Source organism: Carassius carassius, chromosome 37 (assembly GCF_963082965.1).
Source record: "Carassius carassius chromosome 37, fCarCar2.1, whole genome shotgun sequence".
In the NCBI taxonomy this organism is placed as follows: Eukaryota; Metazoa; Chordata; class Actinopteri; order Cypriniformes; family Cyprinidae; genus Carassius; species Carassius carassius.
The window spans coordinates 28,118,554-28,190,642 of record NC_081791.1 but is presented as its reverse complement, the minus strand read 5'-3'; the positions used below and the strand labels follow the sequence as shown (position 1 = coordinate 28,190,642).

The 72,089-nt window shown below is 40.1% G+C and overlaps 3 protein-coding genes across 5 annotated transcripts in view; 1 reads left to right on the top strand and 2 right to left on the bottom strand.

Moving 5' to 3' along the window:
• Positions 1 to 6,811, top strand: part of LOC132118578 (sodium/potassium-transporting ATPase subunit beta-2-like) — a 12,177-nt gene extending 5,366 nt beyond the window's left edge. Inside the window, exons 2-9 of one of the 3 annotated variants that reach the window (XR_009425910.1) lie at positions 314 to 442; positions 515 to 619; positions 2,006 to 2,211; positions 3,573 to 3,632; positions 3,735 to 3,758; positions 4,101 to 4,196; positions 4,492 to 4,835; positions 4,868 to 6,811. Coding sequence is in view for 2 of the 3 variants with exons in the window: in XM_059528522.1 (XP_059384505.1) it covers positions 314 to 442; positions 515 to 619; positions 2,006 to 2,211; positions 3,573 to 3,632; positions 3,735 to 3,758; positions 4,101 to 4,196; positions 4,492 to 4,665 (794 nt within the window). In the remaining variant the exon portion in view is untranslated. Of the gene's footprint in view, positions 1 to 313; positions 443 to 514; positions 620 to 2,005; positions 2,212 to 3,572; positions 3,633 to 3,734; positions 3,759 to 4,100; positions 4,197 to 4,491 lie in introns of all 3 variants that reach the window. The other 2 variants (XM_059528522.1, XM_059528523.1) reach the window with 2 other exon arrangements.
• Positions 6,812 to 12,508: 5,697 nt separating this feature from the next.
• LOC132118576 (alpha-2,8-sialyltransferase 8E-like) lies at positions 12,509 to 53,669 on the bottom strand. The gene is made up of 7 exons (XM_059528521.1): positions 53,525 to 53,669; positions 17,700 to 17,780; positions 17,536 to 17,622; positions 15,418 to 15,562; positions 14,640 to 14,752; positions 14,467 to 14,544; positions 12,509 to 13,452 (listed from the first exon to the last, which is right to left on the bottom strand). Exons 1-7 carry the CDS (start codon positions 53,629 to 53,631, stop codon positions 12,999 to 13,001), a joined length of 1,065 nt encoding a protein of 354 aa, XP_059384504.1. The 5' UTR covers positions 53,632 to 53,669; the 3' UTR covers positions 12,509 to 12,998.
• Positions 53,670 to 64,846: 11,177 nt separating this feature from the next.
• Positions 64,847 to 72,089, bottom strand: part of LOC132118575 (alpha-2,8-sialyltransferase 8E-like) — a 13,087-nt gene continuing 5,844 nt past the window's right edge. The window contains exon 7 of the mRNA XM_059528520.1: positions 64,847 to 65,354. Coding sequence (XP_059384503.1) covers positions 64,880 to 65,354 — 475 coding nt within the window. The 3' untranslated portion in view covers positions 64,847 to 64,879. The remainder of the gene's footprint in view (positions 65,355 to 72,089) is intronic.

The following is a 72,089-nucleotide window of genomic DNA, read 5'->3' as shown; positions in this document are numbered from 1 at the left end:
AATCCATAATAACAATTCCTCCAGTGAAAAATTGCATCTCCTGTTGTCTCTCACATCAACATCCAGCCACATATTTGTTCAGAGTGACCATCTACATTGATGCAATGCTACATTTCTACAAACCTGATGAAGAAACAAACTCATTTACATCTAGGATGACCTGAGGGTGAACACATTTTCAGTTAATGTTCATTTGTGGTTCCTTTAAGGTGCTGTCCTCAACACTGGTAGGTTATCACAGACAATGCTCTTCATATACTGTAGCTGGTGAAACTAATGCTCTTGTGTGTGTTTGTGTGTGTGTGTTTTGCAGGTCTGATCCTGTTGTTCTATCTGATCTTCTACACATTTCTGGCTGGCATGTTCTGTCTCACCATGTATGTGATGCTGCTGACGCTAGATGATTATAAGCCCACTTGGCAGGACCGTCTGGCTACACCAGGTACACACACACACACACACACACACACAGAGAGAGAGAGAGAAAATCTCCTAACTCTGTGTGTTTCTCCAGGTATGATGATTCGGCCAAAAGGCGATCTACTAGAAATCGTGTATAATATGAAGAACACAGAGAGCTGGGACACATATGTTCAGGCTCTGGATAACTTCCTTGCACGTAAGTAAATAGAAACACAGATTTGTATTTTACATGCAATGATGTTGCAGGCAGTAAATAGTTAAATTTTTTGACTCACAATCACAGTCCATGTGTGCATTTTCATCTGGAAAACTAGATCATGGCGCTCGCAGCACCAAGGTCATGAGTTCGATTCCCGATGAATTCATGAACTGATAAAAACAAAAACACCTTTAATACGATGTAAGTTACCAAATGCATAAAGAGAAATATAAATTTCTTAATCTGCAATTTGTCACAATTACAATGTCAAGTATTTGTGTTTAAGGAATAATTCATACATAAATAAACTTTGATTCATTCACCCTCATGACGTTTTATGACTTTATCATGACTTTCCTTCATCCATGGAATGAAAATGTCAATTTGCGGAGAATCTTCTTATCATTTTGTCCATACGACATCTGTTTAGATCTAAAAGGACAAAAATCACCATACAAGTATTATAACAGTGTATAATTCAACAGACAACTGTTATTTCAGTACTATTTATTATAATTATATTCATATTTTATATGAGATTTTAATGTTTATATGTTCAGATTTCATCTTAATTTCAGTTTAATTATTTGCAATTTTCTTCTGTGCTTTTAAGCAGTTTTTGTTTTTTTTATTATAGTTTATTATAGTTTAAGTTTTAGTTTTTATTTATTTCCAGGAAGTAATTTCAGTTATACACAAATAAATAAATAAAATAAAATCACTCAAAAATTGCTAGTAAATTTCACAAATAAAATCATAGAGATGGGAAGTAATTGAATGAAACATTAAGTAGAAATTATTTCAAAGTACAAAGACTGAAAAACAATATTTTCTTGTAAAATGTATTCAAATAATCTTTGTTTACAACTAAGAAATAATCTTTTTTTTCAATAGCCTAGTTGCCATAGCAACTTTTCTTATTTTCCTCAGGGTTATTATAGTTCAAGAAATCTAAAATTAAAACCATAAAAATACATTCGCGTTACGTAAAATAAATAAATAAAATAAAATAACTTTTAACTGAAATAAAATGTAATCTAGTTTCCGAAACAACATTTATAATTTTCATTTAGTTTAAACTGATATAAAAATTATTTACAAAACGACAAAATTATTAAAACTTTAACTAATATTAATATGAAAACACAAACTATACAAAATAAAATCTATTTCAAAATATTATCAGAAATTCTCAATGATACTAAAGGAACACTGATTATCATTTAGTTGAAGTTGTTCATCTAATAATTATATTTAAATCTATTTCAGCTTTCTGTCAATTTACAATTTTTGTTTAATGGTGTCAGTTTTAGTGAACGATCGTAACTCTGCTACAGGAAACTCATAAAGAAAGTCCGATGTTTGCTCTGTGTTTGTCTGCAGCTTATAACAACTCTCAGCAGGTGATGAAGAACGACGCCTGCATCCCGGATGACTACTTCATCCAGGAGGACAGCGGAGAGGTGCGCAACAACCCCAAACGCTCCTGCCAGTTCAACCGCACCATGCTGGAAGAATGTTCCGGACTCAGCGACCACACGTACGGATACCAGGACGGAAAACCCTGCGTGCTTATCAAACTCAACCGGGTAACTGGCCAATCACCATCTCATAATTCAGACTTTTGTTCTCATGATTCTGCGTTTAATCTCATAATTTGTTATTTATATATTACCTTTCAGATTTTCCTCATAATTCTGCATTCTATATCTCATAACTCAGAATTCTTCTTACAATTCAGCATTTATCTCATAATTCTGACTTTTTCTCATAATTCTGCATTTATGTAATAATTTGACATTTATATCTCATAATTCTGACTTTTATTCTTATAATTCTGCATTTGTATCTCATTACTCAGAATTTTTCTTACAATTCAGCATTTATATCTCATAATTCAGCATTTATATCTCCGGGAACACATGATAAGTAAAAACTGATAGCCTGAATTTTATCCTGAAGCTTTGGATAAAAGCGTCTGCTAAATGCATAAATTTAATTTAATTTAATTTAATATCTCATAATTCGTCATTTATCTCATAATTCAGATTATTTTCTCCTAATTCTACATTTATATCTCATAATTCGGCATTTATCTCATAATTCAGCATTTATATCTCATAATTCTGATTTTTATTCTCATAATTCTGCATTTGTATCTCATAACTCAGAATATTTCTCACAATTCAGCATTTATCTTATAATTCTGACTTTCCCCCTCATAATTCAGCATTTATATCTCATAAATTGGCATTTATATCTCATAATTCTGAGTTTTGTCCTCATAACTCTGCATTTATATCTCATCATACATAATTTTTCTCATAATTCAGATTATTTTATCCTAATTCTACATTTATATCTCCTTATTCTGACTTTTCCCTCATAATTCAGCATTTATATCCCATCATTCAGCATTTATCTCATAATTCAGATATTTTCTCCTAATTCTACATTTATATCTCATAATTCGGAATTATCACAATTCAGCATTTATCTCATAATTCTGACTTTTTTCCTCATAATTCAGCATGTATATCTCATAATTTGGCATTTATATCTCACATTTCAGATTTTCCTCATAATTCTGCATTTATATCTCATTATTACGATTTTTTCCCCACTCCCTAATTTGGTATCTATATCTCATTATTCAGCATTTTTAATTCAAATTCAGATTTTTCTCAAAATTCAGTATAAATATTTCAGAATTCAGACGTTTTCCTCATAATTCTGCATTTATATTCCACAATTTAACATTTATATCATTTATATTTATATCATTCTGTTAAAAAGGAACACTTACAAAAGCAACAACTATTTTCTAATGAAAAATATCATGCAGCTGATACTGCAAACACCAATTCGAGCTGCAGATAGCATCAGAAATCATCAGCCAGATCAGATCAATTATCTTGTAATGCTGAATGTGCTTGGTTCACTCCTGCAGGTGATTGGGCTGCGGCCAGGTGAGAAAGGAAAGTCTCCGTATGTCACCTGTCGAGCAAGGGTGAGTAAGATCTACCTGACCTTCAGCCAGCCTTCATCAATAACGGCCAGCCAAGCTTGAATTACATCTGTCATGTTTGTTCACTGCATCCCTTATACTCAGAGGTTTAAAGATGGAGATGAGTGGGTAAGAAAAAGACTAGTCTGCACACTTAGCATCCCTAAACTTAGACTAGACCAGTACAGGCCCTAACTAGTGCTAAACTCTCATGCATTCTGTGGTTAGTAGACATGTAGAGCTCCATTGCATCATTTCTAAATGACCTTCATGATTAAACTCCATCAGAATAGTTCAGAGTGTTTCATCAGTCAGAGATCTTTTACTGTAACTGTAGTCAAATCTTTCCTGTTTATTATTTTTTTTAGTTGTTATAACATTTTAATGCTCATTTAAAGTCATCTTGAGGTCCTCTGCTTGAGAACCGCTGTGCTTTATAATGCACTGAGATTTCTCTCTTCTTGTGTGTAGAAGGAAGATTCAGACAAAATCGGCCCAATCACATACTTCCCTCCAAATGGATCCTTCAACCTCATGTACTATCCATACTACGGCAAGAGAGCACAGGCAAGAACACACACACACACACACACACACACACACACACACACACACACACACACACACGTCCATTCCATAGGCGTCAAGGTTTTCTACTGTACAAACCATATATACTATCCCCTCACACTAAACTACAGGCATTAGATTCTCAAAACACTTCATTCTGTCTGATTTATAAGCTGCTTTCTTCATTTTGTGGGGACATTTTGTCATCATAAGGTAGGGAATAACTGAACCACACACACTCGCACTGATTTGTGATCATATACGTGTGTAAGCTCTCTCTCTGCGTGTGTTATAGGTGAATTATTCTCAGCCCCTGGTGGCTGTGAAGTTCATGAACATCACTCTCAACACGGATGTCAACGTGGAGTGTACGATCAACTCCAACTCTAACAGCACTCAGTTCAAGATCAGCGAAAGAGACAAGTTCGCTGGCCGCGTGATCTTCAAGCTGCGCATCGACACAGAGTAGAGCAACTGCATCTGCCACACACACACACACACACACACACACACACACACACACACACACACAGGAGATTCATATTTCAAAGTGTTCAATGTATTTGTCTGTCTCCATTCTCCTGTATTCATGACGGTCTCTGTGTGCATGTGTGCATGTGTGTGTGTGTGTGTGTGTGTGTGTGTGTCTTTGTATCTCTGTGTGTTTTGAGTATTCTTGACTGTCGTCATATCCAGCTGATATCGTTCCAAAGTGAAATCAAGAGAGCAGGAAAATATCGTCTCTAAAAATAATCATCACAAACAATCCAGTGAATCATCACAATCATCCAAAACCTGCCAAGAAATTATATTTCAGATGAAGAAAACGTGCTTAACTTTTGTCCCAAATATAGAAAAATAACATCATGATGCAAAAAATATATAATAGGCTTCATTTTCTGTATGCAAAATATAATTTCTTACTTCATTCGTTTGATGTTGAGCTAAAATGTGACCTGGATTCACTCGTTTAGTCTATATAATGAATTTACATGACTGAGTGTATAATAAATTACACAAATTAGGTCAAATTTGGTTTAGGAAATCTGTATATATATGATGAATTAACAAAACAGAGGCATAAAATCATTACAGACTTGAATTATCTGTCACATATCGCTCTCTTAACCTGATATTATCTGTTTTATCCATTTGTTCATTTATTTATTTCAGAACTAAGGTTCATTTATAATGTTATTTATTTATTTATTTTCTGATTTGTGTTTTTTATTTTGTATATATATGACGTTTGTGAAGACACTTTTGTAACATTGTAATGTTCACCAACACCCCCCCCCCCACACACACACAATTAGCTGACGTTCTGCACATGCTCAGATTGCACTCGATGACGGACACATTAGCCAATCAGCTTCAAGCTGCGCTATATCAGTTTGCCATTAATTTGCAGTTAGTTTGCATAATTACTAAATTTCGTCCAGATCGGTATGACCAATCTTTCTAAATGTGCACACAGCAATACCTTCTGGACTTGTAAATAATAAAAAATCGGAGGTATTCAACGAAAAGAGTAGAAGTGAAGAAAACATGTAGATTAAAATTTGCCAATACAATACGTATTAATGTAGATGAATGAACAAATGTGTTTTCTTCCCAAAAAGTGTTTTTTTTAACTTATTTGTTGTTGAGCACATCATGGGTTAGCGCTCGTTAGCACAACGCAAACATTAGCTGCATATATTTTTTTTGTATTTTTAGTTCGTTTATGCCTAGCTTGGTAGAATCTTAGATTTTTATCATGTGATTTGACATTTCATGTGATTTTGACAGTCGAACGGAATATTCAGATTCCTGATTTGTGAGCGAGACTTTAGCGTAGTGCATATTAGCGAAGCACTAGCCTGCCAGTGTTTTGTTTTCTTATGTGTTTCACACAATCCTACTTTTTGGCCCCACTTGTGAATGTGCTGCTCTACTGGGTTACTGCCAGAGTGTTGTGCGTTTGAAACACTGGAGGGTGTGTGTTAGAAAAGTGTGGGAAAAAAAGAGCCAAATGTGGCCAAACTTTCAAATTAACGTCACTAGTCCATCCTTACTGCCTGATGTTGGGATGGGTTCAATGTTTACACAGAGCAGTGACTAATAACAAGATTAGCCACGTGCTAAACTTACGCTGCCTGCCATACGTTTACTAAGATCTACTTCACGTGTGCTGCCTGACTGCTCTACATCATGGGATAGATTTTATATGTTTTTAAGATACCATAAATCGAATTATTGCACATTGTTTCTGACTTCTGAACTTCAGATGCAGCAGCGATGCGTATTAGCACGTCGCTGCACAGAATGTTTGTACACCGCGAGTGTAGATCACGCACATCATTCACACGGTTTATTCATTTCCATTAGATGGAAATTCGGGGACATCATCACCATTTGAACAGCGAATGAAATCACGGTCGTGGTCGCAGTTACCGTTACTTTGCGTGAATTTCTGTGCGATCGGGTGTTGCGTGTGAGAGTGAAAACGTTCCCATGCTGACCAACAGAAAGCCACGGACTCCTATTTCCACCACCTAAGAAAAAAAATGTTTAAGTGATTTTAAAAGTCAGAATTGGGAGATGAAATGATAACGATACTTTGACTTTAAATCTCGTTAAAAATTTAAATTACGAGGGAAAAAAGTCAAAAGTCATAACTATGAGACAAAAAGTCGAAATTATGAGATAAAAATCCAGTATTAACATACTAAATTGAAATTATGAGATTAGAAAAGGCTAAAAATTTAAATAAATAAATCAATAAATTTGAACTTTATTAAGTGGATTTAGTATCAATTTAATAAACTTTTAAGTCAATTTAGTGTCATAATTTTGTTTTTTTATCTCAAACTTTTCTTGAATTTTGACATTTAAAGTAATATTTTTTGTATTTATAATCATAGTTATTACTTAGAATGTAATAATTTCTACTTTTTATCTTATATTTGATTTATTGCATAAGTTTCACCTTTAAAGTCATAATATCAACTTTTTGTCTCATAAATATGACATTTTGAGTTTTAAAGCCATCATTTTGACTTTTCATCTCATAACTAGGAATTATGTCATTATTATGACTAAACCGTAATTTCAAATCATAAAGTCATAAATGTCAGATTTCTATCTCATAATCGTGACTCAGTATGTCATAATTCTGACTGTTATCTCATAATTGAATTAGGATGTCAGTTTTGACTTTTAAAGTCATAGTTGACTTTATGTCGTAATATTGACTTTTTTTTTATCTCATAACTATGACTGATTAAAGCATAATTAGTTTTTCTAATGTGGAAGAAATGGCTTCCATAGAGAGCTGATGGCTTTGATAGTGACTTTGGTGTTTTTTGCCTGCGAAATTTCACAAATATGACAACACCTTTACAGCTTCAACAATATCAGCGATGACACACATGCTTACGCAAACAGTGACAATGACAAACACACCTGCGCTACCCTCATTTGAGAGCTTTCCACACACACACACACACACACACACACACTCACGGATGGCACCGTTGAGCTCTTTGTCCCCGTCTGTGTTTCTCTCCAAACGAAGATCGCGACACTATAGCTCACACTCATCCATCTGTCCTTCATAGTGAGACGGTGTCTTATTCTTTCTTCACTCTCTGTAAAAACACTGCTCAGAAACTAGATGTATCTTATTAAATATCCTGAATATACTGTTATATATTGCCTGACATGAAAATTGTGAAACTTATATTCAAAAAACAAATGATTATCATTATAAATGAAAAAGTGGAAACAGGAAATAAAAACATTTTGTGTTTAACAAACATATTTGTCTGCAGGATCTTATTTAAATAGAGATCTCAAGGTGCAAGGACTATAGATGATACATATATTTGAAGGAAGGTTTTGTCAGATTTAACTAATTTCTGGGAAAGGCTGATGAACATGAATGCAGGGACAAAAATATGTGAATGATGTACGTTCTGAAAGATCTGTAACTGCAGATCTGATCCTCCCCGGAAAGAAAATCCCAAAATATATTTTTCTTGGCTCAGTGGTTTAAACGATTCAGGACTCTAATCATCAGGTGGCGTTCAACAGTGTCCCAAATGGTGCAAACAACAGGAAATCAGACAAAAAGAAATATATTAATATTATCATATGGTGCAAACATTTTTAACATGAGCTGAATCTGGAAGGTTTTGGTTTCTACCACATGAATTTATGGCGAACTACTAGCGTTTGACTGGAAACACAACCTTTGTCTCTGGCCATGAAACATACGGGAAGTGTTTCCTGATAAGTCTATTTGTTTTACTATCTTAACTCTGCACCAATACACGGCTAGTTGTGTGTTCTTGTTTGCATTCGGTCGTGACCCACCAGTTGAGAAACACTGTGATTAAACACCCCAATAAAAGAAACAACCCAGTGCCAGAAACTCTGCTCCGATTTTCCAGGATACTATAAACTCAAACATTTCTCATCAAGTTCCTCCAAATGATCTGAGCTGCTCTAAACATCAATTTTATTGCTCTGTACTCTTACAACTCGAATAATGACATAGATGTGTCTATTTTGTGTTTTACCCTAGGAGAAACATCTGAGCCAAAGTTGATACATTAACTGGGAGTCTCTGAGCTTTGAAAGAGTAACATTGTTTCATTTGAGGATTTCAACACCGCCTGAGCAACAGAAACTGGGGATTTCGTAAAGATATGGCTTTCTCTTGCTAAAGTTAGTTTTTTAACCATGTATTAATGACCATTTGTTTAACCATCCCCACATGACATCTATTTGACTTCTGCAAGACGTATTTTTAAAATGTGTTTGTTTATCTTTAATACATCTATAGGATGTTTCCCATCAGATGTCAAATAGACATTTAGAAGATGTCTTTAAGAGGTTAATGATTTGAAACTGACATCTTAAAGATGCTCGCACAAAGCAGAAGAAGAGATCTTTAACAGACGTACCTGTGCCATATGGGTTAGTTGTACTACAGATACCATGTTTAAACTATGGTTAGTGTAGAAAAAACCATGGTTAATTACTGGTTACCATGATTTATCTACAACCATGCCTTTTTGGTTTGTTTGTAGTAAAACCATGGTTCATTTTGGTAAGGCTAGCATACACACCCACTCACTATTTCCTAAGAACATGACAAAAAATGTAGAAACAGAACAGAATCAAACACACTCATAAACAAGTCAAATTGGGATACAGTATACCCACCTTATTTTGCAATGCAGAAGTAAGTGATTTTCTGTGAGTGTCAGAGATGTGAAGGAATAAAGCGTCACCTTCAGTCTGATGATTCTCACCTGTCTTCCTCCTTGAGCTCCAGAGAACAGGACAAACAAGGAAACACACAGTGGTTTGAAGACTAAATAGATATTATTATAAAAATCTAAACATGCACATGCAGTTTATTGGTTGTCATATACAGTACACACAGCAGCAGTCTGTTGGACTAATGAAATTCCTCCTGAGTGACTGTGTTTAATTTCTCTGAACTACAATTCATTAAAATCTTCTTCCCATAATTTCATTTAAAAAACAATTTTTCACCTTCAATTCTGACACACACACACACACACACACACACACACACACACAGTACAATTTAGATTTTTATTTCATACAATGTTTAAACATCATATATGCTACTGGTTTCATACTTGCACCCAAACAGGACAGATTCACTAATGATCTTCATAACCAGAGCAAAACCACTCGCCCACATCACTACAGGGGGCGGGGCTTATCACTGACGGACAGCTCAAACAGCCAGTGACAGAGCAACTAATCACAGCTGAACAGTCACTGAGAACGCTGGAGTTTCAGTGCAGGGTTTTCGACTGACTCTCTGCCGTCTGATTCTGAAACACAATAATAAAAAAAAATTCAATTTTTATGATAATAAAATATCTATAAATGTTATAATTTATGTTACAAAATTCTAGAAATATATATATTTTTGGATTATGTAATTGAACATGATTAATAAAAGCTCCAAGCATTCAGATAAAAGATTTTGATATAATAATAACATATTATTTTTTCCTTTATTCAATTTAGTTCATGTTTCTATTCTCTTTTTTAGTTCATTTACACTTTTATTGTAATCTTTGTAATAATAGTTGTTTTTATTTTTTTATTTATACTTTTTTTTTATAATAGTGTGCTTTACAAATAAAATGTGTTTTATTCCATGAATAATACCCTGGTATGGTGACTATGTATTTATGTATGTTTTTGTAAGGCTATTTTCATGGCAAGATTAATGTGTTTTAAAAGAAACAAACAGTAGTAACATGCAGTAGGCTAGCAATTAAAACAAACAAAAAATAACATAACTTTAACAAATATTATATATAAATATATATGTATATATATTATTAAGTTCCTCTTAATGTTGGCATTAATGATTGCATAACCAAGAAAAAACGTTTGTAAACATAAAAAAAAAAAAAAAGTTTTTACTCACTCGGCCCTTCAGCGGACACTGGCTAAGAGGGCGTGGCTTTGTTTGGAGTTGTGGGCGGAGTTACATGATCAGTCTGTCATAGAGAGAAACCCGATAAAAAAATTTTTTTTTCATGTTTTATATGTGTTTTATTCATTAAGAGAGTTACTCTTACCTTACTTTCTTCAATCGCTGGCCAACCATGTGCTGTTCTGATGGATTCAAGTTATAAATTACGCATTAGAAGGACAGATGACGCATTTACTTTCCCTCACAGCCACATAAACTTCTAAAACACTCAACTTAAGGGTGCTAAAGAGTTATTAGTTACTGTATTTTTATATCTAGACCAATATTAGATCAGGTCACTGTGTGAAACTTGCTGCTCCGCCGTTCACCACGATCAAGCTTAAGTCTCATTTCTGCTGCCAATTTAATCATTCACCTGCTTTATGGCTCTAAAGTCCACCGAAAACACCCTGAAAAAAACACTGTATTACACAGTTCGCAGAAATACTGAAACTTGTTTCACCTCAGTTTTAAAAACACTAATAGTTCAGGAAAGATCTGTGAACCACAGAAACACTGATAGAACACGTAGAAGATCGTTTCATCTGATAGACGTTTTTAAGATGTCAGTTTTAATTCATTAACATCTTAAAAACATCTTCTAAATGTCTATTTGATATATGATAAGAAATTTCCTAGAGACGTATAGCAGATGAGCAAATACTCTAGCTCACCTACATCTCTGAGACGTCTATTTGACGTCTGCATTTACAGCTGCAATACGTCTATAGGATTTTTCCTATCCTTTCAAGATGTTTATGAAGTAAAACTGACGTCTTAAAGACGTCTATCAGTTGTTTGTACAAAGCAGATGCTTTACAGAAGAAGAAATCTTTAACAGGCATCTTGCAGATGTACCTGTGCTATCTGGGACTGTGATGCACAAGGAAGTTTGTGTTCAGAGAAACTCAAACTTCAAGCTTTATGTAAACAGTTTGATAATTTCTGTAATCAAACACATGAAACATTTACAAATTATTCCATATCATATTTTACCCCAAAATTGAGTACAGTCACATGGGGAAATAAATATTTAATATTTTTCAGATTGGGACCAAAACCATCTCCAGACATTCTCCTTCGGACAGCCTAAAATGATTTATAAATACAGATAATGCTTTGTTTTGTGGCTTTGCGTTTATTTAAAATATTGTAATTATTAGGGATGCATGATATTGCATTTTATGCCGATATTTTTCAACTCATATTGGCTGATACGATATATTTCCTTTTTTGTTTGGAAACAACAGCAAGTCTCTCCTGGGCAGAAATTATAAGCAAAATATTTTTAATTTATTTTTTAGAATTAAATATACAATAATAAAGGTCTTTTTACAGTACATAGAAGCTTTTGAAAATAACTATAAATAAACTATACATCAGTCATTGCATTCCACCCCAGAAAGATGCAAGGTTAACTCTAAGATTTTATTTTAAGATTTAACATTTGTAGACGGTCTAAAGCAAAAGAGTTGTAAAAATTCTGAAAATCTTTTAGAGCTTATCATTTGTTTTCAAAAATAAAACATATTACAAATTAACGAATAAATCAGTATATGTACATTTTTTTAATTTACAAGTGTGTGTAGGTTATTTTACTTTTAATTTAATAAAACAGTGCCACCTATGGAAATCAAACTCGTTACCGAACGGGCTTTAGGACCTGGGGGAGGCCATCACTGCCGCTGCACGTGCCATTACTGTTTACACCAAACGCGTAATTCTGTATGTGCTTTCACAGATTAAATGCAGATCAAAGCAGTCAATCTGATCATCATTCAGAAAAAAACACAAGTGAGTATTCCTCTTATCAGCGACATATCGGCATAATTTTTCATATCGGCATACATTTAAAGTGACCCCGTTATGCAATTTTTTAAGGTTGCTAATATTGTTTTATGAGTCTCCAAAAAGAGGTTTACCTGCATGAAAGGTCTAAAAACACATTCGTTTTCTCAAAAAATAGACGTAATTTGACCTAATTTCTAAATTAGGTAAAAAATAATTGTTTTGTGAACAACTCAAAGAATCAGTCTCTCTATCTCGCGATTGCGAGTCGTGCACTGTCAGCTTCAAAACTTAGCAGATAATTTATGTTCACATACAGCTACATTACACACTGCATGAAAAATAATATTCGGAAAGGCATAATGGGGCACTTTAAAGCAATTATCGGCCGATTCCGATAATATTGTGCATCCCTAAAATATACAATATGCATTAATTCACAAATTAATAATGTAACATGTCCTCTCATATGAATAAATGACAGTAAAAATAAGATGTCAGTGTGTGTCTGAGGAGCAGGGCTGCAGGTGCAGTGTCAGCGCCCCCTGGCTGTGCAGCTGCAGAAGCCGCACAAACTCCTCCGGCATTTTGTGCATGTAGGGGTGCGGACGCAACCGGTCATAATAATGGTACGGAATGGGATTGTCCTGCAGATCAGTGCCGAATGGCCAGAATCCGTACACGTGCACGTCCTCACACAGTTCCAGCGCTGTGTTAATTAGCATAAACCCAGAGGAGAGGCGGACTGACTTCAGGCCACGCCCCTTCCATAAACGGTCCAGTGTCCGCAGGTAAATGGGGCTGAAGAACATCACCGGCTGCTGGGGTCTGATTGGATGGAGGACTTTGAGAGCTGTGATGGCCTTTCCAGTGCAGAATGTGTAGGCAAAGGCAGGAATAGCGAGGGATGCGTTTTCGTACACACTGACCCGCTCCACCAGGGTGTTGAATCTACAGACACACAGATTGAAATAAACACTCGTAATCGCTACTGACAGAACACAGGGAATGTGTGTTTGCCGCGGGAAATGTTTATTTGGTAGACCTATTGTCTTACAAAATACTAAAACACTCATTATGCACATTATTTCCACTTTTCTTCATTGAAAGTAAATGCCTTTCTGATATGATATGTGTTGAAAAAAAAGTCAGAAGAGCGAGTCCAGCAAAAGATGGAAAAACTTAAATCAGAGATATATAATTTGCATAAAGAAAATAAAGCATTCTGTAGGACTATAAAACAAAATAAACCACATTTGAAGACACAAGATTGTAGTAAACCAGTTTCTCAATGATACCAAGGCAAATCATAACCATAGTTCATAAATTAGTGATCAGAATACTTAGGAGAATAATTTTCTTAACCCCCAAATCCTGGGGTTTTGACTAGTGTGCTCGCTCTGTTTATCAGTCCCCGGCTCGGTTGAAGAGGTGGGCCAGAGCGCGGTTCAGAGCCAGTGAGCGACGGATTTTCATAATAATAAAAAACTGCATTAACGCATTATAAAATAATTGTAGGCATTAATCAATTAATGAGTTCACGTGATAATAACGGGTTAACTTGCCCAGCCATAATATATATATATATATATATATATATATATATATATATATATATATATATATATATATATATATATATATATATATTATACTTTCACTTTCACTTTCATATATATATATATATATAAGAAACTTTTTCCACTATAAAGAATATTTTCTGCATTGAATAATTCCATGGATGTTAAAGGATCTTCATGGAACCATTAAAGCACCTTTATTTTGAAGAAGGGGTACATAGGGATGCCAGTAATGGCTCATAAATGTGTTTTCTGGCTAAACCTTTAGTTAGATTCTTTTAAAACAAGAATCCATCTCATCGAGAGCTTTAACTCTAAATCTTTCAATCCAAATCTAAATGTCCTTATTTAAATGTGAACTGAGCTGGTGTTTATGGATACTGACTGAATCTGACTGGGGTTGATGGTTATCAGATCCGTCTTCAGCCCAACATCACTGTCATTAATCGATGCCAAATTAAACCTGAAACAGAGAGAGAAAACTTCATATTAACAGGAAGGGTGAGTGATTACAGGTGGATGTGTCGAGGGAGGCAAGGCATGCTGGGATGTGTTTACCGTATGACGAAGTCTGCGCTGTCAATCTCACGTCCACAGCTGCTATTCTTCAGGATCCCACCACTGCCAACTACAGCACACCGACCCAGACGACGACCACTCCAGGGGAAATCCTGCACACACACACACACACACACACACACACACACACACACACAGAGATACACACACACACACACACACACACACACACACACACACACACACACACACACACACAAAGAGATGAATACATACACACACATCCATTTTGTTGTACAGCGTCAATTGCACACAAGCTCCCCACAAATGTTCTTTTGTAGTTACCAAGGTATATAGAAATTAATGATGCTTGAACACTTTGTTTGATACTTGGACTTAAAACACTCATTTGGAAACAGATCATTTAAAACAAAACAAAACATGTTTTTAATAAGTACAGCATGTTTGGGGTGTGAGTCCTCATACATCATACTGTACCTACACATATTTGCATTGCTTTGACTGTTCTCTGTGGATCACGCCTTGTTGCACGCCACGCGTGGTTGATTATATACAATGCCTGCATGCTATTAGTCAAACTACTTTTCAGTCATTTAGGCAAGTTAGAAATCTTGTCAACGATTTCATGTCCATGAGAAAGAGGATCTATAATCTATACATCTTGTAGGGCTTGACAAGTTTGACAGGTTTGTGTCACATGCAGAGGACAAATCTGGCCATAATCTATGTCAAAGTAAACATTTAAACAAAGATATAGTTTAATAATTTAATGAGTAAATGCGTATTAAAAACACACCTCAGGCATCATGCTGTGGATGGCTGCATTTACTGTGTATGTTTTTATTTTGCTGGTCTCATATGGGATGGTCTGATTGATGGCTGTGTTTCGTTTGGTGAGGAACAACGATCCTGTGGCGTTACATAAAAACTGCAGCCTCAATCTGCCATAGACACACACACACACACACACACACACACACACACACACACACACACACACACAGAAAGTTTATTAGCATTCAGCAGCTTTATAAGTGTAATCTCTGTTAAAATGATCTCAGCATTCAAAGATGTATTGTTTGAACTGTTTTGTTAAACACACTGAGTCTGTTAATGACATGTTCTTTTTTTTCTTCTTTTTTTTTGGAAAGCTGGCACGTTAATCTCATGAATCTAAAAAATCAAACACTGTGAATCAGATATAAATGATAAAGACACGCAGATATTTTCATGCTGATTGTCAGGAAACGTCTGCAGTGTTGTGTCATGGATGCATTAAATAAATTAAAATCCATTTCTAAAACTTTAGAATAGGATTCTTTTGAAAACTCACTCTTATTATATCAACTGAAGATGCATGAGTGGATCTCTTAAGTTCAACGTTTAAGTAGCTCAAAAGATCCACAAGTGCACTCAGGAATGTGAGACATCGAGTTTTTCTTGTGCTTCAACTTTCATCAGGCAAGGCAAGGCAAGGCAAGTTTATTTATTTAGCACATTTCTTACACAATGGTAATTCAAAGTGCTTTACATAAAAGAAAGTAATAAGAATAAAACAAGCAATTTTAAAACTTTTAAAATTATTAAAAAATGTACTTATTTGAAATGAATTTAAAACAGTTTGAAAATGATTTTACATAAAATAAAATAAAAAGACAGTGAAAATACAGTGCAATCAGTTCGGACATTGCACAGTGCTCATTCAATAAATGCACAGCTAAACAGATGAGTTTTAAGTCTAGATTTAAATGTGACTAGTGTTTTAGCACATCTGATCTCTTCTGGAAGCTGATTCCAGCTGCGGGCGGCATAGTAACTAAAGGAGGACTCCCCTTGTTTTGTGTGAACCCTTGGTATTTCTAACTGACTCGATCCTAATGATCTGAGTGGTCTGTTAGGTTTATATTCAGTGAGCATATCTGCAATATATTTCGGTCCTAGGTCATTTAGTGACTTATATACGAGTAAAAGTGCTTTAAAATCAATCCTAAATGTAACTGGGAGCCAGTGTAAGGACCTGAGGACTGGTGTGATATGCTCAGATTTTCTGGTTCTAGTCAGAATCCTGGCAGCAGTGTTCTGGATGAGCTGCAGCTGTCTAATGGTCTTTTTGGGAAGGCCGGTGAGGAGCCCATTACAATAGTCCACCCTGCTGGTGATAAAGGCATGAACAAGTTTCTCCAAGTCTTGGCTGGAAACAAAACATCTAATTCTTGCAATGTTTTTTAAATGATAGTATGCTGATTTAGTTACTGCTTTGACATGACTACTGAAACTAAGGTCTGTCTCCAGAATCACACCAAGATTCCTGACTTGATTTTTAGTTGTTTGACCCCTAGAGTTAAGGTATGCATTCACCTTGAACACTTCATCTTTGTTTCCAAATGCAATGACTTCAGTTTTTTCCTTGTTTAACTGAAGAAAGTTCTGGCACATCCAACTATTAATTTCATCAATGCATTGGCAGAGGGAGTCAATGGGGCTGTAGTCATGTGGAGATAAGGCTAGGTAAATCTGGGTATCATCAGCATAGCTGTGATAGGCAATTTGGTTCTTTCTCATTATTTGACTTAGTGGGAGCATATACAGGCTAAACAAGAGCGGTGCAAGAATTGAGCCTTGTGGGACTCCGCATGTCATGGACGTCCACTTAGACTTATGCTCTCCTACACTCACATAATAACCTCTCCCTTCTAAGTATGACCTGAACCATTTGAGTACCATCCCAGAAAGCCCGACCCAGTTTTCCAGTCTCTCTAGTAGTATGTTATGATCGACAGTGTCAAACGCAGCACTGAGATCTAGCAATACCAGCACCGATATTTTGCCAGAGTCACAATTTAAGCGAATATCAGTCAACAACTTCATCAGTTAAGACTAATGCATGTGCCAAAGGCAAAAAAGACGCACAAACCTGTTGACCTCCCGCTCAGTTGTGTTTGATTTGTACGGGCAGCTCATGAAATCTGATAGCTCCCGTGTGAAACTCTCCATTTTAATACTGAGAAGAACACAAAGACATTTAATGATGTTATCTCTGAAACAGAAACGTCACTTCTGATCTTGGTTCTCACGCACCTTTTGGCCGGTTCGATAATGGAAAACTTTCGTCTGAGTTTAGCACACTGCATCTGCTGAAGAGCATCCGTCATCCCATCTCTGAAAGAAAGAACCACAATTTCAAAGCCACTGTATCATATTTCAATTTCATTTAGGCCCGGTTTCACAGACATGGCTTAGCATAAGCCAGGAGTAGGCCTTAATGTGTACTAGTTAAACTGGGGCATTTAAGTACCTTTCATGAACGTGTCTTAAAATAAGCTTAGTTAGTCTGAGACTACAGAGTCCTGGAGTAAATTAAGTAAGCTTAAATGAAAACACCTGGGATAGGCCTGATTAAGTTGAGTATAAGCACATGCCGTTGGGCTGATGGTGCTCATAGTTTGTGGTGGTGAAAAGCAGGTGAACCCGACTTTGTGGGGTGGAGGTGTGGAGTGATGATGGAAGGAAGTAGCGTAGATTCCGGAAGTGATCCGGAAATGGAGGATGTGGATAGTGGAGGCGGCGAGAATGGAAGTAGTAAGTGGAGTGTAGTAGAAAATCGGAAAAGAAAGAAACAATCTTCAGAATCGGGTAGTGAGAAAGGAAATCTCCAGACTAGAAGAAGGAAAGAGGAATATAAGGTATTGTTGAAGTTTGTTGACTCTGTAAATGCGATTAATCCGTTGAAGCTGACGAAAACATTGAAAGAAATGATAGGGACAGTTGAAAGCATTACGACTTTGAGGGATGGCAATCTGTTGTTGTTTTGTAAAGACAGTAGGCAGCAAAAATCAGCTCTGGGTATAAAATCGATGATTGGACATAAGGTGTTGTGCTCGATACCGGAAGAAAAGAATTGGGTTAGAGGTGTTGTAACAGGGATTCCGACAGATGTCACGGAGGAGAAGATTAAAAGAAATATCACGGGAGCAGCAGTAAAGTTTGTTAAACGGCTCAAGTGTGTTAGAAATAACGAGAAGATGGATAGCCTCTCAGTAATGATAAACTTTGATGAAAATAAAATGCCAGAGAAAGTTTATTTAGGATTTGTAAGATATGCAGTAAGACCATACGTTCCTCCGCCGCTAAGATGTTATAAGTGTCAAAAATTCGGTCATGTAGCGGCAGTATGCAGAGGTAAGCAGAGATGTGCGCGGTGTGGAGGTGAACATGAGTACGGCAAATGTGGGCAAGGTGTAAATCCTAAATGCTGCAACTGTGGTGGGGATCATAGTGCAGGATACGGTGGTTGTCAGGTACGGAAAAAGGCAGTCAAGGTTCAAAATGTTAGAACGACAGAAGGAATAACATACGCTGAGGCATTGAAGAAAGTAAACCAGATTCCTAAAACAAATGAAAATATGAATGAAGAAATTCATTCAAAACAACAGAGTAAAGAACAAAGAGATGAAAAGGTAGTAGTGGATGATAAAGTGGCATTTGTAACATTTATCGCTGAAGTAGTGAACTGTTCAGCTCAAACTGAAAGCAGGACTGAAAGAATTAAAATCATTATCAGAGCTGCAGAAAAGTACTTGGATCTGGGGAATGTTACTGTTGACATGATAAATGAAAGGCTCAAGATTCCAACATTAAATAGTCAAGCAGTAAATAGTCAGACAACATGTGGTGGATCTTAATGGTGTTATATATTTTGCAATGGAATGCAAGAAGTTTGATTGCAAATGGACAGGAGTTTAAGAAATTTATAGCAGACCAAGAGAAAGGCCCAGATATTATATGTATACAGGAAACTTGGCTTAAGTCACAATATAACTTTCTAATACATGGATATACTACTATTCGGAGGGATAGACAACAAGGGAATGGAGGTGGAGTAGCTACTTTTATAAAGCAAGGAATCGGGTATAAAACAGTTGAGGTAGATGGGGAAGTAGAAGTTGTGGTGGTGGAAATATGGGAAGGATCAAGGTGTATTAGAGTAATTAATTTTTACAATCCATGTGATAGGTTAAGCAAGGATATTCTAGAAAGTATAGGAGGAAATGAAAGTCAAAAAATGGTGTGGTGTGGTGATTTTAACGCTCATAGTTCAATATGGGGAAGCGCAAAAACAGATTATAATGGTAAGATCATTGAAGATATGCTAGATTGGGGAAGATTAGTGTGCATTAATGATGGAAGTCATACTAGAATTGATTTGAATAAGGGAAGGCATTCGGTATTAGACTTGACAATAGTATCTGAAAGTTTAGCGAGTAAATGTGAATGGAAAGTACTAAAACAAAGTACTGTAGGAAGTGATCATTTTCCTATTTGCAGTAAAGTTGGAGTAGATATAGAACAAAGAGTGGGGGAAAGAATGCCTAGGTGGAGGTTCAAGTCAGCGGATTGGGATAAGTATAAGGAGTTATGTGGAAGCAAAATGAAGGACATTAGTAAATGTATAGAAGATGTTGATGTTTTTAATAATGAAATATGCAAGGTTCTTCAGAGTACAGCAGTAGAAGTAATAGGTAAGAGGAAGGCAGGCAGCAGGAAGAAAGTTATGCCATGGTGGAACGAGGAGTGTAGTGAGGCAACAAAAAGGAGAAATAAAGCACTCAAGAAGGTAAGAAGGTCACTTAATTATAATGATTTAATAAGTTATAAAAGGGCACAAGCTATAGTGAGAAGAGTCATTCGGACATCTAAAAGAAATTATTGGAGGGAATTTTGTAATAGAATAGGGGAAGACATTGAAATAAGTGAGTTATGGAATATGATACGAAAGATGGGAGGGATACAAAGAGGTTACAACATACCTGTATTAGAATATAATAATAGACAAATTATATCTGAAAGCGGTAAAGCAGAGGTATTTGCAGAAACATTCGTTAAAATTCATAGTAATTCGAATTTATCAGAGGATGCGAGGAAAACTAGGGACCAGATACTAAGTAAATATCCTCATTTATTGGAGGAAAAGGGACTTTCAGGAAGTACAATGGATTCAGAGTTTAATTTGTACGAATTGAAAAAAGCGCTTGCAGGGGTTAAGCAAACATCTCCAGGCAGAGATGACATTTGTTATGAGATGGTAAAACATTTATCAGAGACAGCATTAGAGACAATTTTGAGGCTTTTTAATAAGGTTTGGGAGTTAGGAAAGTTACCAAATGACTGGAAGCATGGTGTCATAGTGCCAATTCCAAAACCAGGCAAAGATCATACACAGCCAAATAATTATAGACCTATAGCTTTAACGTCTAATCTATGCAAAATAATGGAGCGTATGGTCATGAGTAGATTAGTATATGTCATTGAAAGGGATAATATTTTATCACCTTATCAAAGTGGATTTAGGAAAGGACGTAATACAATGGACTCAGTACTGTGCCTGGAATCTGAAATAAGAAAGGCTCAGGTAAATAAGGAAGCTTTAGTTGGGGTATTTTTTGATGTTGAAAAAGCTTATGACATGATGTGGAAAGAGGGACTTTTAATTAAGTTAGAAAAAATGGAAATTAAAGGAAGAATGTATAACTGGATCAGGGATTTCCTGTTTAACAGAACTATACAAGTAAGAGTAAGTACTGCTTTTTCTCAGATACACACAATAGAGAATGGAACACCTCAGGGAAGCGTTAGTAGTCCAATTCTGTTTAATATTATGATTAACGACATCTTTACAAAGGTTGATAGGGGCATTGGAAGATCTTTATATGCGGATGATGGAGCACTGTGGAAAAGAGGGCGTAATGTAAAGAATGTGGAAAGATGTTTGCAGAATGCCGTTAAAATGGTAGAAAATTGGGCAAATGAATGGGGATTTCGGTTTTCAGTAGATAAAACGCAGGTAATTTGTTTTGCAAAAAGGAAAAGTAACCCTACCATTAACATCAGATTGTATGGACAAGAAGTGAAGCAAACAGCAGTTGTGAGGTTTCTGGGTATATGGATGGATTTGAAATTGAATTTTAGTATGCATATCCAGAAACTGGTTGACAAATGCAAAAAAGCATTAAATATCATGAGGTGTTTAGCAGGAGTTGATTGGGGAGCATGTCGCCAGTCTCTTAAAATAATATATTGTGCTCTAATAAGATCAGCAATAGATTATGGCAGTATGGTATATTGCACTGCATCCAAAACACAACTCGTAAAAATAGAGGCAATTCAGTCACAAGCTTTGCGAGTTTGTTGTGGAGCGTTTAGATCCTCTCCAATAACAGCAGTGCAAGTAGAGATGGGTGTAATGCCTCAAGTAATTCGTAGGCTCAAGTTAAAGATGAGGTATTTTATAAGTATAAAGGGACACTTGGACAGTCACCCAGTTAAAATGGTGTTGGAGGATTGTTGGGAATATGGACATAAAAAGTTATCAAGTTTTGGATGGAAGGCCAGTGAGGAAGCCCGGAGAATGGGATTAAGTGACTTCAATGTTGCTCCTACTGTGGCTAGGTCAGCAATTCCTCCTTGGTTTTTCCCAATGCCTTTGATTGATACTCAATTGCTTAAAGAAAAGCATAACAATACAAATGGATTAGGAAATTTTAATATACAGCAATACATTGATCAAAGTTATTATAGTGCAGTTCAAATATACACTGATGGTTCAAAAGATCCAGAATCTGGGAAAACAGCAGTAGCGGTATATATTCCACTTTTTAACATTAGAATAGCAAAAAGAATATCAGATTATCTTTCAGTATTCTCTGCAGAAATTATTGCAATATGTCTAGCGCTTCAGTGGATAGAAGAAATCCAACCAACAAGGGTAGTGATATGTACAGATTCTTTATCCGCACTAAATAGCTTGGAAAGTGGAACATCATCAGCAAGGCAAGACATGATAAATGAAGTAATGCAGAGTCTTTACAGAACAAGACAGTATGGACTTCTGGTGAATCTTGTATGGGTTCCATCGCATATGGGTGTGAAAGGAAATGAGGAGGCTGATAATCAGGCTAAACAGGCATTAAATCATTCACAAATTGACATTGAAGTGGCATTAAGTAAAACAGAAATTAAAGTGATAATAGCTAAACAAATACAGGAAATTTGGCAGAAAGAATGGAATGAAGGAAAGAAAGGTAGACATTTTTACTGCATTCAAGGAAAAGTTGGGTCAGAGAGAAGAAGATTCGGAAACCGGAAAGAGGATGTTTTAATAACAAGAATGCGTATTGGACATTGTTTATTAAATCAAAGCTTACAAAGAATTGGTAAACATGAGAATGGAAATTGTGACAAATGTGGGTTAGTTGAAAATATAGAGCATGTCCTTTTAGAATGCGAAGCTTATGAAAGAGAGCGGTCCCAGTTAAGACATGCTTTAAGAAGTGTAGGAATCAATGAGTTGACACTTCAGGTTCTCCTAGGACAAGGTGCTAAACAATCAAGAGTTTATCATGAGTTATTTATATTTTTAAAGGAAACAGGATTATTTAATAGGATTTAAAACTCCATTATGTGTAAATTTTATATGGATATATATATAATTTTTTTTTTTTTTTTTTTTTTTTTTTTTTTTTTTTTTTTAAAGAGTAGATCTAGTTTAAACTTCCTTTCCAAATATGCGCTTCACACTCCATATCAGTAGGTGGCGGGAATGCACCTTTTAAGTTGGTTTGCCAACCGCCATTAAATCCTAGAAGAAGAAGAAGATGGTGCTCATAAAAACCTGGAATGGACCAGAAAACATTATTATCGGTGTACATTTTGACACAAAGCAATGGCAGATGCAAAAAGAATTCGTTCCAAAAACTTCAGTGAGTATGAAAAAACACTACTGAAACAAATTTTGACCAACCATCCAGTTATTGAACCTTAAACTGGCTTTAAAACGACAGAATGCAGAGATCAGAAGACAGCGATTTACTACTGGTGGTGGACCACCAAATAAAGACAAAACTGATGAATTGAGTGACTTGCTGTCTGGAATAATACAGCACCAGCAACCTCTGGATGGTATACCAGATGATGATCACTTGAACAGTTCAGATGAAGATCTGAGCACAAATGGTATGTTAGAAAGAAATTGATTTCTTCCCTTGGTACATATATTCCACTCTGTCAATTTTTATTCTTCTTTCATTGTAAGGATCATGTGAATTTATTTGTGCCTCTGTTTTTCCCCACAGAAGAAAGGAATCTGAACGGGTTGGAAAAGCCAGAGCACAGTGAGTGTGTGCCTTCCACATCTGCTCCTGCATCCCTGAGAAAAGATGCTGCCACCACCTTTCAGCAGAGAACAAGCAAGATGACCATCCATGAAAAGTTAGCCAGAGAATTTCATGAGGAAAAAATGAAATATCTGAAGGAAGAACATGAAATAAAAATGAGAATTCTACAGGTTGAATTGGATATGAAGTTGGAAGAAAGAGGTATGATCCAAAAACGATACAGTAAGGAGGCAATTGTGATTACCAGCCATGGTGAACAATATGATGTATAAACAATAAAAACAAAAATAAACATTTTGTCATTTAGATATTCATGACTGAGTGTATTTAAACAACCACAAACTACATTTTCAACCAGTATTGGTTTAGTAATTTTTTTTAATTTTGCGGCACACTATTTTAATTTTGTACAGAACAAAAATTATCAAGGCAAAATAAGGCATAATGAATACATTCCATATTGAAATACATCTCATCTAGCTGAAGTGCTGCAATGTGAAAGCAACTCTGTGTGCAAGTCCTCGTTGGTCACTGGCTGCCTCAGTCATGGGCACATCTGCTTCATCGTCATCTTCCATTGGAGGATCAGGACAGCAGCGCTGCTTCAGGTAGTTGTGCAGCACCGCTGTAGCAATGATGACCTTGCAGCATCTCCTTGGCCTGAAGCGAAGAGTATTACATAAACACTGGAATCGATTTTTCCATATTCCAAACATGCGTTCAACCATGCCTCTTGTTCGGATATGAGCTCTGTTGTATCTTTGCTGCTCAGCTGTTGTGGGATTTATGTATGGAGTGAATAAAAAGTTACTCTGACCATATCCACTGTCACCAAGTAGAAGTCCACTATACTGTCCACTCTGAAACTGAGCACATAATGAAGAGTTGACAAAAATCCTTGAATCGTGAGTTGAACCTTTCCAGCGCGCAACAATGTTTGAAAACTCTAAATTAGGTGTGCATACACCCTGAACGTTGATAGAAAACCAGTTCTTACGGTTCCTGTACTCCTCAGCATCAGGGGTTGATGGACACTTGACAGGAACATGACATCCATCTATACAGCCAATGACACCTGGGAAGTGCCCATATTCATAGAATTGCACTTTATATTTGGCTTGGTCAGCAGCATCAGGAAACTTTATGTAAAGACTCCTCAGTTCACAAATGGCTCTGCTGACTTTGTGAACTATTCTACACACAATTGCTTTATTGGCACCACACAAATCACCAGTTTCACGGTGAAAGGTCCCGGACGCAAAAAACCTCAGTGTGAGCAGAACTTGGAGAGAAATGGGTAAAGGCCTTCCTCTCAGAGACAGACAGGAAAGTCTAGGCTCAAGCAAAGATATTATCTCCACTGCATTTTCCTTGGACATACGAAAGCGGTCTTGAAAAGCTGTGTCATCAAAGTAATGTAATGGATCACTCCTATCCACAAGTACTCTGGCTGGCCTCTGTTGTGCATGTTGGTTTTCATTTAGATATTCCAAATATTCCATGCTCCCTCACAAACAGTACTAAGCAGGAGTTAAACCTGCCTCTTTGAAGGATTAATTTAAGATTCAATTTAGTCATAGACTAGCTATAATCCTTCCTCTTGCAATCGGCTTTGTTTAATCCAGAACAGGCTAAATCTTTGACTATTTTAATATATATCTGTGCAAGTCGCTTTGAGTTAAGACAGCTCAAGTGGGCAGTTTAGTCTGGGACTAGGCTTAAGCCATGTCTGTGAAACCGGGCCTTAATTTCTAAGGAATTACAGTTTTTTTTGGATTGCTTACACACTAAAATTACAAGTAGTACACTATTAGCAAAACACTCAAGAAGCAAAACATCAGCCCATATTTGCACAATTATAAGCACATTGTCAACCTCACACTTGTTGCAAAACTCTACACACAGTGATTTGCAAAACACTAAACACACTTACCATACATTACACACAAAAATCTATCATGAAGTCACTTCCTTGCAATACCAAAGCACTGACTGTCAAATTACCGCACCGTCCAATCAATTGGTTCAACACAGTCATCAGGTGTGGAAACACTTGTTTGCTTAATTGTAGACACACCAATCAGGTGTATAAGCACTATAAGAAGCAGCAGGTGAGTTCATCTGTGTTCAAGCACAATGGAAAGAGTTAGACGAGGAGGAGAACGAGGAGAACATGGAGGAGGACAAGGAGGAAGGGGAGGAAGAGGAATCAACAGAGGAAGAGATGGAGGCCATGCTGGAGGAGGAGGAAGAGGAAGACAAGAAGGTGCTCAAAGAGGACTGAATCTGACGAATGAGATCCGCGCAACACTGGTTGACCACGTTGTCAACCACGGCCTGACGCTGAGGGACGCTGGACTGTGAGTACAGCCAAATCTAAGCCGATGCACGGTGGCAAGTGTGATAAGAACATTTCGACTGGAAAATGGGTATTGTAAAAATATCATCATATCAAAAACATATGCACTGTTTCAGTAACTGCTTACAGTACTGTATTCTATGCACTATCAGCATTTCTGTTACCTTTTCCAGTGAAATTACTGTACTATTGTATACTGTGTTTTTTTTTTTTCTACATAGGATTGAGGGTCAGGAACGACAAGGGGGAAGGCCTCCTATGTTCACAGAACACCAAGAGAGGGAGATCGTAAACATGGTTTTGGCCAACAATGCTATAACACTCAATCAGCTCCAAGGTAATATTGTCAATAACCACGTCAGTTTCAACAATATCCATCAGGTCTCAACATCAACACTGGCACGCATCCTAAAAAAACCCATATTCAAATGAAGCAAATTTATCGAGTGCCTTTCGAGCGCAATTCTGAAAGGGTGAAACGACTGCGGCATGATTATGCAGAGGTATGTACTCACTTTAGCAGTGTGATCTTGCATACTGTCTCATATCTTTTACTGTACTGTAATCTGTATACTAGATCTACACAATTTTGCCTGACACTGTTCTTCAGAGACTTTTTTACGAATGGATGGAGAGGAGATCCAGCATGAGTTCATTTACGTAGATGAGGCTGGGTTCCACCTGACGAGAACACCAAGGAGGGGAAGAAACCTCATTGGCCACAGGGCTATAGTCAACGTCCCAGGGCAACGTGGGGGTAATCTAACACTCTGTGCAGCCATTACACAGAATGGGGTCCTCCACCGCCATGCCTATATGGGCCCTTACAACACAGAACTCATACTTACATTCTTGGACCAATTGCACAACATAACAGTAGCGTAGCCAGGAATCACAAAGTAGGTGGGCCCAGAGAAAATCAGGTGGGCACAGCCTAAAATGCATCTGTTATCAAAATAGGCCAACACAACTACAGTACACCTGCTTCTTGAATACACCACAGTTTAATGAGATGTATCATGTCATCATAAGCAGTGTTAAGAACATAACGATAAGCATTTCCACTGCGCGCGGCCACACCACACACACACGCGCATCTGACAGATGCAAAAAACACCATCATTAAATCAGCAGGACAGTAGTGGACAGTGTATAAAAACAATGCTTGGTCTGGCTCAGCGGCCACATAAACCACGTTATTTAACAACATTAACTAGGCAACTAGTGTACATAGTAAACGTAGATTGGCTTACTTTTGATGCGCTTATAACAGGAGACGACGGGGCTTTGAGTTGAACACTGCAATGACTTCGTTATAGTCCAAGGATTCAGTCAATTCTCTCTCAAATGAGAGAAGGGACAAAGAGTTCAGTCTATGTGTCAACATTGTTGCTCTGATACTAGTTTTTATCCGATTTACAGTGGAAAAGAAACGTTCGACAGTACAGCGTGTTATTGGTAGTGTGATGAGGACTCGCAGGAGACGGTTCATTCTTGGAAAGATATCGCATGGGCATGCATCGAGCACCTCCACAAGTGATGGAAATGCCCTGCCATTTGATACTTTTTTTTCTAGTTGCTGAACAAACACCTCATGTTCAGAATCATCAACAGCGATGTTAAAGTGCGCACCGGCAGGCTGTAACAGAGTCTTTTTGCCGAAGGTGTTCGACTGAGGCAAGCACGCAGCGGCTGCTCTCATTAAACCGTACGTGTCAGCCTTAAAACGGGAGTTCAGTTCCATGATCTGCCTGTCTTGTATATCATTCCACAATTGTTTCAGGTCAGAGTTGTCCTTGACAGGTGATGCTTTGCCCACGGTAGACTGGATCAACATATCGCCCAACTTAGCTGGCAACTTCCTCTTTCGCGCCCCAGTGACGTCAAAATTCAGAATGTCATGCATTTTCATCAAATCATCCGTCAGTGCCATAACTTTCTCAAAGTCATTTTCTTCATTCCTGAATGTACTGTAGCTCTCCTTAAGCCCTTCGATTAGATCAATGCAATCTGTTACTGATATAGTGGCAGACTGCAAGCCCTTAGTGGCATAGTCACTCGTTTCAAACAGCTTGTTGAACGTTACAAGTAGAAACAGAAATTTTTTATTTTGCATTTGTTGCAGTAGTGAGTCTGCCTCAAGTTTTGTCTTGCCTGAGCTTTCAGAAAATTCAGCAAGAGTCTCCAATATAGGACCCAAAAGTGTCAGCACTTTACTCACTGCACTTGACCACGAGCTCCATCTGACTTCACAGGACCTCTCTAGCTCCAAATTCGTTTTCCCTGGCCGCAGCTGTTGCTGGATTTCCATAAATCTAGCATGCCTATGTGACCCCGTCATGAAACTATACAGGTTGTTAATGACGACGTCAAAAAATGTTGATATGCTAGGGGACACCTTTGGTGCTGTGCACAGGACGAGGTTAAGGCGGTGGGAATTACAATGCACATATACTGCGTGAGGAAATGTTTTCTTTAAAATCACATGTACTCCTCCTTTATTGCCGGACATAACTGATGCCCCATCGAACCCAATCCAACGCACAAAGCTGGATCCAGCTGCAATGGCTCCAATACTTCCAGGATTTTTGCTGATATAGCACTTGCGTTCATGTTCCCTGTCTCAACAAACCCCACAGCCCTTTCCTTCAGCAGGCCTTTATATATGTATCGGATACATACTGCCACAAGCTCTTTTTTGGATAAGTCTTTACATTCGTCTGCTAAAATTGCATAATGTGTGTCTGTCTCCTCGTGCAAATCCGCCTTTATTTTGCGGATAATTAATGATGCGGCGATTTCCAGGATTTCGTTTTGAATATCAGGGCTAGTGAGTTTCGCGTTTCTAGGCAATTCGTCCAGTCGCCTTTTTATTTCTGGGTGATAGGTGAAGATCAGTTGAAATAATTCTAAGAAGTTGCCTTTGTTCAGTGCCTCTTCAGTTTCACGATGCCCACGCAAGGGAATGTCTTGTTTTGCACAAAATAAAACGAGGTCTATCACAACTTTAAAGTGTTCTCTGTTTCTTTCCACAAACGAACTGTTGACCGCGTCTTTGTGCAGCTGGTTAATTATATTTCCCCGTCCTGGTTTATGGCTTTGTCTGTATCCTTCAGTCCTGCCCAGCGCTGCAGTATGTGCCCTGCTAGTCTCGTGTTTAACACAACACTGGGAGAGATGCTTTCAGTCTCTAAAGCCAGTTTTTATAAATCGGCTCTCAGTGGCTGCTTCAGGGAAATGGCGACATGGCTTACAAAACACAGCGTCTCTCGAAATACTGTACTCTAGCCATGGGAACTTTTCATACCAACGGGCATTAAAACTTCTTCCTTTGCCTGCTATAGTGGTGACCGGAAATGAACTGAGTTTGGGCTGGGTAACAGGGTCATCAATGGTGGATAAGTCGGATGGGGCTGTTACATCCTCAGTGCTGGCCCTAGGCTTAGCCGAGTCTGAAACAATGAACGCACATAACGCTGCGATAGTAAATCATGATTCATTCGTGTTCATTATTGCACATTTGTATATAGGCCTATTACATGGCTGTATGTACCTGTACACTGGCATGTAGGTGAGGTAGATGTTAGAGAATGGAGCACTGCTGGTGATGGAGAAATGGCTGAATTAATGTAATCACAAGCAGAGCTGTTCAGCTCCTTACTACTGACTGATGGCTGAGGCTCCTGAACATCTGCATCATCTTCCTCCTGCGGCGGCCGTGGTCTTTTTGACACGAACTTTAATAAGTTGCTCTGTTTCATTTTTCATACTTCGCTAAACTTCAGTGTCCCTCTGTGAAATGTGCTCGTCGTTGTGAAGGGGGGGTGGGGTGTTCGCAATCTGACGCGGGCATTTCATAATCACCATGACAACCAAACAAGAATCAAGAAACATTAAGATTTATTTTTATAGGTCAAGTATTGTGATAATCGCAACAGAAGGAGTAAATTATGTTGCAACTATCACAATACTTGACCTATAAAAATAAATCTTAATGTTTCTTGATTCTTGTTTGGTTGTCATGGTGATGATGAAATGCCCGCGTCAGATTGCGAACAGCCCACCCCCCCTTCACAACGACGAGCACATTTCACAGAGGGACACTGAAGTTTAGCGAAGTATGTTAAACTAAAATGAAACAGAGCAACTTACTAATGTTCGTGTCAAAAATACATTATTGTTGAATATTGTTAGGCTACATTGTGAGGCCAATGACTGGATGGGCCTGACCGTAGCTACGCGAGTGCAACATAACCGCAGCAAATCAAATCGATCATATGCAATACATTGTTGTCTGGGACAATGTGTCTTTCCACCGCTCTGCTCTGGTTCAGAACTGGTTTCAGCAACATCCACATTTCACTGTCCTATATCTTCCACCATACTCTCCATTCCTCAACCCTATAGAAGAGTTTTTTTCGGCATGGCGGTGGAAGGTATATGATCTCCGTCTCCAGGCTGAGGTACCCCTCATCCAAGCCATGGAGGAGGCCAGATGGAGGTAGCAGCAATACAAGGATGGATTCGCCATTCAAGACGTTTCTTTCCAAGGTGTCTTGCTAATGACAACATTGCCTACGATGTTGATGAAATTCCCTGGCCAGATCCAGCTCGGCGAAGAGACAATGTCTAGTGTGGGTTTTTTTTTTTTTTTTTTTTACCGTAAACTTGCAGTACAATATGTAAGGTGACATTTTGATATGAATCTCCATGTCAAAATTTTGGGCGTGTTGAGAAATGAGTTTCTTCAGTCTGCGACATTGGTCTTGTGTTTTGTTTGGTGAATTTACATTATATTTGTACTTTGTTGATGGTAGCCTACTCTAATCATAGGGAAGTAGAAGTGCTAAAAGTGTTTTCGGTTTATCACAGCAGAGTGTAACTCGTGCAAACAGAGTATAGTAATGTGAAACGTGTGTTTCATATGGTAACAAAGTGTGGTTTTAAAACAGAAGTGTATATGTGACGAGTGGGGCGGTGCCGAGGGACATGGGAGCGAGGCCGGTGGAGTGATTGGAGATGAGCTACACCTGTTCGACCCGCCGGTCTCGAGGCCCATGGAGGAGATGGAAGGATATAAAACTGGAGCGATGACAGTGAAGGACGAGAGAGGACCAGGCCTGGGATTTTAGTTGTGTTTTGGTTTTATTTTGCGCGCACCAGTCGTCCGTGAGGGGCTGGTGTGCTGTTTTGTGTTTATTTTTGAATTATTAAATGTCGTTTGATTGTCCGCCGGTTCCCGCCTCCTTCTTGCCGATGACTAGGATGTTTTAATTCGTTACAGTGGTGCCGAAGCCCGGGAGAAGGAGGGACGCGCTGCTGAAGATCCCTCGCCGCTGTGGTGAATCCGCGGTGCCATCAAGCAGGCGAGGAGTGTGCCGCCATGGACGCTCGAGGCGGTGGGCTGGAGCGAGTTGCCGGGGACGGGCGAGCTCGCTACCGGCCGCCCACGATGTGGAGAGACGGCTGCCGTCAGTGAGGGAGCGGAGGAGTCGGCGCCGTTCGCCAGGTGGCCGGAGCCTGCTGCCATCCGCCGGAACGGGGAGGAACAGGGAACGGGGGACTCCTGCCGGCTGCCCAAAACCGGAGGAGCCGTCCACCGGGCGGCGGAGGAGTGTCGTGCCGTCTGCCGAGGGCCGTCCAGTGCCACCGCCAGGCACCGCGGAGGAGATCACCCAGCTGGTGGAGGGCCGAGCAGCAGTGCGTCTGGGAACCGGAATTTTTTTTTTTTTTTTTTCTCCTCTCTCCCCTCTCTCGTCTCTGTCGCTCCTCCTTCCATCTCCTTTTCTCTCGCCTCGCCTGTCCTACCCCCAGGTTCCCGCAGGTCCCCGTGAGAGGTCCCCCCCGGAGGGGCGATGGGGGTATGTGACGAGTGGGGCGGGGCCAAGGGACATGGGAGCGAGGCTGGTGGAGTGATTGGAGATGAGCTACACCTGTTCGACCCGCCGGTCTCGAGGCCCATGGAGGAAAATCGTGCTTAAGCAATCCAAAAAAACTGTAAATTATCTACATAATCAAACTTTGTTGTCATACTCGATCTACTGCATGCCTTCTGTTTAGAGTTTTTTTTTTTTTTTTTATTCACTGATGAACTTCCTCATGTCAAATCTTCCCTGATTTTGATCAAGTAAAGGTCCGAACATCTCGCATCTTCTGATGAGCCTTTTATTTCTTCAGCTCTCAATCACTGCATTATATTTTTGGATCATTTACATCTTACCTTATTACTGGAGATATAGAGTGACCACTGATATTCAGATGATTTTATGTCAATATCTGCTCTCCTGTTTGAAAGATCTCATTGACTTGCATCACAAGCAGCAGAATATCATCATATAAATACCAGCATCTGCAGCAAATTCATATTTTTAGCTCAGTCTGTGTCTCTGAATACACCTGAGCTGTTTTAATTTTCATATACTCACCCTATCAGTCTATATGAGCCATAAATGCCTGATTTATCAGAAATGTTACGAAACAAAACGCATGCAAAAATTTGTTTTAGTTTTGTATGAAAGTTAGTTAAACTTCTACTTCAAAAAATGAGATCTTTCACTATTTGTAGTATAATATGAAAGAAAAGCAATTACACTGGCTATTTGTTTATTTATTTTAGATACTTTTACACATATCCTCACAATTATATTCCTTCTTAGAGAAAAATGGTATATGTGAGGATTTCCAGTCAGGATTTAGACCGTATCATAGTACTGAGACTGCTCTCCTTAGAGTTACAAATGATCTGCTCTTATCATCTGATCGTGGGTGTATCTCTCTATTAGTTTTATTGGATCTTAGTGCTGCGTTTGACACTATTGACCACAACATTCTTTTGCTTAGACTTGAATACTTTGTTGGCATTAATGGAAGTGCATTAGCATGGTTTAAATCGTACTTATATGACCGCCATCAGTTCGTAGCAGTGAATGAAGATGTATCATATCGATCACAAGTGCAGTATGGAGTACCTCAAGGCTCAGTACTAGGGCCTTTACTCTTCACGCTTTACATGTTACCCTTGGAAGATATCATCAGGAAACATGGTGTTAGCTTTCACTGTTATGCTGATGATACTCTATATTTCTTCACGGCCTGGTGAACGGAATTTATAGTCGATATAAAAAAACTGGATGACGAGTAATTTCTTACTGCTATATTCGGATAAAACAGAGGTGTTAATTATAAGACCTAAAAACTCTGCATGTAATAACCTAGAACGCTGTCTAAGACTTGATGGGTACTCTGCCAATTCTTCATCATCAGTTAGGAACCTAGGTGTGCTATTTGATCGCAATCTTTCCTTAGAAAGCCACGTTTCTAGCATTTGTAAAAGTGCATTTTTCCATCACAAAAATATATCTAAATTACGACCTATGCTCTCAATGTCAAATGCAGAAAATGTTAGCCCGGTCCTGTCAACACTGCACTGACTCCCTATCAAACATCGTATAGATTTTAAAATATTGCTTATTACTTATAAAGCCCTGAATGGTTTAGCACCTCATTATTTGAATGAGCTCTTGTTACATTATAATCCTCCATGTCCGCTTTGTTCTCAAAACTCAGGCAATTTGATAATACCTAGAATATCAAAATCAACGGCGGGCGGCAGATCCTTTTTTCTTATTTGGCGCCTAAACTCTGGGATAACCTACCTAACATTGTTCGGGAGGCAGACACACTCTTGCAGTTTAAATCTAGATTAAAGACCCATCTCTTTAACCTGGCTTACACATAACATACTAATATGCTTTTAATATCCAAATCCGTTAAAGGATTTTTAGGCTGCATTAATTAGGTAGGGTGGTGTTGGCGCAGTGGATAAGACAAATGCACTTGGTGTGAGAGACCCGGGTTCGAATCCACTGTGAGGCACCAATGTGTCCCTGAGCAAGACACTTAACCCCTAGTTGCTCCAGAGGCGTGCGACCTCTGACATATATAGCAATTGTAAGTCGCTTTGGATAAAAGCGTCAGCTAAATGAATAAATGTAAATGTAGGTAAACCGGAACTGGGAACACTTCCCATAACACCCGATGTACTTGCTACATCATTAGAAGAATGGCATCTACGCTAATATTAGTCTGTTTCTCTCTTATTCCGAGGTCACCGTAGCCACCAGATCAGAGGGTCACTGCAGTCACCCGGATCCAGTACGTATCCAGACCAGATGGTGGATCAGCACCTAGAAAGCACCTCTACTGCCCTGAAAGACAGCGGAGACCAGGACAACTAGAGCCCCAGATACAGATCCCCTGTAAAGACCTTGTCTCAGAGTAGCACCAGGACAAGACCACAGGAAACAGATGATTCTTCTGCACAATCTGCCTTTGCTGCAGCCTGGAATTGAACTACTGGTTTCGTCTGGTCAGAGGAGAACTGGTCCCCGAACTGAGCCTGGTTTTTCCCAAGGTTTTTTCTCCATTCTGTCACCGATGGAGTTTTGGTTCCTTGCCGCTGTCGCCTCTGGCTTGCTTAGTTGGGGTCATGTCATTTACAGCGATATCGTTGACTTGATTGCACAGATACTATTTAAACTGAACTGAGATGATGACATCACTGAATTCAATGATGAACTGCCTTTAACTGTCATTTTGCATTATTGACACACTGTTTTCCTAATGAATGTTGTTCAGTTGCTTTGACGCAATCCTTTTTGTTTAAAGTGCTATATAAATAAATGACTTGAGTTGACATATTGGGATAATATATTGAATTGCTTTTTATTTTTGTTTCCTTAAAATGCGGACAACTTCCAGTACACACAGAAGAAAGTGTGTTTATGTGTGTGTGGTTCTGCTGCTAGAAACCTTAAAGGATTTCGCAATCTTGGTCGGCTTTACTGGACTTCAAAAGCTCACTGAAGATTGCAAATTAAGCCGTTTTGATTAGAACTGGAATCACTTTTTTGAAAGTTTTAGAAAATGGAACAGAAACATGTTATGAAACATTGTGAATAAATATCACAAAACAACTTTGATTACGACATTTATCTGGTAATACTGGAACTTCAATAAATATTTAATACTGAGAAGAATATGGGAGAGTATTCTAGCATTGGCAAGAAGGAAAATTAACTGGTGTTAATGGTAAAATAATATATAAGGTTGAGGAATAAGGATACAGTAAAAGAACATATAGTTTGATTTCAGTCAGTCACTCTTGACGTCAGTGTAACCCAGTGGTTCCCAAACTTTTTCTGCAGGGCCCCCCTTTCTGAAGATAAGAATATTTTCGAGCCCCCCCCACACTGACACAAACATACAAATCCTTTGTTTCTAAACTCCACTGGACTTTACTTAACATTGTAAGTCATACAAAATGGCAACTTCTTCCTGAACAAAACTAAAAAAAAAAAAAGACAAATCACCTTCACAATTATTAAAAGTGACACTGCATCATGTATCATAAAATTTTACCATGTAATGGTGTTCATGGCTTTCAACACATCTTCTTATGAACTCCATTCCTGCATGAAAGTGGCCTTTTACACTTTACCAGCTCTCTGAAGAAAATAACAAAATCCTGAACATTTAACTCTGCAAAAACTGCACCTTAATGTCCACATCTTTTCAGTGACTGGTGTGGGCTTGCTTCATGCTGCAGATCTTCTCAAATCGGGGTTGCAGCTGTGAGACTGCTACTCTTAGTTCATTTTCAATGTCCAGCTTTGATCTGTATTTAGTCTTGATGGAGGCCACAGCAGAAAAACCTATCTCACATAGGTAAGACGTGGCAAATGGAAGGAGTGTGGCCAGAGCTCTTTTACCTAGCAGTGGGAAATCTTTCTCCACTCCAATCCAAAATGCAGCTAGTGTCTTAGACTTAAACTCAAGCCTCATTGTTGAATCAGAGGTGACATCAATGAACTGTTCATTCTCTGTAGTGCTGAATTCGGCAGGTGGTGTTGCACTGAAGGGGTCTCGGGTCCAGTCATATTGTGTAGGATCCTGCACTGGGAAGTACCTCTGGAAATGCTTTTGGAGGGCAGAGATGTGAGCTTTCATGCATGGGATCACTGTGTTCTGCAGCTTGTTGACCTCAATGAATGACTTCAGGTTCTCAAACGAGTCTATATTTCCCTCTGTAACTCGCTGCTCCCACATCTCAAGCTTTCTTGTGAATGATGTGATTTTATCTGCCAGATGTGGAAGGTGTGTGTTGCTGCCCTGCATCTGCAGATTTAGCTCATTGAGTTTTTGAAACATGTCACTGAGGTATGCAAGTTTCATGAGGAACTTGTTGTTGTTAAACTTGTGGGCAAGTTTATTTTCCTCCTCCTCCAAAAAGATGCGGATCTCATCCCGCAGTTCAAAGACCCTGGATAAAACCTTCCCACGTGACAGCCATCGGGACTCGCTGTGAAACAGAACAGCTGTGTGGTCGGAGCCCATTTCCTCACACAGTGCAGAGAAAATACGTGCTTTGACAGGTCGTGTTTTAATGTAGTTCACTGTAGTGATGACATCCGTCATAACATCGTGCAGGTCGGGACTCAGCTGTTTAGACGCCAGCGCCTCTCGGTGTATCATACAGTGTGTCCACTGCACGTTAGGGGAGATGCGCTTGATGAGCGCTTGCAGCCCCCCTCTTCTCCCAGCCATGGCCTGAGCTCCGTCTGTGCAGATCCCCACACAGTCCTCCCATTTCAGATCGGCCTCTCTCAAGTAAGTGTCAATTATTTTAAACAGTTCGTCTGCAGTGGCTCTGCTCGTCACTTGTTTGCAGAAAAGCAAATCCTCCCTCAAATCATCGGCATCAATGAATCTGACGTATGTTATCAATAAGCAGTCTTTATTACTGTCAGTCGCCTCATCCATCTGCAGAGCAAAGCGTCGGTCCCGTATCTTGTCATTTAGCTGCTCTTCTATGTCTTTTGACATATCATAAATACGCCTTGAGATAGTATTGTTTGAGAGAGGAATGGCCTTTAGCTTGCTGGCAGTGGCTTCGTCGATCATAGTTGAGACCATGTCGATCGCAGAGGGAAGTATTAATTCCTCGGCTATAGTGTGTGGCTTTTTACACTGAGCAACTCTGTAGGCAACTTTGTAGGATGCGAGTTGAGCATTTGCAGGCAGGGATGCTGCTTTAGTAAAGCGACTCTGCTGTGCATGACACTGTGTGAGTTTTTTTCTGAAGAACTCCACCGGCTTGTCTTTGTGCTCGGGATGTGTTGTCTCCAAGTGGCGTTTTAATTTGTTCGGCTTCAGACTGTCGCAAGCTAGTATTTTTAGACACACAACACACTGTGGTCTTTCCTCCTTACCCACTGTTGTGCTGGTGAAGCCGAGTGCGAGATATGCCTCGTCATATTTTCTTGTCTTTGCTTTTGAAGTTGCTACATTTGGTGAAGATTCATCATCTGGTTTGCGTTTAGCTGGGAGCGCTGTCACAAACTTGTCCATGCTGTTATGCTAGCATTGTAACTAACCCGGGAATCCGTAGCCGTGCCGCGCCCCCCCTGCAATACCTAGGGGGGGCGCGCCCCCCAGTTTGGGAACCACTGGTGTAACCGATGAATTGGGATCCCGCCAGAAGAGACCAATCCATTAAACTAAATGAGCCAATGCACATTGGCATACGATTATTGCACCCAGCTGTCGCTGATCACAGCGTGAGCATAAGAGGCAGCAGATGCACTGCTTTCATTCGTCCTTTCGCTTCGAAGCTGAGCAGCAGTGCATCACTACTGTTCTCTACTTCGTTGATGAAAAGAAGAGAGACTGTGTGTGTGTGTGTGTGTGTGTGTGTGTGTGTGTGTGTGTGTGCGCGCACTCTGCCGCGATCCAGTGATTCATCCTGGCAATCGAGTGGAGTCAGAGGTGATTTGAGGATCATGGAGACATCTTCCCCAGAGAGAGTTTGTCACCCCTCAAGCACTCTGCAGCTGATGAAGTGGCCAGAGTGACCTGCTTTTCCCTCAACAGTGTGGAGAGAGCTGGCCGTTTCCTTCGGATTGCCCCCTCGAGACCAGATGTCAATCTTTGCATCAAAGGGTGAGCTCTCTCTCTCTGGGGATGACGACCCTGCTGTGTTGCCCACTTCAGGTGTGACAGCATTGCCTGAACCAGACCCAGAGATGATGGCTATGCTTTCCTGAGATGCCGAGAATGTCGGGTTTGTGTAGAATCCTCCACCATGTCCCGATCCTTTGAGGGTGGAAGAGTGGTTTCTCGGTGGAATTTGCAATGGTTCTGAATACCCCCCTCCATCGCCATTCTTCCCAGAGGTGCAGAGGATCTCTTTTCTCGTCATGGAGTTGGAGTCAGTCAGTCCAATGTCCAGTACATGCAATGCAACAGTACGTGGATATAACAGCTCTTTTTCTGTTGCAGTGAACAGCAGAGGGGGAGAGCTGTCTTCAAGCAGAGGATAGCCCACTGGATAGAGGATGCCATTACCTTGGCCTACGAAGAACGAGGTGTACCCTGCCTTCTCAGGCTTTGTGCTCAATCCACCAGGGGTGCTGCATCATCCTGGGCGCTGACTCTTAGTGCCTCGCTAGGAGACATTTGTAGAGCTACGGGCTGGGTGACTCCTAACATGTTTGCTAGGTTCTATAGCCTGCGTGTCGCACCGGTTTCCTCTTGTCTTCTAACCTCAAATGGGTAGTGGCACTGAGAGGCCTGGTTCAGAGTCAGCTTGCGGCATCCTGGATGCCTAGTTCTCCAGAGAGAACCAGTCAGGTCCTCCAGCACTCCAGCAGGCCTTTCAGCTGATGAATTCCTGAAATTTAGTGTGAGACTAGTGCCCACAGGTGGAGCATGTCTAAGGCTGGGGAAGGCTTAGACTTCCCCTGGCCAAGAACGGGAACTTGGGGGCTCAATGTAGCTTTATTGTTTATTCAGCTTCTAGAAACTCCCAAATACTTGCTCTCCAACATTGCATTTTCCTGGATGAGGCATGCATAGAGATAAAATAAAAAAAGGACAAATTCAACAGTCATAATGCATTTATTTTATGCATTTTAATTTTTTTAATTTTCGCATATTTTCCAGTGTAAGTGCACTGTGCTAACATTTATTTGTGCATTAAATTACAAATAAAAAATACAGATCATCTTGTGCCTTATATGGTAATCTCGAATTGCAGAATATATTTTAGTACAAGCATTTGACATTTACATTTACATTTAATCATTTAGCAGACGCTTTTATCCAAAGCGACTTACAAATGAGAACAATAGAAGCAGTCAGGTCAACAAAAGAACAACTACAGTATACAAGTGCCATGACAAGTCTCAATTAGTCTAGTATAGAACACATAGCCAGGTTTTTTTTTTTAAATGAAATAAATGAAATAAATGAAAAGACAAGAAAAGGAAAGTGCTAGTGTTAGTTGGTTAAGTGCAGGCAAAAAAGATGAGTCTTTAGATGTTTCTTGAAAATGAGTAAAGACTCAGCTGTACGAATTGAGATTGGTAGGTCATTCCACCAGCTGGGCACAGTCCAGGAAAAAAGTCTGTGAGAGTGATTTTGAACTTCTTTGGGATGGCACCACAAGGCGTCGTTCACTTGCAGAGCGCAAACTTCTGGAGGGCACATAAGATTTAACCAGTGAGTTTAGGTAAGTTGGTGCCGTGCCAGTGGTCGTCTTGTAGGCAAGCATCAGTACCTTGAATTTGATGCGAGCGGCTACTGGTAGCCAGTGTAACCTGATGAGGAGAGGAGTAACGTGAGCTTTTTTAGGCTCATTGAACACAACCCTCGCTGCTGCATTCTGGATCAACTGCAGAGGCTTGACAGTACATGCAGGAAGAGCCAGGAGAGCATTACAATAGTCCAGTCTGGAGAGAACAAGAGCTTGGACAAGAAGTTGTGTTGCTTGCTCTGACAGGAAGGGTCTAATCTTCCTAATGTTGTATAAGGCATACCTGCAGGACCGGGTCGTTGTAGCAATGTGGTCTGTGAAGCTTAACTGATGATCCATCACAACTCCTAGGTTTCTGGCTGTCCTAGAAGGAGTAATGGTTGATGAGCCTAGCTGTATCGAGAAGTTGTGGTGAAGCAATGGGTTAGCTGGAATCACCAGGAGTTCTGTCTTCGTAAGTGTAATGATATCAACCTTCATATTCATCCGGAAGAAGGAGGCGGGAACCGGCGGACAATCAAAAACATTTTAATAACAAAATAAACACAAAACAGCGCACCAGCCCCTCACGGACGACTGGTGCGCATAAAATAAAAACCAAAACACAACTAAAAGCCCAGGCCTGGTCCTCTCTCGTCCTTCACTGTCGTCGCTCCAGTTTTATATCCTTCCATCTCCTCCATGGGCCTCGAGACCGGTGGGACGAACAGGTGTAGTTCATCTCCAATCACTCCCCCGGCCTCGCTCCCATGTCCCTCGGCCCCGCCCCACTCGTCACAGTAAGGTTATGCTGAAGGTGATGGTCATTCATCCAGCTAGAAATGTCACTCAGACAGGCTGAAATGTGAGTAGCTACCGTCGGGTCGTCTGGCTGGAATGAGAAGTAGAGTTGGGTGTCATCAGCGTAGCAGTGATAAGAAAAGGCATGCTTCTGAATGACAGATCCTAATGATGTCATGTAGATGGAGAAGAGAAGTAGTCCAAGTACTGAGCCTTGAGGAACCCCAGTAGCAAGGTGTTGTGACTTAGGAATTTCACACCTCCAAGACACACTGAAGAATCTGTCAGTGGCCACTTTTGAAGCCAGATTGGTTGCTGTCCAGGAGGTTGTTCTGTACAAGGAACATAGAAAGCTGTGTAACGGAGGCGTGCTACAACTTTATAATATTTATTGATTATAAGATTTATTGAACAGTCTTTGCGTTGTCATCTAGATCAGTTATTCTTTGGCAATGATGTCTGTATTAATGGTCTAAAAGAACGATAGAGAAATATAATTACAATCATATTCTGAGAATCATTTACACACTGGCATGATAGTCGAACAAATGCAATAAACAATGATTAAACACTCAAGTCTGCATTCTTAACATTAATAACAGCCCTATCAATGCAAATAGTCATGATAAATTGTGCAATGATACATTATTAATGTAAACAACATTGGTGATGCAGTTTAGAATACTGCCGAGGCTAATACTGATTAGCGTGTTTCTCTCGCGGCAAATTACGGCTGCTACGGTGCTCAAAACTCGCCGATGGTAACCGCAGAACGATCGCGGGACATCAATAACATACACGCAATAAACATACATATGCAAATGACCTTACATCAAGGCATAAACGCATTATACAGAGCAAAGACAAGTGTGCAGAGATGAACATTCACCAAACCGTCTTCCTGCGCGTCACACTATAATCAGTCCGTGCGGCCAACAATTTTAGTCCCTAGAACAGGCTTTCGTACACAGCCGCCCCCAATTATCTGACAGGATAATTGTAAACACCAAGGAAGTCTGTCTACAGTGTCTAAGGCTCTTCCTCGATGTGAGGAAGTGGAATCAACCTAATAACTGGACGAGTGTAGGATTTCTCATTAACTCTGACACGAGCAGTGCGAACTTTCCCGTCAGGTCCAGCCAACGTCTCAGTCACTGTGCCCACAGGCCAGAGGGCACGAGGAAGTTGGTGATCAACAATGAGAACCACTTGGCCAACAGTTAGCTCTTTGCCATCCTTTCTCCACTTATGCCGATCCTGTAAACTTGGGAGATAATCTCGGATAAAGGCAGTCCAGAAATGATCTGCCAACACCTGGCTGTGTCTCCATCTGCGTCTTCCAAGCAGGTTGGTAGAGTCGAAAAAAACTTGAGGTAAGGAGGCATCACGACGGCCCATAAGGAGTAGGTTCGGAGTCACTGGGTCGACGTCTGCAACATTGGAAGATACGTAGCCGAGGGGCTTGGCATTTAGAATACCCTCAACCTCCATTAACAACGTCTGCAGCACTGGCTCTGGCACCGTTTGCTCTCGCAAAATGACCCGTAGTGCAGTCTTTACAGACTTGACTTCACGCTCCCAGGTTCCTCCGAAATGAGGAGCATTAGGTGGAATGTAGCGGAATCTGATCTTTTGTGGAGCAAGCAGCTCTTGAAGCTTGGGTGCCATGACATCAAAAATGTCACGTAGTTCTCGGTCTCCTCCTACAAAGTTGGTACCGTTGTCACAGAGCAATTCCATGGGCTTACCTCGTCTTGCTATAAAGCGACGCAGAGAGAGCAGGAATGCATCAGTGTCAAGGTGCTCCAACAGATCAAGATGCACACATCGGGTTGTCATGCACTTATAAAGGATGCCCCATCTTTTTTCGTGGCGACGACCAACTTTGACTGAAAGGGGCCCAAAACAATCTACCCCAGTAGAATAGAACGGCGGTTGGTGAAGTTGCAGCCTGCAGGATGGAAGATCGGCCATTTGGGGAACTTCAGGCTTGGCTCGCCAGAACTGACAATCTTTGCATTTGCGTTGATGCTTACGGACGGCTTCCCTGCCCCGGAGTATCCAATACTGGCGACGTAATTCCGCTAGCACCCTTTCAGAACCAGGATGCAGAAGTCGGCGGTCCGTCTCTTTAATTATCAGCTTTGTTGTAGAATGACCAGGATCCAACAGTATCGGGTGGATGGCATCAGGGTCGAGGTCACTGGCTCTGCGTAACCGTCCCCCTACTCTGATGAGACCTGTGTGCTTATCATACTCTGGTGCAAGGGATGCCAAACGGCTGGTAGCTGGAATCGGCTGTCCAGTCTTCAAAGCTTGGACTTCAAGTGGGAGTGAGTCCTGCTGAACTTGGGCCAGGATAAGTTTCTCTGCTTCAACATAGTCATCAGCTTGCAGTGAAGAGTCGCTGTCTGCAACAGCCGCCCCGTGTAGGGACCTGGCAGTGGCCTCAACAAGCTCTAGCCATGTGTGGAATTAATTGGGGTCCACAAGTAAATTATTGGAGACTTTGACAGTGCCGATGAATGCAGTTTTCCTCAACTCACTGATCTCCGATTCTACCTTAGTGACAGGTGTGGATGGCCACTGGTCAGAAGGTTGAAGGAGGAAGTCTGGTCCTGAACTCCACTGATGGGGTCTTGCTATCTGGGTCAGTGTCAGGCCTCTTGTGATGTGATAGGCAGGGTTGTGAGCCGAATCAATGTACCGCCTTTCAGCCGTGTCTGTGAGGGTCTGGATTTCGGCTATGCGTGTCCCTACAAATACCTTGTAGCGACAGGACTCAGAGGTGAGCCAGTTCAGCACGGTTGTTGAGTCAGACCAGAGGGTGACTGTATGGAGATTAAGAGACAACTCAGTCTGGATCACTTTGGCTAACTGGGCGCCAGTCAGGGCTGCACTCAGTTCCAAACGAGGCATGGAGAGGCATTTTCTGGGGGCCACTTTGGATCTGGCCAGAACAAAGGCGACATGGAAGTGTCCTTGATCATCTGTAGTACGCAAATAGGCCACTGAGCCGTATGCTTTTTCTGAGGCGTCGCAAAATACGTGGAGTTCTCGGATGGCACTAGGGTAATCAGCACAGGCTGGGGCATAAGGTCGAGGAAATTGCAGCTGAAGCAGATTAGGAATCTCTTGTATCCATGTTAGCCACTTCTCTCTTAGCTGTAAAGGTGTTATTGGATCGTCCCAGCCCAAATTCTGCTTCCAGAGATCTTGGATGAGAACCTTGGCCCTGGTGGTAAACGGGATGATATAACCCAGCGGGTCATACTGGCTGGCCAAGGTCTTGTACACGTTTCTCATGGTAGGTTCTAGAGGCTCGGTTGATCGCAAATTATAACCAAGGGTGTCACTGAGACAGCCCCACCGTAGGCCCAGAGTGGGTTCTTGTAGGTCTGTACTGGCTTTGGTCAACCACAGTTCACTGTTAGCAGACCGGGCTTCTGCGGGAAGATGTTCGATGACAGAGGGTATGTTGCAGGCCCACTGTCTCAAGTCGAAGCCTCCCTCAGACAGTAGTTGACGAAGTCCATCAACTAACTCCTTAGCTTCATCAGAGTTCGAAGTGCTGTGCAGGCAATTATCAACATAGAAGGAATTCTCAACTATGTTAACCAGACTGACCTGGTCGTTCTGGTGGTTCTGGGCACTGCGTTGGAGGGCGTAGATGGCGCAACACGGGCTGCAGGTAGTTCCGAACGGAAGCACCTGCCATTCATATATCTCAGGCTCCTGGTCTCTGCACATGTTCCTCCAAAGAAACCGCAACACTGGCTTGTCCCTGGGCAATAAGCGTACCTGATGGAACATAGCTTTTATGTCCCCACTCACAGCCACCGTGTGTTGTCGGAACCTCAGGAGCACACCTAACAAGGAGGGCCCCAGCATCGGACCAGGAAGCAGCTGACTGTTCAAGGACTGACCCTGATGTTGAAATGAACAGTTAAAGATGATCCTGTTCTTGCCGTTGTGTTGCACGATATGGTGCGGAATAAACCAGGATTCAGAGGTATTGTGTGCTTCTTCTGTGGTTATCTTGGCTACATATCCAGCAGATTCCAACTTGCGGATTTCAGTGCAGTAGGCTTTTGGTAGTTCAGGATCTCTTGCCAATCTGCGCTCGGTACTTCGAAGACTAGGAAGGACAGCATCCTTATCGGTATGGAACATGGTCATGGGCATGCGTCGGAGCAATGGTGTGGCATAACGTCGAACGCCGTCTACGTTCACAGTGGTGGTGGCTTTCTGAAGCATAGCGAGAGCGTCTTTGTCTTGCTTGGACCTGATGACCATCTTCTCATTGTATGGGAAGGTGTCAACCTGCCAGAGACGTTCGACGTGCCGAATCAGATCATCATGAAGCGGAGTGGTGGTGATATGAAGGCACTACTGATAACACCGTGAGGGCTGCTTGGGGCTCATGGGACCCAGAAGAGACCATACCAGCTGTGTTCTGATGGCTATTGGACCTCCGTCTGGTCCTCTGCAGACAGGCTGTATCGGCATTAAGAGGTGTGGCATGTCAGAAACAATGAGGAGTAGTGGTTTGACTCTGTCAACAGGGGGAAGAGGAAGATCTCTCAGATGACGATAAGCTCGTTGGAGCGCAGCCACTGGGTAGTTATGTTCTGCAAGACTCAAACCGGTTGCAGTAAAGGCATTGGGGATAGTGAACCTCTGCATGGGTTTGGTGACTGCTGAGACCTCGAAAGAAACGGACGAATCTTCGAGTTCTGTGTGAGATTGCTGAACAGTCTGTAAATGAAGTAACTCTGGGGTACAGGTAAGCTTGTGCTGCTCCACAACTGGGGAAAGCACGAGTGTTCTCTCTGACCCATCATCAAGAACGGCATGTGCCTCCATTGTGTGGTGTCCATTGTGAAGGAGGACCTTGACGACCTTTAGCATGACTCTGGGTGTACGGTTCGGTCTGTCCAAGTAAACCCGGGTCGATGGGAGGCTGACGGCGAGGACAGCACTGGTGGTATCTTTAATGGAATCGTGAAGAACTGTAAGATGTAGCTCTTTACAAATTCTACATGGACGTTTGAGGTTGCAAGACTCTACAGCATGGGACCGTCCACATCTCCAGCATCGTTTACCATCTTTAAACCAAGATACAATCTGGGAGGTAGTCAACTTCTTGAATGCCTCACAAGAGTTGAGGTAGTGATCCCTGTTGTCACAATGGGGACAGTATGGCTTGGGCTTGGAGCTGGACTTAGGGGCTGTCGACTCAGGAGTCTTAGCTACACTCTCACGTGTCAGGAGAACTGGCCTTGGCTGCCCTCTTGGATGAGGTGCTCCTCTAGCTCTACCAGGGGGCTTCAGAGTTTCACTCTGGAACATAGCCGCAGCTCTGCTAGAGATACGTTTCGCTTGGGACTTGATCTGAAGCCAGTCTGCGAAATCAGGTAGTGTGTAGGTCTTGTCGGTGCCGGTCTGGAGAATACCCCGACTTAGGCAGTATTCAACAAAACTGTCGCGATAGGCTGGTGGCAGTTTACTCAAGAGACGGTCCACATGTGAGCCACACAAAAGCTCGTAACCATTCTGGCCTTCAAGAGTTCTCAGCATACCCACTAAAGACTGTACTGACAATGCAAATGAGTCGAAGGCATTAGCATCACCCAACTTAAGAGGTGGAGTGCTTAGGATGGCACCCAACTCAGACTGAACAAGCTGTCTCGGTTGTCCATACTTGTCTTGAAGTGCCTGCAGAGCAGCAGTGTAAGGCTGGGGATGATACATGAAGGATTTAGCGAGCTGATGGGCACTAGGAAGTTCCAAATGACTTAAGAGAACATGATATTTATACTGTTCACTGATATGATGGTGATTACTCAACAGATTGTCCAATGCTAACTTAAACAAAGCAAAATCACTCTCAGCACCACTCTCGAAAACTGGTAACGTGGGTCGTGGAATGCCATAAGCTGATGCGAGCAGGAGCTCTGGACTCAGTTGAGGTGAGTAGGCAGTTGGGGGGAGAGGCACAGATGCTTTAACGTAACCAGGAGCATGAAGTGTCGTCACCGGTGCTTGGTGGCTGAAGACAGGGAGCTGTGACGGACCCGGAAGTGTTGTCACTGGCATTGTTGCTGTCTGTTGTAGCCTGTAGCGAAGGGAAGGTAATGTGGTAGTAAGAGGTTGCTGTGTCACACGCTGCATGCTGCTGATGGGGTACGCAGTGGAGGTCGGGATGGTGAACACTGCTGAAGGCTGAGAGGCCACATTCGACGGTAATGACACACAGTGTACTGGAATGGCAGTAGGAGCCGATGGTGCAATGTCAGGGACTGGCGGTGAGAATGCTTGTGGCCCTGGGTCAAATGCAACGTGGATGGGTGCATCTGCAGAGTGAGGAGCAGGTGAGGCCCAATGTGGCGGTCTAGGAGACGCTGCAAAAACCTCAGGCAGTGCTGTAAGACAGGGCAGCAGCGTTGACGTCACAGCGGGCGACTGGAAGAGGGGCTGCTGAGTTTCTGAAGACATGAGCTGCGGTGAGCAAGCCTGGCTGCGCTGTGATGCAAGCTGTTGAGCGTTCAGAGAACCAGAGTCTGTAGGGACTGGAGTGGTCGCTCTAGAGTCTACAGAAAGCATGGAGGATACAAGCTTAGCTACTTCGAGTTCAGTCTCTGCTTCTTGAAGCTTGCGCTGTCGTTCTAGTTGTTTCAACAGGGCCTCCTTTGCGACTAGCGCTTCCTCTTGCATGCGCTGGGCTTCTTTAGCTTGTGTCTGCAGTCTTTGGTATTCCAGATCAATCAATGAGTCCTCTTCTACTTGCCGCTTTAGACTGTCATACTGTCTCTGTTTAATCTTTTCCTCCAACATAGCAGTCTGGACGCTAGAGAGCTCTGGTGGGATGTAAACGCCAGCGGACGTAATGGAACGCCTACTTTTCCTGGATTGAGAGCTGACACCACTGTGAGACGTTTTCCTCGAGCTGCTTCGGGGCTGACTAGGACAGTGAGAGGAAGCCTTTGGAGGAAGGTCACCAGCAGGATGGTAGCCAACATCGTAATCATCCAGATGTGTAGGCAGATTAATCTTGGTGCAACATTGGTGATGCAGTTTAGAATACTGCCGAGGCTAATACTGATTAGTGTGTTTTTCTCGCGGCAAATTACGGCCGCTACGGTGCTCAAAACTCGCCGATGGTAACCGCAGAACGATCGCGGGACATCAATAACATACACGCAATAAACATACATATGCAAATGTACTTACATCAAGGCATAAACGCATTATACAGAGCAAAGACAAGTGTGCAGAGATGAACATTCACCAAACCGTCTTCCTGTGCGTCACACTATAATCAGTCCGTGCGGCCAACAATTTTAGTCCCTAGAACAGGCTTTCGTACAAGCTGGTTGAACACAGCTCGCTCAAGTGTCTTTGCAATGAATGGAAGAAGGGATACCGGTCTGTAGTTTTCAAGAAGCGCTGGATTTAGAGATGGTTTCTTGAGCAGTGGGCTTACCCGAGCCTGCTTGAATGCTGAGGGAAATGTTCCAGAGTGAAGAGAGGAGTTGATAATGTGAGTAAGCGAAGGTATGACTGAAGAAGAGATCGCTTGAAGGAGGTGAGTGGGGATTGGATCAAGTGGACAAGTAGTAGGATGATTGGACAGGAGAAGTTTGGAGACGTCCATCTCTGAGAGTGGTGAGGAGGAGGAGAAAGAGTGTGCATCGGTCGTTGTGAAGTTGTCCTCAGTCTGCGGTGTGGAGAATTGGTCACTGATGGATCTTGTCTTATTTGTGAAGAAAGCTGCAAAGTCGTCCGCTGTAAGAGTCGATGGAGCAGGTGGTGGCGGCGGATTAAGAAGAGAAGAGAAAGTCTTGAAGAGTGTCCGAGCATCACAACAGTTGTTAATTTTGTTGTGGTAGTAGGATGTTTTAGCCATGAAGACATTTGCAGAGAAGGAGTAGAGGAGAGACTGATACACACTGAGGTCAGTAGAGTTTCTTGATTTCTGCCATTTCCTCTCTGCAGCCCTGAGTTTAGAGCGATGTTCACAGAGAACCTCGAACAGCCAGGGGGCAGATGGGGCGGTGCGTGCTGGTCTAGACAACAGTGGGCAAAAGTTGTCCAAGCAAGATGTTAAAGTGGAGCAAAGATTGTCCGTAGCGCTGTTCGTGTCCAGAGCAGAGAACTGAGAGAGTGCAGGAAGCGAGGATGAAACCACAGAAGATAGGCGAGATGGAGAGATTGAGCGTAGGTTCCATCGAAAGGTGACCTGTGTTGGAGTGTGAGGAACTTCAGGAGTAAGTGCTAGGTTAGCAGTAATGAGGAAGTGGTCTGAGGTGTGCAGTGGAGCAACTGAAGAGTTGTCCACAGAGCAACAGTGCGTGTAGATGAGGTCCAGTTGGTTGCCTGATTTGTGAGTCGCTGTAGTAGACACTAGCTTGAGATCAAATGAGGTGAGCAGAGTGTTGAAGTCAGCAGCCTGGGGTTTATCTAGGTGGATGTTGAAGTCACCAAGCAGTACCAGAGGAGTACCATCTTCAGGAAAGTTTGATAGCAGCACATTCAACTCCTCCAAGAAGTTTCCCAATTGACCTGGGGGACGATAAATGACCACAAAGTGGATTTTAACAGGGTGGGTTACAGTAATGGCATGTGATTCAAATGAACCAGTACCTGTAGGTGATGGCTGAAGATCAAATTTCTATTCTTTTGATATAAGGAGACCTGTACCTCCACCCCTCCCAGTGGTACGAGGAGTGTGGGAACAAGTGAAAATAGTGGAGAGGGCTGCAGGGGTGGCAGTATCTTCAGGTTTGATCCAAGTCTCTGTCAGTGCCATGAGGTTGAGACCTGAATGAGTAGCAATAGAAGAAATGAAATCTGCTTTGTTAACTGCAGACTGGCAGTTCCAGAGACCAACTGGAATAGAGAGCGTAGTAGTAGAGGTCAGAGGGACAGGCCGTAGGTTTGTCAGACAGGCCTTCCTGCGACGTACATAGCGTGCTCTCCGAGTGTTAGTAGTGATAGTAGAGATCTGAAAGCACATAGTGACTACAAGTGTAAGAGATATTTGAAAACAAGGTATACAAAAAGTAAAGAAACAGGAGAAAAGCAATACTCAAGTGCCCTGTCTGTGTCCTTGCTCGGTGCAGTCGCGCAGGTAATGTCAATTGTCTTTAGGGCCGTTTCATAGTCAACGCATCTGTACGCATACGCGTCCCCGAGGCTACGCATCATTATGCTTCGGCCGCCATTATGCGTCGGTGCGTAGCCAAATGTGTCGTCCTAGTTTTTGATACGCGCTGGCTTTTGACACACTGGCTTTCGATGGGGGCGACATTGCAAGTATTGTACATTAATTCAAGTATATTGTGTTTACAGAAGAAGAAGGTTTGAATACAATGGCGGGCGAAGAGGAAAAATTATGCGAACTTAACGGCCCTATCGCTGCATTGCCTTTGTTGCCGCCGATGTAAAATCAGCAACAGAATACACTCCTCTTCAGTTGCCATTGTGATCTGAATATCACGCGACCCGACTCTACTAATATCACCCTGACTCTACTACCCCCTGTTGCGTGAGCGGTGTATTGCATACACGCATCGCCCGTGACGCTTGCGTCCACTGTTTAGACTATGAAAGGGAGCGCGTCGCTCGCGTTGCTTGCTCACGTTTCTCGCGTTGACTATGTAACGGCCCACACGAGGAGGGATCACATGAGGGCTGCCGCGACCACTTTCGCGGTGAAACCTAACGCTTTTGTATTTGCCTTATACCTGTGATTGAAGTCAGCTGGCCACGCCTCACTATTTAGCAGATCGAAATTGGGCAGTCGCGCGATAGGCAAACGCAAAACCAAGCGCCACTTTCAGCACGTATTTACCAGGGTAAGACACACACAATTTAAACCAAAAACTTTCCTAGCAATGACGATCACACAGTAGTCTAATGAGAAAACAACACAAAACATTCACAAGCTGCTGTCCTTCTCTGTTGCTCGACTGTTTATTCTGACAAGTGCTTGCAAAAACAGCTAATTAAGTACTTTCACTGGCTTTGGCCACGCCTCACTATTTAGCAGATCGAAACTGGGCAGTCGCGCGATTTGCAAATGCAAAACCAAGCGCCACTTTCAGCACGTATTTGAGAGACATACTTGTGTGCTGCGTACATGCAGTTTTAATCACCTTTTTGGTGATTTCATGACTTAGCTGACGACAGAACGAGGTATGTAGCCTATGCTCAAAGTTTATTGTGTGGGTTATTATGAGCAATAAATTGTGCGCGTCTGAAGTGCGCATGTGAAAATTCGCCCATTTGATGTGGTAATAGCCTAAAGAGATACGCAAGTTCGGCATCTAAATAAATGCATTTCTTGTCAAGAAAGAATTGGACAAAAACTGCAGTTTTGAGTGGGGTGGCAAAAGGAGTGGCCACCCCGTTAATACATGGCTGTTTTTAGCCTTACCCTGGAGTTGGTTCACCCTCTGCTATTCCTAGTGCCCATATAAGTGACCCGCTTGGGATTCCATTTGTGTATTTCCACGGTACACCTACTATGGAAAGTATAGTGAAAGTCGTGACATTTGCCAAGTATGGTAGCCCATACTCAGAATTGGTGCTTGGCATTTAACCCATCCAAGCGCACACACACAACAATAAGAAGTGAACTCACACCCGGAGCAGTGGGCAGCTATATCCAGCACCCGGGGAGCAACTTTCCTTTGGCTTGCTTAGTTGACTGATTGCATACACACTACTGGAAGAGAAATGATCTGAATGATGAAATCACTGAATCATTAATAAAGTGACTTTATCTGAAAAATGGCTCAGTTTTTGTCTTCTCGCATCATTGAAAAACTATTTTCCTGTTTGATGCAGTAAAGCTGCTTTGACACAATCAGTATTGTATAAAGGTGACTTGACAATAGTGTAAGTTTTGTGCTGGTAAGTGTTACAGACTAAAACCTCCGTTTAAACAATGAGGCCAGGCTGGAATAACAGGTCATGTTGCTTACCAAATGACTAATGCAAGTCACTGCACAAAAAACCTTGCTAAATAATTGGAAAATAATGAACATATGGCAAGTAATATAATCAATCAGAGGTAGAGTTTTGTGATGTAATATTTATGCTACAATTACTACATGGGCTTTTGTGTTAGCGTTTGTTATGTTTTATAATACAGTTAAGGAACCAGAGATTGTGTAAATGCACAAGCTATTACTGAATTAAAGTTAAAATTGCGAAGGGGAAAATGTGTTTGGAAAATATTCAACCCAGAGTTTGAAAATCAGATGTTCACAAAGTAAACATGTCTTCAAATTGATGGAGTGTTTTAACTTGTTAACCAAGAGAGTTGTAAGAAAACACATCACCCCAGATTCTAACATTGTACCCAAAAGACAGAAGGAAATGTCAGACGGCACAGGTTTCAAAGGTACTTCCAAGGTACTTCACCTGGAAGCTCAGATTCCCTTATTTGTATCTGCAAATATTGTCTGAGCTGCGGAGAATCTGCACATATCCAGGAGGACCTCAATGGTGTTTGATTGGACCACAAGAATGAACTAATGGATACTCAAATCCACATTTGACTAATCCTAAATAATCAAGCCAAAAACTAAGTTTTGCTCTTTGATGATGTTATCTATTAAAATATAATTGACCCGCAAATTATGCAGGAAACAAATCCTGAGAGGAATATTACATGAATGAAACAGCCAATAGAATTAATGTAAATGAATTCAGAAGAACTTGAAAAGTTTTTTTTTTCGTGCTATGGAAGTCAATGAGGACAAGCAATTAAAGGTAAACCGTCCCTTTAATCCTTCTAGCTTTACCTGTTGTTCCTGATATACAGGTTCACGATAAAGATTTTTAATTCTAGTTTCTTTGCCAACAAATAAGAGTCGAATGGTTTTAATAAAAAAAATGGTCTAATGTTTCCCCCAAGGATAAGAATGTAAATCCCTTCTGTTCTTATCTTGAGCTGGAGTAACAGGATGCACCACGGGGAAGTCAAGCTAATCTCTTATTAAACTGATCCCTTGATATGAATGTTGATTCAGGAACACGTCCTTTTGTAAATTACAACGAGGTTTAACTCATTGCAGAAAGATCACTGCTGCTGAATATTTCTTATAAATGCACATCACCAGTGTCATTTAAAAACAGAAGTGGGATATTATTAAGCAGTGCTATGATTTCCGGATCCCATGAAGTTATGAATGTTCTTCAAAATGTCCCTTATTTTTAAAAAAATATTCAAACAAAAAGAATATAGCGAGTTCTCTACAAACTCGAAAGCAAAAAGAACAATGGCAATAACTTTGTTGAAGGACGTGGCACTTTATCTGAAAGACTGAAGGAGTCTGGATCTTTGTTATTGTTATATAATAATAATAATAACCTTTATTTCCTGACACACGTCACACACAAACTGCATTTGGAAATATGATTTCGTGTATTTTTGTTTAATTTTACAAATATTCAAAACTAGATTCACAGCTTAAAATTATGTACTCATGTTTTTCCACTTAATTCACATCTTTACAGTTTATTTGCATGATGCGTTGCCTGTTTGAATGTGGGAACGCATATCTTTTAAAATAATTTTTATGCACTTTTTTGACAGTCCCTTAATTAGATCGAGTCCGGGACAAATCAAAACTACATGGCAAATCTAAAAAATGTCTTTGCTGATTAAAATTACAATTAAATTTCGACCTAAAAATTAAAAAAATTAAACCACAATATAGACTACCTCTTTAAAAAAACTTAATGACAGCAATCACACTATAGTGAATAATAATAATAATAATAATAATTCCTTACATTTAAATAGCGCTTTTCTGGGGACTCAAAGCGCTTTACATTGAAGGGGGATGTCCTCAACCAGCACATAGTGAATAACCAATCACTTAGAAACTACAAACTTATATCAGTCTCAGACTTTATAACAGTCTGACTTAAATAAAACCCTCAGCATGATTTAAATAATTTATAAGATATTTAAAATGTTCACCTGGATGAGTGTGTGTTGCGTGTGTAATAAAACATCACACACACACCCTGCAAGAGGATCACGACCATCAGGAGCCTCGAGACCCGCGCGAAAAAAGCCAACGCCATCAGAGAGACACATAGGAACAAGTGTGTGTGTGTGCGTGTGTGTGCGCGCGCGCGCGCGTGTGTGTGTGTGGTCGATGGGGTTAACCCCCCCCCCCCATACCTACACGCGAGCATAACCCCGCCTCTCTCGAAACTCGCCCTGTAAACCAGTTTATACGAATACCTTGTCATTTGCATTGTGCAAATTTGTCAGTGAAAATCATTTTCCTTATTTAACATCTGATACAAAATGTACTATAGACGTTTCGCGGATGAGCAAATAAAAAATACCCAAATTAATACGTGGATACTGTTGTAAAAAAAAATAATAAAAAATAATAATATATATATATAATAGTATAATCCACCTCATGGCACTATCGTAGTCAGCAAGGTAAAAATCCTTTAATATGTGTCTTAGTATAAAGGTTCTTTAAATAGCTGACTATATGAGCGCCTGGAGGTGAATCATTATGTTGTGCAACAACAGGATGCACCTTTTATTTTGAACATTTTGTTCCCGTTCTGAAAATAATCATAATTATGCCTCTGCGTCGAGCCCAACGCGATGGAGCACGCGCTCCCTCAGAGTTTGGCTCAAGTGGATTCTGCGTGAAGCTTCCAAACACAAAAAATAGCCGAATATTATTTTGTAATATTCGATAGAGTGATCAGATCGTTCAGTGCGTCGATCACGTAACGGAGGCGTGCACGCGAGTCATCTCTGAATGCGTGCTTACTTCACTCGCTCGCTCGCTCGCTGAATCCCACTTTCACGTCAGAATCAACGCGTGTACGAATTTGTAAGTAAGACACTCATTTCACCGTGTAAACGGCTTCAGTGATTTTTAGGGGAGTTTTTGAGAGTGCTTGAACTCTAAACTGAAACCAGTGAAAATGTTTTTGATCATTAAAATGTGCTGTATTTATGTACAATGATTTTAGCCTGACTTACAGTGTTTTTATTAAATTCACATTAAACACACAGTCATTCGTACTAAAAATATTTTATGACATGACACTGATATCTGTTACTTAAGTGACTTGACAGCCCTTTATACACATAGATACATTATTAGGCTACTTGCCATCGCACACTAGATCAACAATCTATAAAGATGTAAAATGCATCTATTTACACATATTTGAGAACCGAGAAAAAGGAAAACATAAATGAAACATAAGTATTAGTGTTGCTGCCACGTGTGACGTGACGTGCCAACCCCACCCTTGCCCCTCAATCATAAGGCCGGTTACACACTGGCTGCGTGGCGTGAGCGTGGCGTCTCTGCTGCGTCGCGTTTTCTGTATCTTTACACAGCAGAAGCGTGCTTGACAGGAGGTCATATCAGGAAACTCCTAATATGGGCAACAACAGCGTCCAGCTATCGCTGTATGAAAACAGTTATTTTCTGTTTTGTTTTTTTTCAAGTCCAAAAAAATCTCCAGCAGGTGATTAATAAAGTATGTGAACAATGCAGTGCTAATTGACATAGCATTTATTACAGTATATAAACTATTCTGCCTTATTATGTGATAAAAAATGTTTGTAGTATATAAACAAATCATTATTCTTTGTTATTGTCCAGCATTTATAGATTTCTAAGCCAATTAAAAGCTAGAAATTAGAGAAAATTTCAGAAATAATTCTGATATTCTGATTTGTTGCTAAAAAACAAACAAACAAACAAAAACTTGTATTATGATAATGTTGAAAACAGCTGAGTATAATTTTTTCAGGTTTCTTTGATGAATAGAAAGTTTTATCTGAAATCTGAATAGAATTATCTGAAATAGAAATCTCTTGTAAAAGATCATCACTTTTGATCAATTTAAAGAATCCTTGCTAAATACAAGTATTAATTTATATCATTTAACAAAAAATTATACTGACTAAGCATTTGACTGATATAGTGTATAATGTTGCGAAAGCTTTTTATTTCACAGAAATGCTGATCTGTGGATCCTTCTATTCATCAAAGAATGCTGAAATATTGATAATCAGCATATTAGAATGATTTCTGCTTAATGTGACACTGAAAATTCACCTTTGATCGCAGGGATACATTGCATTTAAAATATATTCAAATAGAAAACAGTTATTTTAAATAGTATAAATATTTCACAATATTACTGCTTTTGCTGTACTTTGGATCAAATAAAGGCAGAAGATACTTCTTTCAAAACATTAAAAATCTTACTGTTAAACTGTTGACTATATAGGCTAGATTACAGAAATGTTATATCATAATGGTTGAGGTATATATCCAGAGGATTTTGCGTCCACTTCAGGTGAAAGAAGTTCAAGCGCCATTGAATTTATGATTTTTTTTTTCAGTAAAATACAGGTTTGTGTAGCCTACATTTTATTGCATCTATGAAATCGTTATCATTCAGTTTTATGCAAAGCATTATACAGAAGCCAGCGTGAGTCACTAAACTAGTGTCGTATTGGTCTTTTTGCGTGATGGAAAGGCCTGATGCTTTGCATAAAACAAATGATTTTATTCATAATGATCCATGTCAAAAAGAGTCAAGTGCACTAGTTTATGCGCATGGTAAATCCTAATTGAAAATCCCAAATTGGTTTGTATTTTCAGGCCATGTACTTGAATATAGCAAATGCCACTCATTGGTCTCCCCTCAGTCTTATGTAAAAATAAATAAATAAATAAATAAATGTATAAAATAAATTTATTTACAGATAATTTGTGTTTTTCATGCACACCTTGACAGTAAACCACTTGTAATTATTATAAAACTTACAATTATTTAATGGACAAGCATATAGTGGTAATATAGTGGTCAATTACAGCTATTTTATTAATTTTTATTTTGTGAAGTTTTTAAAAAATTCAATTAAAAAAAATTGGTAGATACGTGCCATTACAATCTATAAAAATGGTTTATGTGTTGTTTTAACTTCATTAGATAACATTAGATTAAACTTTATTGTCATTACACATGTAAGGTAGGGCAACAAAATGCAGTTAGCATCTAACCAGAAGTGCAATAAACAGTAAGTACAGGATATACAGTGTCTACAATATGTTACAAATGTACAATAAATGTACAGATAAGGCTATGGAAATAATTTACAGATTTTTAAATACTATCAGCATGACATACACTATTAACCCTCTCAGGCTCAAATTAAGTTTTAGTAACTTAGTAACTTTAGTAACCTTTAGAAAACTTTTTAGTACTCCAGATACATAAAATATGTATCTGGAGTAATAAGGTTTTTAGTTTTTAACTGTTGCAAATCAGCAACACCTGCCTTGAGAGGGTTAACATACTGTACAGATGGATTGTGTAATAAGTGTAGGAACACTATAAGCAGAAAAGTTAGTGCCATTGTGAGGGTAGTCCATGCATGGTTTACAATCCGCTTACAATCACCAGTGAACAGAAGAATTTATGTTAATAATGTTTCTGCTAAAGAGATATTCTATTGACAATAATACATGAAATGTTTTTCATTTAAACAGCAATGTTATATTTATACAAATAAATGAAACCTTACATGCATCTGATACATTGATAAAGCCATGTCTCAGGTCATGTGTGAATTATACACCGCCTTTTCACAGACGTCCAATCACAGCTGACTTCCAGAAAAGGGGAAGTAACCAATGGCTTTTGAGATTAAAATTAAAACAGCACGTCCTGCCCCAATTCTGCAAAAAACAAACGATTTGCTGGCATAGATACAGAATGTAAATACTTCGGATGTTAAAGGGGATATATGATGCCATACTCCACTGTGTGACCCTCTCTCTCTCTCTCTCTCTCTCTCTCACACACACACACACACACACACACACACAACTCCGTATTTGAACAGTCAATAGCAAATATTAAACTAATAACATACTTACAGTAGCTGATTCAGAAGCGGCAGATTGTCGTAGTAAAGTCAGAATGACCTTTTCTCCTAGGTTCATGAAACGGTCGTCCATAAAATGTGTTGCTGCTCTGTTGTAAGTAATCTTAAAGCTTCCTAAATGCTTCTATATTCGGGAGAACAAATAAAGTGCTTTAGCTTTCTCCCCTATGGAGGAATTATTGGGTCAGATTATAAACTAAAAGTCTAAAACTAAAAGTCTAAAACCAAAACTAAAAATCTAAATTTGAAACTTAAAGTCCAAGTCGAAAATTAATTTGGTATTTAGGATTGGGCATTTTCTATTTAGGGTTGGGCATTTGGTCATTTAGCCTTTTAGGATTTAGGGTTGGGCATTTGGGGATTTAGGATTGGGAATTTGGTATTTAGGATTGGGCATTTAATAATTTAGCCATTTAGGATTGAGGATTGGGGATTTGGGGATTTAGGATTGGGCATTTGAGGATTGAGGAGTGTATGCAGATTAGGAGGCGTGGCCCAAATACTGGAGGCTGGGTTTAAAATGGCTGGTGTGCAGAGGCACCTTATGGACAGCAGAGGGAGCTCCCAGTGCTAAGGAGCACACGGTAATGAATCCAAACGGAGCGAGTGAGTGTGAGCGAGGACTGTATGATAACTTCAACTTAATGACAGCTTTGTAACATTTGTGGCCTCAAAGTCACCAATGAAAGGAGTGATATAGGTCTGACGACGAGAAAGCAGCAGACAGTGCAGCAGGTAAGATGCTAACATTAGCTACTAGTTATATAAGCTGATATTGCTAACATGCTTTAGTTGGGTATTATTACATTGGGACATGCTGTTTTGTTTTTTAAACTGCGGTTAACCCCTCTGACATTAGTAGATACACTCCTTTCACATTGCCACTAGATGGTCTTGTTTTTTTTGTTGTTGTTGTTTTTTTTGCTATATAGCCTATATAAATTTTATAAAGATTTTGAGAGAAAAGAAATTAGGCTTGTTTGACTTGAACCGGCGCTGCACACTGCAAGACCGATCGGTTTATGACTGCGAGAGCGATTCAAAAGCATAAGCATACTCTCTTTGATGTCATATGTCGTGTGTGCAGTGGTGGACAGTAACGGAGTAGCTTTACTTCGTTACTGTACTTAAGACCATTTTTCAAGTATCTGTACTTTACTGGAGTAGTTTTATTTTGAGTAACTTCAACTTTTACTTCACTACATTCCAAAGCATAAGTTCGTACTTTTAACTTCACTACATTCCATACAACATATCGTTACTCCCTATAATATAGCACGTGCTCCAACACGCAGAAGTGGTGTCTGATTCATCATGAACGAACTGAGTCTTTTCAAAATAAACTTTTAAATCGGATCGCAAATAACTCATGATTGTTCACATTCCCCGCTGCCGTAATATTAACAGTTTTATTAAAATGCTACCATGTCCTATGTGACGTCTGTTTTTATATTTGTAGTAAGTTCGTGTGCGGCAAGGAAGATGACAAAGGGGTCGGCTGGACTGCTGACGTATTTATTAATAACAAAAAGAAATAAAGCTTTGCAAACACCAAATGGTGACTTCTGTTCTGACACGTTGGCAGAGCACTTCCGGTTTACTCCTTCCGGTTTCCGTTTCCGGTTCGGGTCAGCAGTCCGTCTCTCTCTCGCTTGCTTCCATCTCTCCTGGCGTTTTATACTCTCTCCATGCCAATTACTGGAACAAGAAACAGGTGATGATAATTTCTGCCCAAACCACTCACTTACCGCTCGTCTCCTGATTCTCTCTCCCGCTGCAGACTTCGCAAAACCACGCCCCCCCCTGCCACAATATTGTTTATCAATAGTAATGTATATTGTTTGGATTAACTAGACGAGTAGACAGACATGAATGTTTATTCATAACTGTACCGAAAATAAGTAAATATTGTTAGCTGATGCTAACTGTCTAGCTAACAAGCTTGCTGGTGCTAACTTGAGGTAATTTTTATAAATAATGTCCAAATATTTTTATTCAACCACCTATATATATATATATATATATTACATCTGGGGAGAAAAGAAAGGATGTGATGTTCAGAACATGGTAACTACAGTAATTATCAAAGTGGGAAGAGATGCACCCCGTTTGGCCAGGGCTGTTTTTACACCACAGACAAGGTTTGAGAAGGAAAAAATCATTATGAAAATATAATTATGTTTTCTTACTGGAGAAAATCAGATGGTCAACAAAAATATATCTTGACTCCATAGAGTGGTTATTTCAGAAAAAATCCCAGGTATTTTGAGCAGTAGGATTATAAAAAAATATGTGCTAATATAAAATTAAATTAAGTAGCCTATATAAAATTGCAAACATCTATCTTTCAGTACTTTTTTACTTAAGTACATAAAAAATTGAGTACTTTTGTACTTTCACTTGAGTAAAATTGAAAAAGGAGTACTTTTACTGGAGTAATATTTTATTTTACGTATCTGTACTTTTACTCAAGTACTTGATTTGTGTACTTCGTCCACCACTGCGTGTGTATGTATATACTCAGACCGGCCCGTCTGGCACCAACAACCATGCCACGCTCAAAATTGCTTAAATCATCTTTCTTTCCCATTCTGACATTCAGTTTTGAGTTCAGGAGATTGTCTTGACCAGGACCACACCCCTAAATGCATTGAAGCAACTGCCATGTGATTGGTTGATTAGATAATTGCATTAATGAGAAATTGAACAGGTGTTCCTAATAATCCTTTAGGTGAGTGTGTATAAACATACACACGACATATGACATCAAAGAGAGTAGACGCTCCTTATGCTTTTGAATCGCTCTCACAGTACTTTGATGTCATAAACCGATCGGTCTTGCAGTGTGCAGCGCCGGTTCAAGTCGAACAAGCCTAATTTCTTTTCTCTCACAATCTTTATAAAATATATATAGTCTATATAGCAAAAAAACAAACAAACAGAAACAAGACCATCTAGTGGCAATGTGAAAGGAGTGTATCTACTAATGTCAGAGGGGTTAACCGCAGTTTAAAAAACAAAACAACATGTCCCATTATAATGATACCCTCCTAAAGCATGTTAGCAATATCAGCTTATATAACTAGTAGCTAATGTTAGCATCTTACCTGCTGCACTGTCTGCTGCTTTCTCGTCGTCAGACCTATAGCACTCCTTTCACTGGTGACTTTGTGTTTGAGGCCACAAATGTTACAAAGCTGTCATTAAGTTGAAGTTAGTGTGCTCCTTAGCACTGGGAGCTCCCTCTGCTGTCCATAAGGTGCCTCTGCACACCAGCCATTTCAAACCCAGCCTCCAGTATTTGGGCCACGCCTCCTAATTTGCATACACTCCTCAATCCTCAAATGCCCAATCCTAAATCCCCAAATCCCCATTCCTCAATCCTAAATGGCTAAATGATTAAATGCCCAATCCTAAATACCAAATTCCAAATCCTAAATCCCCAAATGCCCAACCCTAAATCCTAAATGGCTAAATGACCAAATGCCCAACCCTAAATAGAAAATGCCCAATCCTAAATACCAAATGCCCAATCCTAAATACATTTTTGATTTGGACTTTAAGTTTCAAATTTAGATTTTTAGTTTTGGTTTAAGACTTTTAGTTTTAGACTTTTAGTTTATAATCTGACCCAATAATTCCTCCATACTCCTCGATACACACACAGCTCCCTGACATGACTGCTTCAACACTAACTGTGTTACTGAAACCACGCCTTCTTTCTTTGCGCGGCATTTGGGCGGCATTATGCAAATATTCCTACATAGTGATGTAGAGATGTGGAGGCGTGATTAAACAAGGTGTTTTTAGACTCTTAACTTTGATAAAGAATATCTTTTTGGATTTGAGACTTTATTGTAACCGATACTCATAGATTGGTTACAAAACTATACAGGTATTCAAGGGCAGGCTCTAAGATGGTTTAGACCCTACCTGTCCTATCGTTACCATTTTGTTTACTTAAATGGGGATTCATCTCATTTATCACCAGTAAAGTATGGAGTGCCACAAGGATCTGTCCTAGGTCCTCTTCTATTTTCAATATACATGATGCCCCTTGGTAATATTATTAGAAAATACAGGATTAGTTTCCACTGTTATGCTGATGATACTATACAGTTCCTTCTCAAAAAATAGCATATTGTGATAAAGTTCATTATTTTCCATAATGTAATGATAAAAATTAAACTTTAATATATTTTAGATTCATTGCACACTGAAATATTTCAGGTCTTTTATTGTTTTAATACGGATGATTTTGGCATACAGCTCATGAAAACCCAAAATTCCTGTCTCAAAAAATTAGCATATTTCATCCGACCAAAAAAAGAAAAGTGTTTTTAATACAAAAAAAGTCAACCTTCAAATAATTATGTTTAGTTATGCACTCAATACTTGGTGGGGAATCCTTTTGCAGAAATGACTGCTTCAATGCGGCGTGGCATGGAGGCAATCAGCCTGTGGCACTGCTGAGGTGTTATGGAGGCCCAGGATGCTTCGATAGCGGCCTTAAGCTCATCCAGAGTGTTGGGTCTTGCGTTTCTCAACTTTCTCTTCACAATATCCCACAGATTCTCTATGGGGTTCAGGTCAGGAGAGTTGGCAGGCCAATTGAGCACAGTAATACCATGGTCAGTAAACCATTTACCAGTGGTTTTGGCACTGTGAGCAGGTGCCAGGCAGTGCTGAAAAACGAAATCTTCATCTCCATAAAGCTTTTCAGCAGATGGAAGCATGAAGTGCTCCAAAATCTCCTGATAGCTAGCTGCATTGACCCTGCCCTTGATAAAACACAGTGGACCAACACCAGCAGCTGACATGGCACCCCAGACCATCACTGACTGTGGGTACTTGACACTGGACTTCAGGCATTTTGGCATTTCCTTCTCCCCAGTCTTCCTCCAGACTCTGGCACCTTGATTTCCGAATGACATGCAAAATTTGCTTTCATCCGAAAAAACTACTTTGGACCACTGAGCAACAGTCCAGTGCTGCTTCTCTGTAGCCCATTTCCTGCACACGCCTGTGCACGGTGGCTCTGGATGTTTCTACTCCAGACTCAGTCCACTGTTTCCGCAGGTCCCCCAAGGTCTGGAATCGGTCCTTCTCCACAATCTTCCTCAGGGTCCGGTCACCTCTTCTCGTTGTGCAGCATTTTTTGCCACACTTTTTCCTTCCCACAGACTTCCCACTGAGGTGCCTTGATACCTGGAACAGCCTGTTTGTTCAGAAATTTCTTTCTGTGTCAATGATGGCCTTCTGGTCAGCAGTCTTACCCATGATTGCGGTTTTGAGTAATGAACCAGGCTGGGAGTTTTTAAATGCCTCAGGAATCTTTTGCAGGTGTTTAGAGTTAATTAGTTGATTCAGATGATTAGGTTAATAGCTCGTTTAGAGAACCTTTTCATGAAATGCTAATTGTTTAAGATAGGAATTTTGGGTTTTCATGAGCTGTATGCCAAGATCATCAGTATTAAAACAATAAAAGACCTGAAATATTTCAGTTGGTGTGCAATGAATCTAAAATATATGAAAGTTTAATTTTTATCATTACATTATGGAAAATAATGAACTTTATCACAATATGCAAATTTTTTGAGAAGGACCTGTATATCTCAACGAGACCAGATTCAACTTCTAAATTATCTAAGATAACAGAGTGTATTAAAAATGTAAAAGATTGGATGACCAATAATTTTCTCCAATTAAATTCGGATAAGACAGAGATATTAATTATTGGACCAAAAAACACCACACAGAATCTTGTAGATTACAATCTGCAACTAGACGGATGTACTGTTACTTCCTCTACAGTCAGAAATCTGGGTGTTATATTAGAGAGCAACTTGTCTTTTGAAAATCATATTTCCCATGTTACAAAAACTGCATTCTTCCATCTTAGAAACATTGCCAAGCTACGAAACATGTTATCTGTTTCTGATGCAGAAAAGCTAGTTCATGCTTTCATGACCTCTAGACTGGACTATTGTAATGCACTTCTAGGTGGTTGTCCTGCTTCTTCAATAAACAAGCTACAGGTAGTCCAAAATGCAGCAGCTAGAGTCCTTACCAGGTCAAGAAAATATGATCATATTACCCCAATTTTACAGTCTCTGCACTGGCTACCTATTAAGTTCCGTATCAGTTAAAGTTCAGACTTTAAAACTCTGTTTATCTCAACAATTGGTGAATTTTTCCATTCTGAGGGGGAAAAAAAGCCAGAAGAGTAAGATTTAAATTCATGATTCTGAGCCGAAGGGAAAAGAGAGAATAATGAGTTGATTTTTCTTAGCAGAAATGTAATATATTATTTTGGATTTTTAAATATAAACTCAAAATTAAAACTCAAAATAATTTTATTCTTTAATACCATGGCTAACGTAGACCGCTACTTAAAAACTGTAATTTTCTGCCACCAGATAGGCTCCGCCCACAAAAATTGTTGACCGAAGATGACTAATCTGGCTTATCTACAACCAGGAAGTTCCAGGTATTCCATAGATATCTAGATATACCCCCCCCCCCCCCTTCATGAAGAGCGTTACTCTTACCTTACTTTCTTCTATCGCTGGCCAACCATGCGGTGTTCTTATGAAAATTAAACTGATGATTATTTTAAAGGAGGGTGATTCTACTCTATACTCACTGTATATTTGATTTGGTTGCTGTGAGAAACCTACTGCCTTGCTGTTCATTGCAATCAGCTTTAAGTCTAATTAAAGTTAATTGCAGTGAACAGCAAGGCAGCAGGTTTCTCACAGCAACCGGATCCATTATAGTAAATTAATAATTTATTTCTTTATGGCTCTAAAGTCCACCGAAAAACACCGTATTAAACAATTCCGAGAAATACTTGCTTGCTTCACCCCAGTCACTAATAAACAGCTCTAATAAAAACAGCTCAGTACTAATAAAACACTAATAAACAGCTCAGGGAAAGATCTGAACTGAAATGCACTGAAACACTGCATGGTTTTTTGTGTTTAGTAGAAGACAATACTTTATTGTAACAGTTTTATACATTCTATAAGGAAGACATGAATCATTTAAATAATTGATTCCATATCCTTTATATTTTACTATGCATGCAGATGTCAGTAGCCGCGTTTCCACTGTTGGGCTAAAGGCAGGTGTGCTAGTGCGTGCCAGGGCCAGTTGCGTTTCCACTGTCACTTTCAGGGCTTGATCGTGCCTCGTCTGAGCTTATTCGGGGCCAACGGCCAGGGTTTTTTGGCCCGACGTAAACCTTGGGCCAAAGCGGGCCAGCTGGGGCTAGAGGAGTGGTTATAAACAAAGGAAACGCAGCGCTATTTTGGCCTCTCTGCTACTGACCTGAGACTATAAGCCCTGGCTCGCACTGGCTCGACAGTGGAAAAGTGGCTAGTGTGTGTCTGAGGAGCAGGGCTGCAGGTGCAGTGTCAGCGCCCCCTGGCTGTGGAGCTTTAGAAGCCGCACAAACTCCTCCGGCATTTTGTGCATGCGCTTGCTTGGTCTGTTCAGGTTGTAATAGTGGTACGGAACGGGATTGTCCTGCAGGTCGGTGTAAAATGGCCAGAATCCGTACACGTGCACGTCTTCACATAGTTCCAGCGCCGTGCTAATTAACATAAACCCAGTGGAAAGGCGGCGTGGATTCAGGCCCCGCCTCTTCCAGAAACCGTCCAGTGTCTGCAGGTAAAAAGGGCTGAAGAACGCCATTGGCTTCTGTGGTCTGATTGCATTAAGGACTTTAAGAGCTCTGATTGAAAGTTCAGTGCAGAATGTGTAGGCAAAGGCGGGCATAATGAAGAAGGTGTTTTCGTACACACTGACCCGCTCCACCAGGGGATCTGTACTCTCCTCCAGGTTTTTGTATCTACAGACACACACACACACACACACACACACACACACACACAGTGTTTATAATAAACCCTCCAAATATCTACTGACCGCGCACAACATAATCATGCACATTAAAAATGTTTAAAGGTGCTATATTTTGTTGCTAAAAAAACATTATTTGGTGTAATGAAATGTCTTTATGCAGTTTAAGGTTCAAAAAACAATACAAAGCTCATCATTCTGAAAAGCGAGGTGTGCTTTGACTGGCCAGCTATCTAGTAGGGGTGTAACAGTACGTGTATTTAACAACTTAACCACTGATTTCTACATTTCAACAGAGGTGTCAAGTAACGAAGTACAAATACTTCGTTACATTACTTAAGTAGAAATTTGGGGTATCTATACTTTACTTGAGTAATTATTTTTTAGCCGACTTTTTACTTCTACTCCTTACATTTTCACGCAAGTATCTGTACTTTCTACTCCTTACATTTTAAAAATAGCTTCGTTACTGCTATTTCATTTCGGCTTGTTTTCATTCAAAAAAAAAAAAAAAAAAAACTATCCAGACAAATCGCGCCATTCGGATGGAGTGAATTTGATTGTGGTTGGATGAGAAGTATAAACAGATACCATTCCGACACCCTATTGGTTTGTACGCGATCCATCGCACCTGCACATGACACAAATCACGTCACACTCCAGCCAGGACATAGCCAGTTTTGGGTTCGTTTATCAAAAAATATATTTCTTAAAAGTAAGGTTGGATATGGAACCGGTATGCACCTTACTGAATAAGAGGAAGCAGATTTCGGTGCCTTTTAAATGCCTGAGCGATCGATTGAAATGTTTGTCCTGGTTCTCCGAAATGTACACAAGAAGCACGGGCATCGCTAGGCTTTTTTAGCGGGGCTGTAGCATTTAGCTCCATAAACTGTATACAAATTTGTGATCGCCTCAGAGTCAGTCCCCTTAAGTTTCATATGAAACCGGCGTCAGACCGGTCTCCTCTCCGTCTTTCAGCGCGCTCTTCAATCCGCAGACCGCGGCGGAGCAGCGCGGGCGGAAACAAACACAGAGGACACAAGGTATGTGTTTATCGAAAGATTGTTAGAATATCCGTATCTGTGCAGTTCTTTGTCATAAATACAGTTTACAAAAGGTCACGAGGGAGCAGTCGGTTTCTCATCTTCTGTAAAGTTTTCGCTGTGTTCACCGCTCATCACTAAACAGCTGTTTCCTCCAGCAAAAATCTAGCCCTTAACACATATGAACGAACACTTACACTTATTTAAATATACTTAATTTAATCGTACGTACTTTATACATACACCAGCTACTGTGCAAAAGTCTTGGGCAGTACTCTACTTTACAAACGACTGTTGCTACTTTATAAAGAATGAGCATACAGTCATTCACAGAATGGATTAAAGACAGTGACAGACAGCACTCATCTTAACTAAATATCAGAGTGAGTGACAGAGATACAGTCGAAACGTTATGTGTGGTTTTTGTATTAAGTAATGACCCAGATTATGAAATACATTTATTAGCCTTAGATTAAGCACAACTTGGGAAATAAGAGCATCCAAGGTGAAAGCTATGTATTTATTTTAAATATTTGTAATGTTCTTTAATGTTATCCATAGTTTTTTTGTGGGTCTTTTTTTAAAGTATCGGTTCAGGCACCGTTTAGGCGCCGGTACCGTTTTAAAAGTATCGAAATGGCACTGGATTATTTCTCACTGGCTCATTTACCAAATGGGTGCTTTCTCTTCGTCCTCCACAAATTAAGCTACTGTAGGTAGTTCGGTAGCGAGACGGTTTAATAAATTATCGTTTGCGATTGACGACGCGATTGACAATGTTCAACCCCCCCCCCCCACACACACACACACTGGACATAGCAAATACAGGAAGCTATCAATCAAGAAGGTATCAGGAGTATGAGTTATTTTTCATTTTTAGTTTTTGATTAATCACTTGGATTAATCATTCATTTTGACAGCACTATAATCTTTATTGTATATAGACAACCATACAAGGCTAATTGTTTTTTAGCCTCCACCAATGTTCTTGTCCATTGCCCTCGCAGATTCCTGCAGCTAAACTTGGATGTACACTTACATTCCATTAAAGTTTATTGATGCCATGCCTCTGAAGTTTGAATTTTTGCACCATAACAATACTTATAGGCAACTATAGGGTGACCATATGAGCCATTTTCCCAGCACACGTCCTTACCAGGATTTTTATATTGCCTAAAATATCCAGATTTTGGCTGTTTGTGCTTTGCAGATCGATCATTGTATGGCATTCATAAGAGCTATAGAGAGCAGAGCAGACGGCTCCTTATGCATTAAAACCACTCTCTTGGTACTTTGGTGTCATACAATGATTGGTGCGCAGCGACGCTTCAAGTTGAATGAACGAACAAACACCTAACATGTACGTGTATTTGCATTACTCTGATCGTTCTCTGTAGATCTCACCTTATCACACGCCACGACTGGTTGATTATGTAACATACCTGCATGTTATTGGTCAAACTACTTTGGATGTTTTAGGCAATATAGAAATTCTGGCAAGGACGCGTCCTGGGAAAATGGCTCATATGGTCACCCTAGGCAACTAGTCATCATATCTCTAGTTCTTTAATGTATTTGCATTGTACTAAAGTACGTTCATTTTCAATGGGCATATATGCAGCTGAAACAGGTAGCCTAGTGCATCCCAAATGTTTCAACATGAAAATTTTAATATAACATTATAGTCATTATGGCCTGTGGCTTTTAGAATAATGTTTTTTTGAGGAAGTGGGGTAGTGCAGCCTAAGCTTTTGTTCTTAATGGCATTTTTTCCCCTTACATTACTTTTACTTTTATACTTTAAGTAGTTTTTTAAACCAGTACTTTTACACTTTTACTTGAGTAAAAAGCTTGAGTTTATACTTCAACTTCTACAAAAGTCTTTTTAAACCCTAGTATCTATACTTCTACTTAAGTAATGAATGTCAATACTTTTGACACCACTGCATTTCAAACATTTAGATATCAAATATATTTATCCTGTGTTTCTTTTTGCAAAACATTTAGTTGCAATTGAATACCATGAACAAAAATCAACCGGCTCAGAAGAGTCATTATTTAATTAATCTAGATTTATATCGAAATCTGCGTTATACAGCATTATCTTAGAAATTTTATTTTCTGTGCCTCTTAAGTAAAGAGTAAAAGTAAAAAGTCAAGTCAAAGGCCATTAATATATGTGCAATGAATATATCGTATACCTCACTTTTTGTTTCCTTATCCTTTTTTGCATAAGGACCTGTCTAAATTACAATCACATGAAACAAAGAATGATAGAACCTGAAGAAAGTCAGTTCTGCAATTCAAGTGCATTAGTACATTTTTACAAAAATTTTTTTAAAACAAATTTCAGTGTAACTTACTCAATTAAATATGCATAAACATCTGTATAGAGGATAGGAACACTGTCATCTATACTCACATACTGTTCCAAACCTGTTTTACTTGCTTGCTTTCCGTGGAACACTAAAGGTGTAATTCTGATTGGTTCTTTCCATGTAATGCCATTCAAAAAAGTCTATAATTTTCAAGCTTTTATAGGGCAACATAGAATTAGTGGGAAGTCGTGGCCTAATGGTTAGAGAGTCGGACTCCCAATCGAAAGGTTGTGAGTTTGAGTCCCGGGCCGGCAGGAATTGTGGGTGGGGGGGAGTGCATGTACAGTTCTCTCTCCACCTTCAATACCACGACTTAGGTGCCCTTGAGCAAGGCATCGAACCCCCAACTGCTCCCCGGGCGCCGCAGCATAAATGATGAACACTGCTCCGGGTGTGTGCTCACAGTGTGTGTGTGTGTGTGTGTTCACTGCTCCGGGTGTGTGCTCACAGTGTGTGTGTGTGTGTGTGTTCACTGCTCCGGGTGTGTGCTCACAGTGTGTGTGTGTTCACTGCTCTGTGTGTGTGCATTTCGGATGGGTTAAATGCAGAGCACAAATTCTGAGTATGGGTCACCATACTTGGCTGAATGTCACTTCACTTTTTTTTTTTAGTCCATATGGCTCATGTGTAAAAGCTATGATTGTGTTTTTGATGCCAATACGAAAATTCTGAACTAAACTTTTCAATTATGAAATTTATTAAATGATTAAATACTAAAAGTGAAATGAGTAATGATAACCACTTTGTTAAAAGTGTATTTTAACATTCAATATTCCTTAATTGTAACTTATTAGGTTATGTTTTTTGTTTACACGATTCAAATCTACAAATATATAGCTGAACTATGTCACTTTAGTATGGATTCAAGGCCTGGAAAGTACTTGAAGCAAAAATGAAACAAGACAAACTAACATTTTTGTGTTCTATTGTACAGATGTGAATCTTCATTTAATCAGCCTGAGGCTTTAGGTGTGAAAGGGTGTAACGATTGATCACAGGAATGAGAGATCCAAATGCAGTGTGCTATTGGGTAATTCAAAATTCAGAATCCAAACAGGCAAGAGGTCATAACCATAAATCATTCCAGAAACAAAACAAACAGAAAACAAGAAACTCGAAAATAGAGACCACAAGGGAACGTGAGAAAACCAGGTGACAGAAAACAAGGACTCAATGAAACAGAATGAAAACAAACCGGTATATTTGGACAGGTGATGACGATGAGAGTGAAGACAGCTAAGTGCAATTAACAGGTGTGCAATTAACCGTGATGAAGGGACAAGGCTTTGTGGGAAATGTAGTGCCTGCAGTGGGGTGCCTATGGGCAAGCGAGACCACTAGTGGACACCCAGGGAAACACAGACCAGCCACCATGACAAAGGGCTTTTATGTTTGCCAAAATATAACTTTTTATATTATAAGCAAACAAGCCCAGCTCAGATTTAAAAAGTAACAGCGCATTAGTTCCAATAAAAAGTAACTAAGCGACATAATTAGTTACTTTTTTAGGAAGTAACGCAATATTGTAATGCATTACTTTTAAAAGTAACTCCCCAACACTGTTAATTTGTGCCGGTGTCCTGACATTTTAATCTACCTGTCTGATCTTCAAAACAGGGTTTACTGTAGGGCTGTCAAAATGGCTGAAAAACTAAATTCGAATCTGCAATTAAATATTATCAAAATTCTATCTTTCTATTGTGTGTGTGTGTGTGTGTGTGTGTGTGTGTGTGTGTGTGTGTGTGTAAAACAGTATATCAGTCTGGTGAGTAAACTAAAGAATTTACTATCCAATGGCGATTTTATTGCCAAGGTGTGTGTCGAAGGTTTCCCAATCTCATACATCAAACAAATGAAAGATCTTTGTCACAACCTGTGTTCATTTGTTCAGGGTAATAAAGTAGGTCTATAATGTTACAATCATTTTAGCAATTACTTGCCATTTCCATGTTGAATGTACTTAAAAAATAAATCATTAAGAAGTGCCAATAACAGTGGAGGGCACAGGGACGCAAATAATGGCCAATGAATGTGTTTTTGCATAAAACTGTAGATAGAATTAATGTTATTCTATTAATAATAATTATATTGGTGCTGTAGTTGGATATTACAGAATAATTATAGAATTATTCTATTTGGTCTGCTTAATAATGAGGCATGGCCAAAGCCAGTGAAAGTACTCAATTAGCTGTTTTGGAAGCCCTTATCAGAAGAAACAGCTGGATTAAGAAACCATCTCTAAATCCAGCGCTTCTTGAAAACTACAGACTGGTATCCCTTCTTCCATTCATTGCAAAGACACATGAGCGAGCTGTGTTCAACCAGCTTTCTATGTTCCTTGTACAGAACAACCTCCTGGACAGCAACCAATCTGGCTTCAAAAGTGGCCACTCAACTGAGACTGCTCTGCTCTCGGTTACTGAAGCCCTGCGACTAGCAAGAGCAGCTTCAAAATCCTCGGTACTCATCTTACTGGACCTGTCTGCTGCTTTTGACACCGTTAATCACCAGATTCTCCTGTCCACCCTCAGAAAGATGGGCATCTCTGGAACAGCACTCCTGTGGGTTAAGTCCTACCTCTCTGACAGATTCTTCAGTGTGTCTTGGAGGGGTGATGTTTCAAAGTCACAGCACCTTGCTACTGGGGTTCCTCAAGGCTCAGTACTTGGACCACTTCTCTTCTCAATCTACATGACGTCATTAGGATCTGTCATTCAGAAGCATGGCTTTTCTTATCACTGCTACGCTGATGACACCCAACTCTACTTCTCATTCCAACTAGATGACCTGATGGTAGTTGCTCACATTTCAGCCTGTCTGAGTGACATTTCTAGCTGGATGAATGACCATCACCTTCAGCTCAACCTTACGAAGACAGAACTCCTGGTGATTCCAGCTAACCCATTGCTTCATCACAACTTCTCTATAAAGCTGGGCTCATCAACCATTACTCCTTCTAGGACAGCCAGAAACCTAGGAGTTGTGATGGATCATCAGTTAAGCTTCACAGACCACATTGCTACAACGACCCGGTCCTGCAGGTATGCCTTATACAACATTAGGAAGATTAGACCCTTCCTGTCAGAGCAAGCAACACAACTTCTTGTCCAATCTCTTGTTCTCTCCAGACTGGACTATTGTAATGCTCTCCTGGCTCTTCCTGCATGTACTGTCAAGCCTCTGCAGTTGATCCAGAATGCAGCAGCGAGGGTTGTCTTTAATAAGCCAAAAACAGCTCACGTTACTCCTCTCCTCATCAGGTTACACTGGCTACATGTAATGTACATGTAATTTTGTTCC

Bases quoted from the DNA above. Each gene is read 5' to 3' on its own strand.
- LOC132118576 (XM_059528521.1), bottom strand. From the start codon at position 53,631: ATGGCGTTGGCTTTTTTCGCGCGGGTCTCGAGGCTCCTGATGGTCGTG. The intron at 17,781-53,524 runs GTGAACATTTTA...TCTTTCTTTCAG, and splicing joins CGCAACACACACTCATCCAG to AGATGGGATGACGGATGCTC. The intron at 14,545-14,639 runs GTAAACACATCC...TCTCTGTTTCAG, and splicing joins AGCGCAGACTTCGTCATACG to GTTTAATTTGGCATCGATTA.